This window comes from Cuculus canorus, chromosome 6 (assembly GCF_017976375.1).
Source record: "Cuculus canorus isolate bCucCan1 chromosome 6, bCucCan1.pri, whole genome shotgun sequence".
In the NCBI taxonomy this organism is placed as follows: Eukaryota; Metazoa; Chordata; class Aves; order Cuculiformes; family Cuculidae; genus Cuculus; species Cuculus canorus.
Window position 1 is genome coordinate 2,144,246 of NC_071406.1, and position 70,611 is coordinate 2,214,856.

Below are 70,611 nucleotides of genomic sequence, written 5' to 3' on the forward strand. Positions count from 1 at the left end.
TCACCTTCTCATGCTAAACCCACCACCCCGGGCTGCTGAGACCTGCAAAGCTTGTGGCGATGGGCTCTGGACAAAGGGGCTTTTCCCTGACATCCCTCAGGAAATGTGTGATTGCTGCTTTCTCACCATTCAGCTTCAAGATTTTGCTAATTTTGCATGTTTTCATAGAATCGCAGAACCAAAGAATGGTTTGAGGTGGAAGGGACTTTAAAGATCATCCAGGGACACATCTACACGGCTGAATCTCCATGAGGACAGATCTCATCTCAATCTCTCCTCTTTCAGCTGAAAACTGTTCCCCCTGGTCCTGTCCTTGCACTCCCTGATCCAGAGCCCCTCCCCAGCTTTCCTGGAGCCCCTTTCAGCACTGGAAGCTGCTCTAAGGTCTCCCTGGGCCCGAGGCTGAACAACCCCACTCTCTCGGCCCTTTTAGCCAGTTGGGTCTGAAACTCCTCCAAGGCTTGAGGCAGTGCACCCTCTCTGTCCTGCTCATTCCCCCACCACTGGCTGTGTGTATGGACCCAGAGCTACCAGTGGTCATCACAACCCCACTGCTCCCAGTTTGCTTGGTGCTCAACCTGCCGGTTTGATGTGCCCATCCCTGCAGCATCGCCCCCCGTGTGCCACCAGCTGGCCCCAAAACTCCAGAGCAGCCCAGTCCATGATAATCTGAAGTCATAAAGTCTAAGTGTTGCCCCTTGTCCAGTTGTTCCATGCCACAGGACCCTTCACCATCTGCATGGGGTTATGGGAGACCAGTGGAGATGAGCACCTCTGTCCTTGTTGCCTAGTGCCTCGGTTCCTCGGGAATGCATTGCTGTGAACCTCATTAATTAGCACATACAGACTCAGTGTTTATCGCATCCATCTCACGAGTCTGTCAGCGTGAGTAGGTCACATAATGCAAAACTCCTAATATTTTGACTTGGCTCCTCATCGTATTCCCTGAAATCTGTGCGACAGCATGGACGGGAAGGGTTTTTTTCTCGCTTGTGAAGCTTCAAGTCTAACATTGTAAAACCTGTTTCTCATGAAGAGCTGAAGCAATAGGCTGCGACTGCGACAGCACCCCAGGAATGTTTCTTCTCAGGTTTCTGACAAGACCCTGGGAGGAGGATTTTCCTCCACGATCTCCAACGGTGTGGGGAGATGCTGGGAGAGGCCAGAGATTGCCTGGCACTGCTTTTCTCCAGCCCTGTGGAAAAGCAGCAGGCTGGAGATAAAGGCTCTTGACCTGCTTAAATGTGCTCTCAAACATCTGCACAGGCTGGGTTGGTTCTGCCAAAATATTCTTCCAGGATGGAGAGCATCTGTGTTGAAAGTGGAGTCGTGTCTCCATAGAACTCTGCCCGCAGTGCAGCCGGTGGTGTCCCCGCTGAGACCATCGCTGGGGACACTCAGGGGTTTATGGCTCATTTTAGAGCTTCATTTAAGGAGCTGTGGGTGCACCAGCAATGAATTACCGAGGCTGCTCTTCCCGGTGTGGCTTCAGCAGGGACCACTGGGAGCTGCATCCTGGGAACCACAAGCACAGGCAAACAAAGTGAGAATCCATGTGCTTTCCAGGGAGCTCGCCGGGCTGGGTGATGCGATCCATGCCTGTGCTGAAGCACTGAGGGCTGTTCTCACCAGATCCCGCATGAGGAACGAAATCAATCCCTACCCAACGCTGACTGCTCCACCTCGTAATTGTTTTAATTAGTGTGGTTGCCTAGCTTCAGGCACAGCCCGGCTCCTCTCTGGCCAGCCTTCGTTTGTTTGAAGCCTTCACTGCACCTTTCAGCTCCTATGTCAATAATGCAATAATATTTCAATAATAATTTAATATAATATCCTATAATCTAATAACCTCCCCCTCAAAATCTCATTTAGTGCAGTTTGCCGTGGATTACATCAGCCAGAGAGCAGGACAGGAAACATCTAATCAAAGACTGGATACTTTCCCAAAATATACCTACGACATCCACCAGGATGGATGGGCTCGAGGCAGGCGTTACTGGCTGAGACCGTGGCCTTTGCTGTGCAGGGATCACAGCAAATTCCTTCTCATCTGAACACAATGTCTTCAGTGAAGGCGAGGCTGGTTCAGCCAGTAATTCTCCCACAGCCCTGCTGGGATCCGCACTGCCGGCCTGCAGCTGTACCTGACCCAGGTGATCTCATAGAATCATGGAATGGTTTGGGTTGGAAGGTTCCTCAAAGCCCACCCAGTTCCACCCCCACTGGCTCAGGGGCTCCAAGCCCCATCCAACCTGGCCTGGAACCCCTCCAGGGATGGGGCAGCCCCCACTGCTCTGGGCACCCTGGGCCAGGGGCTCCCCACCTGAACAGCAAAACATTTCTTTCTGATATCTCATTTAAATTTCCCCTCTTTCAGCTTCAAAACTTGGATATTTGGGATTATCTTTCGTATTAGAGAAATACCCAGTTTTCACATACTTAACTCTACGACCAATTATTTTAATGACAGAGGGGCAGGTCCGTAACTTCTTTGAGTTGTGGATTTGATTCTCGTTTCAAAAAAGGCCATTTTTCAAACCTCTTGGAGTGCAAAACCCCTTTGCAGTGAATTTAATTGGGTCCCTTGGAGCCTTGTGGCAAGAAGTGGTCTTAACGCAAGGAAAAATCAGGCATTTTGGCCTTTCAGGCACACCTCCTATGGTAGTACTGGTTCAGTAACACACATAACAGCGAAGGAAAGAAAATACTTAACCACGACTAGTGATGACCCTGAGGATTTTTAAGTTGTCCTTTCTATTTAAAAAAAGCCTAGGATGCCCTTGGTCCAGCGCTAAGGTCCAGCGCTAAGGTATCCGAGGCACTGTCAGTTAATCCACCTCCTCAGACTAAAGAGCAGTGGCAGGACAGGACAAGGGGGAATGGCCTGAAGCTCCGCCAGGGGAGGGTCAGGATGGATATCAGAAGGAAATTCTTCATGGAAAGAGTCATGGGGCATTGGAACAGCTGCCCAGGGAGGGGGTCGAGTCACCTTCCCTGGAGGTGTTGAAGGAACGGGTGGATGAAGTGCTGAGGGACATGGTTTAGGGAGTGTTAGGAATGGTTGGACTCGATGATCCAATGGGTCCTTTCCAACCTGGTGATTCTATTCTATGATTCTATTCTATGATTCTATTCTATGATTCTATTCTGTGGCTGCCCGTGGGGCGTCTGTGCCAGAGGCATTCCTGCATCCCCCCAGAGCTCTGGCCACTGTCACTGATGGAGGGGCTGGCGCTTGTCATTTCACCTTCAATTGGTTTTACTCGCCAGGAATTCAGCAGTGGGGTTTGGAGCTGTTCACCGTTCCCCTTTTCCTCTTGAATCATCGAATCAAGCTTTCCCCTTCAATCATAGAATCACTAGGTTGGAAAAGACCTTTGAGATCACAAAGTCCAATCATACCTGTTCACTACCAAACCACAGCCCTGAGGACCTCGTCTGCCCGGCTTTGAAACCCCTCCAGGGATGGGGACTCCACCACCTCCCTGGGCAGCCTCTGCCAGGGCCTGATGTGCACTAAGCTCATCCTCTGCTGTTTGCTCCGGCTTTCCTTTCAGAGTCCGGCTGCTCACGTTGTCAAGCATCTAAGAGCAGACTGTGGAGCTTCGCCCTCCTCACCACGTCAACCCACTCATCTGAGAAATCGAATGAAGCGGCTGCACCCTGCAGTGCCCTTTACATGGAGAAAGGGGTTAAGACCATGCAGCTTTGGCAGAGCGTTTTAGCCATTCTTAGCTGAGCTTTGGCCGTGCATCTCCTCACCTTGTGAGTCGCGCTGGGAGTGACACCAGGGCACAAACCATGCCAGCTCCTAGGACCTCGATCCCAGTCACATCACGCCCCATGGGCTCGGGCACCTGCCTGCAAAAGTGGTGGAAAACTTGTCCTGCTAAAACCAGGAGGAACACAAGAGGATTCTGAGCAGCTCCTGTCTCCTTTACAGCTGCTGCCACTGCCATCGGGTGCCAGGTGAGAGCCACCACCATGGGGACACCACTGGTGCATCCAACCTTGCTTCGCCGCTCAGGTCGCTGTTGTTGGGAAATGGGCCATCGCTGGAAGCAAGTGACGACCTGGAAGCAAGACATCTAAGCATTTCATCCTTAGCTGGGATCTGTCTCCCAGGTCAGAGCTGGACTGTGCTGGCCATCAAACCACACGGAGCAGCCAAAGACTGCAATGAGTTTAATTGGGTTAAAATACAAGAGAATCCGAACGGACTGGCCCATTTGTCACTTGTTTGCAGAAGTAAGGACATCCTACAATGGAGAAAAAACAGGTCTGGTTTTGAGTTACACAGTGCAAAACGAATCTCGCCTAAAATGTTGCGGGGAGGATGAAGTCATCCCATTACTGCATTAGTGGATGCAGATGGCGTGAACTGCCACAACTGCAGCACAGAGCGATGTCAGGCATCGAGTCCCATCAGATGCTCTTCCCCTCCCCCAAACCATGAATGAAATCTGGTGGAGGCCTCACCAGAGCAACTGCAGGCATTTCTAAATGCAGATAAGTAATCGTGTGTAATTTGGAGCAATAAAAGCTTACGGCAGCGTCATGAGAGCGCAGCTGCTGGCCACATTGCCCCAGCTAGAGGGGACCTTTGGATTTGCTGCTCATCACTCACTGCAGCAACTTCTCTTTGGAGACAACTAATCCACCGGGGATATTTCCCTGCTTAAGGCTCTGGTGTTAATTCTGCTTGTGCCTATGGGTAATGGATTGGCCACCAGCACTTGGGAAGCAGGAAGGCTTCTGGAGGATCCTTCCAGAGGTTCCTTCCGTTTGAATATCACTCGCCCAGGAGCTATGGCTCTGTGTTCTACCCATAACCATTGCAGAAGGGCCGTAACATTTTAGAGCAGGGAAAGAAGAGAGTTTATTGCAAGGCACCATACAAGTTTTGACTAAACCCCAGTTTTGATCATTTTAAGAGAGCAGATACAATGATGTCATCAGATGCATTTAAAATAAATCCCTAAGGTTCCCTTTGGAAAATGCAAATGTACTTTCCTGTCCTCAGAGCTTGGAAAATGTAAAAAAGTGTATTTTTAGGTCATAGCTGCTGCCACGTTCCTGGCAGGCATCAATATTTATGTGGCACGGAACAGACAGGGAAAATGCATCTGAGATAAGGTATGGTTGTGTGCCAATAGCTGCATCAGCTTCACACAACTGTGAATGTGCGTGGGATGGCCTTTCTGGAAAACAATCCTCTCTGGAGGATTTCTTTGATGGTTTCTGTTGCTCGAGAGAGAGGTTTTCATGCCAGCCTCTCCCTCTGCAGCAGTGTGGCGTGCTGCTGCTGAGATGCTCCAGCCCCTTCCCGGTGTCCATAAGCAACGTCGAGGTCGGTGCAACCCATCTTGCACCTGGACAAGCAGATTTAAAATAAGGAAAGCAAACAAGATACCACAGTGACAGCCCCAAAGCCCTGACTTTAACTGAACTGGTGTGATGGTTACTTCTCCCAAGTAACAAACAACAGGACGAGAGGAAATGGCTTTAAGTTGTGCCAGGGCATTGGATTAGGAAAAATGTCTTTACAGACAGAGTGGTGAAGCCCTGGCAGAGGCTGCCCAGGGCAGTGGGGAGTTTCCATCCCTGCAGGGGTTCAAAGAATGTGTAGATGTGGTGCTTTGGGACATGGTTTAGCAGGCACAGTGGGGTTGGTCCAAGGGTTGGACTGGATGAGCTTAGAGGGCTTTTCCAACCTTAATGATTCTGTGATTCTGTGAATAGAAACTCAGCCTTTAGAAAGAGGAGTACAAGGTCACACGTGTTCTGGTCTCCTCAGATAATGCCACACTGGGCAGGGTGGGAGAGGCGATGCAATGGGGGAGCATGTTCAGCCAGGTTCTCCTCGGGTGTAAATCAGCAGTGGGTCACTGAGCAGTGCCACATCGATACCAGCTGAAGACTGAGCCCATTTAGTTTTATTACGCCCCAAACCTCAGTAAATGCTTTGTTGGTTTTACAGAGAGAATTTTGAACCATGGGCTACGGCATATAGGGAATGAAAACTCTTTTTAATGCATTTGCTTCTTGGCAAAAGCACCTGAAAGAAGATAATGCTGATTTTTATGTTCAAGGTTGCTCCTCTGAGTTTATCTTTTCCCATCCTTCACAAACAAATACCAAGCCCAAAGCTGCTGAAAGGGTGATCAGGAGTGGAACATGTGTGTGGGCAGCTGATGGAATCCTGTCTGCTCACCCTGTGTTCGAGGACGCTCATTTGTCACTTCTCGTTAGACATTCTGCCCATCACTACATTATTCATGAATCGAGAGGGGGCAAAACATCATCTTGAGATGATCTTGAGATGCCTTGAGAGCTCCTCAGTCAGCTGGGAGAGGTTTTGCAAGGATAGAAGGAATAATACCTGAGCCCTCCTAACAGACTACACATACCTGGGGCAGGAATAGGCTGTTCTGGCTATATTCCTCTTAATTGCAAAGGATCTCCTGGGTGATGGCATGGTCGGGATTGTTGGTTGTGCCCAATGGCACACGTCAATGGGGACATAAATATTAATACCCTTTTCAAAAAATAAATATTTTCATAGCAAATGGGATTCAGCTGTGGGGTGGCTCCCCTGCATTTGGTCATGGAAGACCATAGATCATGGATCATAACATGCTGGAGCACCTCCTGTATGAGAATAGGCTGAGAGCGTTGGGCTTGCTCGACCTCAAGAAGAGAAATGAGACCCTGGAGCAGCTTCCAGCACTGAAAAGGGCTCCAGGAAAGCTGGGGAGGGGCTCTGGATCAGGAAGGGCAGAGACAGGATAAGGGGAACGATTTTGAGCTGAAAGAAGGGAAATTGAGATGAGATTTTAGGGAGAAATGTTTTGCTGTTCAGGTGGGGAGGCCCTGGCCCAGGGTGCCCAGAGCAGTGGGGGCTGCCCCATCCCTGGAGGGGTTCCACGCCAGGTTGGATGGGGCTTGGAGCCCCTGAGCCAGTGGGAGGTGTCCCTGCCCATGGCAGGGGTGGCACTGGATGGGCTTTAAGGCCGCTTCTGACCCAAACAGTTCCATGATTGTACAATGACACAAAAGATTAATAAATTAATTCTATTTTCCTTTGGGTGCAAAACTCCCCAAGTTTTATATGAAGCCTTTGGAGCAGAATTACCCTTTATCGTCCAGCCATCAGAGAGCTATTGAGTTGTCTTTTTCCCTCTAACTAAAAATATCTGCTGCAATCTGATATCCTGTGGCCAGAGACAAGGTTTGGGTTGCATTCCCAGCCTTTCAGCAGGCAGAAATCCATCTTGTGCAGAGCTGATTGGAAAGAAATAACAGATTGTGCCAGTATATCCTGCAAAGGGCTGAACCTCTTCCAGCCTGCAACTTCTTCTCCCTCACTGAGAGTTGTGCTGAACAGAGGAACCGAGAGCATACGGCCCCTCGTCTGGGCACAGCCGCTGATGTCTGTATTTTAAATCTAAATGCATCCCTGTTGCAGAAAGAGCTTCTGTAACTCAGGGAAATGCAAGTTTTTGTAGCTGCATTGGGCTGCGCTCAGTGTAGGTACCTACAGATGTGGACATTTACAAAGAGTTGTGATTAAGACGTTCATCGTATCATTAAGTATATATTATTTATAATAAGAAACAGAAGAGTTTATAACACAGGAGACCAATGGGAGTTGTACAAACTCTTCCGTTGTGGGCAAGCTGCTGGCTGATGCCACAGCCTCCTGGTTTGTCTCCCAGCCAACTCAAATCATTTTGACCATGCCTTGCTGTCCCCTAATTTGCCCAGGGAGGTGGTGGAGTCCCCATCTCTGGAGCTCTTTAAAAGCCGGGTAGATGCAGCGCTCAGGGATCTGGTTTAGCAGTGGACAGGGATGGTTAACTCGATGATTTCAAAGGTCTATTCCAACCAAACGATTCTATGACTCTTGGATAAGTGGTGTGGGTTTCCAAAAGCACAGCTACAGCTGGACGCAAAACAACCCAATTATCAGGCATGTCTTTGATTCAATAAACTGCAGAGGGCTTGTACAATCCAGTTTTCAACTGCTTTTGTGGTAGCATCTGTATTTGGATTATCTGGTAGCATCCCTGTATTTGGATTATCTTATCCAAATGAAAGGATGCTCTGTGCACTCTGCTAATCGAGGGTGACAGCGTATGTATCTTAACTTAAAATCATCAACATGGTTATTATTCCAGGTTGGACTGTACAAGGAAGGAGAATAACACTTTGGGGAATAGTCAGTGTGTTTCTGCTATGGAGAAACATTACATTCAGGTGGTTTTCTCCAGTTCTTCTAGTCTTAAACTGTATGCAGGCATCCCCTCCTTAGGGATACGCATGCCTGCCTGGGCTCAGAGGATGTTTGATCTCAGCGTGCGCTTGTACCATCCGATGGCTGCAGGACCCCCGCTACATTCCTGCTACTCAGGTGAAGTCTCTTCCCCTTGCTGGCACCCTGCTTCCCTCCTCTCCATTCCCCTCCTCTCCCCAGGAGCAGCTCTGGCTCCGGGGTGCGGCAATCGATGTGTTTGTGAAGATTTGTTTGGCTCATTTATCAAACACATCACCAAATCGATGCTGGTTGGGGGCCCGGGGGCTGTTCAGTCTGGAGAGGAGGAGGCTGAGGGGAGACCTCATCGCTCTCTGCAGCTCCCAGAAAGGAGGTTGTGGTGAGGTGGGTGGTATTCTCTTCTCCCAAGGAACAAGGGATATGATGAGAGGAAATGGCTTCAAGTTGCACCAGGGGAGGTTTAGATTAGATGTTAGGAAAAATGTCCTTACTGACAGAGTGGTGAAGCCCTGGCAGAGGCTGCCCAGGGCAGCGGTGGGGTCTCCATCTCTGGAGGGGTTAAAAAACGTATTGATGTGGCACTTTGGGACATGGTTTAATAGGCATGTTGGTGTTGTGTTGATGGTTGGACTACACGATCTTCGATGTCTTATTCCAACCTTAATGATCCCGATTCTATGAAATCACAGCTGACGCCCCACCTGCATTCCCACAATGTGAATTTTGAGGCACAGGCTGGTACAGGAACATCCTCTGGAGCAGAGATGGGTGCAGATCGCAGCCCTCGGACTTGCTGCCAGGTCTCCTGGGCCTGATGGGGTGTTTATCTTTGAGCGTTTGGCGCAGGAGTCTTGTACCCCAGCCAAGGGGCATCCCTGGCTGCCAGCAAGCAGCACTGTCTGGCCGTGCCATCCCTTCAACACCCTAACCATGACCAAACCACATGGCCTGCCCGTCTCCAAAGGATGAGCCCCTGCAAGGGAGAGGATAGGCGAGTCAGGAGAATTGGCATTGCTGTACCCGCTGATAAAGCCTCCTCTGCTTCCCTGCCCTCTGATTTCTTCCATCACTCCCACGATTTCAATTTATCGGGGGTAAAAGTCACAGCTGAGATTCCTCCTCGCCTGCTGCTTTGCCTGTTGTTGTTCTAGGCTGAATCAAAGAGTTCTCAGAGCTGGGATTATTGTGGCTTGAAAGCCAATGGCTTAAAAACTGAAAGATGCAATTCAGCTGTTGATGTATAAATATGCAGAAATTATAGATCATTCCTAAACAGAATTGAGCACCACGCGATCTGCATTCACTGCAGTCAACTTGGAAACATTAAAAGCTATTTTGATAGCTGTTTTTACAGTTACTGATTTGTTAATATGTGTTTTTGCAAATGTGGTTTTGATTGGCTCATCTTAATTTGCCAAATGGAAAGCCCTCCTAATGAAGCTAAAAGAGGCAGAGGATTTCATTTGACTTTGCATTTTAATACATCGGTGGTGTTTACTTTTGCATTCCAGCCTGCAAGGGGAGAGAAAGGGGGGTGTGGTGGAACAACCCCTGCGCCATCGAGCAATTGGACACACAGGGTGGTTGAGGGAAACATCGCTTTGCTGGGGCGGTTGTCTGTCACCCAGCAAAGCGGTTTGTGGGGGTGCTGAGCTACTGAACCACAGTGCATTTTGGAAAAGGAAGAGGCTGTGGGTACCCAGGGAGCTCGGCAGCATCTGCTCAGCAGAAGCAAAGCAGCGTCCGAACATTTCCATCACACTGCAGGTACTGGATGTCCCCAGCGGACGTTGCCAGAGGGTGACAGAGGCCACAGACATCCTCGTTGTTTGTGCTACTGGGAAAATAAAGGGAATATATAGGCCCAAGAAATACATCACTGTTTGTGTGTGTCGTCTTTATGGTCCCTTGGGGGAGATATGGGAAGAGATGTGCTCCTGTGCATAATCAGCCCGGGAGCCCAGTTTTTTAGTGCCATCGTGTTAGATATTTAAATTCAATATCAGCTTAATGCCTGTATATTGGCAACCACTCATCCCACTCAAGTTTTAAAAATCATGGAGTCATAGTTTGGTTTGGGTTAGAAGGGGGACCTCAAAGCCCATCCAGTTCCACCCCTGCCATGGGCAGGGACACCTCCCACTGGCTCAGGGGCTCCAAGCCCCATCCAACCTGGCCTGGAACCCCTCCAGGGATGAGGCAGCCCCCACTGCTCTGGGCACCCTGGGCCAGGGCCTCCCCACCCTCAGTGTGAAGAATTTCCTCCTAATATCTAATCTAAATCTTCCCCCTTCCAATTTAAAGCCATTCCCCTTCACCCTATGCTTCTATTGATTTTTACACTCTACCAAATTCAAAGTACTGACCACTGTTAATCGTTTAATTTTGCTTTTGGAGAGATAAGGAGTTTCTGCTGGACTGTGGGGTGCCCCTTAGCTCAGTGATGCTCACCACAAGAAAAGAGCCATGCAATGAAAGGAGAACCTCTTCTGCCTTTCCCTCACTATCCTAAGGTAGCTCTATGCCTCCTCAAGCACTGTTATCAACCACTCACTGGCATTTTTATTAGCAAATCAATCGGGTCTGTTTTCTCATCGAATGGGAAAAGACAAACATTGAAACAACCAAAGCAGCAGGACTCAACCTGATTAACTCACACCATTTAAGTTGATTTCAACTAACCAGGGAGTGGAGGGAGGAGATAGGTTTGGGTTACAGTTTCTTAATGTAATCAACAGCATCTCCCAAGCCTCAGGCTTTGAGCCTCACACCTTCCTGGTACCTCCTCCAGGGTTGGGCTCTTGGCATTTTGTTTACACTGAAGACTAGGCTCAAGTTGTGATGAAATCCTCGATTGCTCAAAGAAATAAATACCTCAAAATCCTGTTCCTCTGATCTGTTTTGCTGCTGTGGAAAACACACAGGAAAAATGGGAACAGGTTGCCCAGAGCAGTGGGGGCTGCCCCATCCCTGGAGGGGTTCCAGGCCAGGTTGGATGGGGCTTGGAGCCCCTGAGCCAGTGGGAGGTGTCCCTGCCCGTGGAAGGGGGTTGGAATTGGATGGACTTTAAGATCCCTTCCAATCCAAACCATTCTATGATTCTATGAAAAGCAAGTGTTCACTGGTAACTTTATCACCACTGAATTCTTCATTTTCTTCCCAGTCTCAAAGCCCATGCAGTTATTGGGACCCACGGCACAGAAAACTCAACCCTTACGATGCTGCATAGGAGAAGGAGGAGGAAACTGTGACGTGCTACAGGAGGCTCAGAAACACAACTATTCAAATGTCGCAGCTGACCGTGGGAACAAAGAAATCCTCGACAACATCAAGGCCTTCTGTGCCCTCCTCCTCTTTCTGTGTGTTAGTTATCACACGCAGTGATCAGATCAACTACGAAGGTGGGTGGCAGGATCTCAGGTTTTTCTGGTCTGACTTGAAGGATCCTCAGGTTTATCACAGAGTCCTCTGCTACAGCAGGCACCACATCAAATATTATTCTTCTTCACCTTGGATCATAGTCACCCACTGTTTTGAGCAGAGCTGGCTTCTTAGCTTTCACAACTGGCCACCAAAACAGTGTCTTGGTCTTTGAACCCTCCTTTTTGTAATGATATTATTTCAGGTCTTGAAGGGTTCCCCCATCTCCCATTGTGCTCTCCCACTTGTCCATGGCTTGAAAAACTTCTTGCCTCTGCCTATATCTGTCCCCCGACCGCTTTCACAGAGAGCAGTCAGATCTTCTCACGGGTTACTTTGCTGAGATTTTGGTAGATTAAATGCACTGAGTTCCTGCTGTCTGTCCTGCACGCAGAGAGCTCATTTTTTCTTGGGCACACCTGGGGACAGTTTTGTACAACATCTCAGGTGAGGGCTAGTGAGATCTTTGTGCATCTCCTGGGAGTTCTTCATCCCAGGTAACCAGGAGAACTCTTCTCCTTAACCATTTTGAACTGATCACTCTTACTGCACAGATCAAGTCTTTGTTATAAGATCCTGAGTGCATTTTACACTATTGAGTTCCCTCTCCTCTCAACTATTTCAGTCCTCAAGACCTCCTGGTTATTGATGTTTCCCCTTAAACTTGTGCCTCACGTCACCTCCCTTTCTTATTTCATTACAGTCATTAATGAAAATATCAAACAACGTTGCTTTCCATGTCGATGTTGAATGGCTCCACTCCTCCGGCTGTTGGCTGCCTCTGTCCAGTTTCTTGCCTCTATTTAAAGTGCCCTCCTTGTCCCACCTCCTATTCCACAGTTGGAATTGATGGTCTCAAAGGTCTTTTCCAACCTAGGGATTCTATGATTCCTCCCTGTGCCGCTGCAACCTGCTTTTACTGAAGCTCAAGCAGATGCAATCTCCTACATTCCCTTTGCCTAAGAAATCCATTATCTTAGCGAAACCAGGCTCAATTAACCTTTGTTCCACCTTTGCTCCACTTTAATATCATTTTCCATTTACCTCTGTAACAGGAACGGCTCCTTCCCTCACCCATTTTTTTAAATAAAGTCGGGTTAGTCAGCCTTTCATTACCCAATCACCGTTTTTCTTAAGTATTGGTGTTACATATGCTTCTTCCCGGTGAAATGCAGAGCAGTCCTTGGGGCAGGGATCAAGCCCTGTAATTCCTCTCTCCCAAATGCGAGTCCAAATCACTAAGATAAACCTCTAAGAAGCACACACCTTCAGGATAATATGTCTCATACTTTCTTAAAGCTTTATTGCCATTAGTAGGTCATCAATTAGAGGTAATGACTCTGGGAGCTTCGTTAATTGCCTTACCGGGTGCAAATGAAAAAGGTGACCTGGATAAAGCCATCGTGTTCCGGATATGTTCATCGGTCCTTGGAGACTGAACTTTTTCGTTCCTTTTCAAAATGCGTCATTTCTTCTCCGCAGCTTCAGTGGCAATGTGTCATAAGCCTCTTCAACAGGGTCCGAAAATACTCAGAAATGAACGTTCTCACCTCTGGAAGTCTGGGTTCAAATGTGGGAAGTAACAATGAGATCGACTTATTGCAATCTCACATCCACAGCTCAACCTCATAACGGAGTCCCAGGGTGATGCTGCTGGCTGGGACACAGGAAAGGAGCACCGAGGCTCTGCCCAGGACATATCAGGTTGATCACAAGCAGCTCCGGCTTCACGCAGCCTTGAGAGATGTCCAGGGAGGTGATGGCAGTCAGATATCTCAGGCCACGTGCCGGGCACTGAAACCTTGTGGTGAGGTCCTGGCCTCGGTTGCCCAGAGAATTCATGGCTGCCCCATCTCTGGAGGTGTTCAAGGCCAGGCTGGATGGAGATTGGAGCAACCTGATTTAGTGAGAGGTGTCCCTGCCCATGGCGGTGGGGGTGGTAGTGGAATTGGATGGGCTTTGAGGTTCCTTCCAACCTAAACAACTCCATGATTCTATGACTGTGTGATCATTAAAGTTTGTCGCATTCAGTTCTCTGTGCTGCAATCCACTGCTCGGGGCTCAGCACAACTCTGTTTTAGAGAGCCACATAGGTTTTAGGAGGCCGTTGACTGCCCACCAGCATTGTGTGGAGGGCAGAGAGCCCAGAAATTTCATGGCATGCTGTTCCCAGGAGACCCACAAGCAGAGTTTGCATACTTCTGTGGTTTGGACAAGTCCTCAAATGTCTGTGTTCATGTCCTGAACCAAATCCAAATGCTGAATTTAACGACAAGCTCCAATTATTGCTTTGATCCTTAGGAAAAAACCAATCACCTTCACCTTCTGCAGCCCTGTCGCTTCTCAGCAGGTTTGTCCAGGAACACATCGACCCCCAGAGACGTCCTGCTACACGGAACCTCCTCCTTAAGCTGCAAGGTGACATCTTCAGGAGACAACGGGATGAAAGTAGGTTAGGTGGATATTTTAGGACACTGTATGTGTGTAACTGTTCTTTTGAAAAGTAGAGTTCAGGTTCACAGGGTGGAGATGTACAGAAGTCGGAAGGAAGCTGGAGTTTTCATCCATAATCAAAAAAACCCTCAAAGCAGTGAACAATGCTGGCAGTTGCCTTCATCCGTGCCACCCCGCAGTGGCCTCTCTTCCCAAACTCCATATCCAGGTGGTGTTTGTGTCCGTATGAATTTGGGCCAATTTCAGATGAGCTGAGCAGATGGCACAGGGAGCCCAGAAAGGACTGTGCGTGGCCTCGAGCATCACACCTGCAGCAGCAGCACTGGAGGACCCCACACCCTGTCCTGGGAGCGATTCAGGGCTGCAAACCCAGTGGATTTGCTGCTTCTGCACTTAGGAGGTAGTTCCAGAGTGGAACTGGCCAGGTTTCAGAGCAATCCTCCAAAAGCACCCTTAGCCCTTCCTCCCTGTGGCCAGTGTGGTGGCTGCTCTGGGAGGATGGTGCTGTGGAAGCAGGAGGAGGAATCATGGAATGGCTTGGGTTGGAAGGGACCTTAAAAACCATCCTGTTCCACCCCCCCTGCCATGGGCAGGGACACCTCCCACTGGATCAGGTTGCTCAAAGCCCCATCCAACCCATCCTTGAACACCTCTTGAGCCACCTTGAATGGTTTTCCACAGCTCCATAATATGCATTCATGTGTACCTGATCTGCACAACACGTTGGAGGCTTTCGCAGGTTCTGCCCAGAAACAGCAAGCTGTGTCCCACACCCTGGGTCTCTGAAGACACACAGGATTGATGACAAACGGTGTGTTTGACTGCATCCCCGGGGACCTGGTGGGTGGCCAAGCAGCCCTGGGAATTACTAGATCTATAATAAATTGATAAAAAATGCCATATTAGCATCAGGGGAGCAGGGTGATGCCTCTCAATTTAATTTAGGAGCATCAGCTTTACGTTTTGGAGCAGGATTTTGCTGGGACAGCAAAGGAAGCAGGTTTGCCCAGCAGCGTTCCTGGTGCAAGAGCAGCTTCCCACCTCAGAGGCATTTACGACAGCCTGGCTGCTTTGTTCCAGCCCGTCAAGACTCAGAAGAGCATTTTGAGGTGGTTTGAAGAACATTGCTGAAATGCTTTTGCACTTTTGTCATTGATAGAAGCCTTTACCAGCAGTAGGAGGCTCCAAGCACAGGTTTTCTGCTGCCTCAGCGGGAGGCTGGCTCTGCTCCGTAGAGCTGGAGGAAAACCACCACCCCATGTCCTCACTGCATGGAGCGTTTGCAAACCTTGTAGCTCTGTTTCCCACAGGCTGTGTGAGCCCTGAGTGTGGTCTCTGCCTTCTTTATCGCCACCAAACACACACCCCCCCGCACCATCCCAAGGGAGCTGGAGCCCTCCAGGACTGTCTAACACGCTCTGCGGTGCTTTCCCCACCCTGGCAATTCTTGGAGCATTTTTCAGCCAAACAGTGTGGTGCTGGTTGATGAGAAGCTTGGCACGAGCCGGCAATGTGCACACAGCCCAGAAACCAACCGTGTCCTGGGCTGCATCAAACACAGCGTGGCCAGCAGGGCGAGGGAGGGGATTCCAACCCTCTATTCCTCTCTTATGAGACCTCACCTGGAGTCTTGTGTCCAGGTCTGGAATCCTCAACATAAGAAGGACATAGAGCTGTTGGAACGGGTCCAGAGGAGGCCATGAAGATGATCAGAGGGCTGGAGCACCTCCTATATGAGGACAGGCTGGAAAAGTTGGGGTTGTTCAGCCTGGAGAAGAGAAGGGTCCGAGGAAACCTTATAATGACCTTCCCATATCTGAAGGGGCTACAAGAAAGCTGGGGAGGAGCTGTTTACAAAGGCATGGAGTGATGGGGAATGGCTTGAAAGCAGAAAGGGGAAGATTTAGGCTAGACATCAGGAGGAAATTCTTCCCAATAAGGGTGGGGAGGCCCTGGCCCAGGTTGCCCAGGGAAGCTGTGGCTGCCCCATCCCTGGAGGGGTTCCAGGCCAGGTTGGATGGGGCTTGGAGCCCCTGATCCAGTGGGAGGTGTCCCTGCCCATGGCCGGGGGTTGGAATTAGGTAATCTTTAAGGTCCCTTCCAACGCAAACCACTCTATGATTCTATGATTCTAATATGTAAGTGTACATAGAAGTAGTTTTTGTAAAACAGATCTCATTTAACTTAGTTTCCAATGCAAAAGAAGCTCTGTCAGCATTTCCTCCATTACATTTAATGACTACGCCCTGCCTTAAGTCACCACTTCTCATTTTCTGCTCATATTTTCCTCCCAGGCAGTTTCCCTCACTCTGTGTGCTGCTGTCCCGGCCAAGGGCATCTCCCAGCTCCCCAGCTCATGCTAGAGATGCCCTCCAAACGTCCTGCAATTACACTTTAATGGCTCCTCATAAAACTTTGTGGCTATTAAAACTACTTACAAAAAAGAGGCGTTAAGTACATAAATAAAAAAGCAAACCTATCAGTTTATTGACACAGCTGCCACAGGGCAGGGGCTGCTCTGATGGCGATGCTGCACAATGGGGACCCACCAACGGGCGATGCCACTTCTGGGTGTCCATCCCCAGGATCCCATCCCAGGAAGCTCTAATATGCTGAGAAAACCACAGCTTGGACCAGATTAAGTGCTTGCTGAGTACCCTGAAACCACACAATAAAAATCCCTCTGCAGTGCAGAATATTTATGTTTTATGAGTTCATCATAAAGCTGATATGATGAAGATACCTAACGCATGAATAATTTGGCAGCGGATATGAAACACACAACGGACTGCGGTGAAAAGGAACAGCAGAGAACTGGAAACGCATTTTCCTCCCCTGTGTTTCAGTACCTTGTTATTTAGAAAAGAAACTCGGGGCAGAGCACCCAAATGTTTTGTGAATATTAAATGCAGTATAAAATGAGCCTCAGCTCAAAGACCAACAAAAGTCAACTCATGGCCCATGGGTAATGTGGATCAAACACCCGCAGTTCAGCAAGAACCTTCCCTGGAAAGGCACACAGATTGGAAATAAAAAAGCTGAAGGATTTTCCACCCCATCCCTGTCTTAGGAAGCAGCGCACCTCGACTGCCCGGGGCAGTGATGGTGATGAACGCAGGGTACCAAGGGTTGCTGGGTACCATGGGCTGTGGTGGCTTTATGAATGCAGGAGCTGGGTCACCATACCCACAGCATCCAGGTGGGCATGAACCCAAACACGCTGAGTGCAGGCTCCTTTGATCCTACACTCCTAAATGATAGAGTGGCTAAAGGAACCTGATAGCAGAGTATTTCATGAAGTGGATGAAGAAAATCATAGAATCACAGAATGGTTTTGGTTGGAAGGGACCTTAAAGCCCATCCAGTTCCTGTACTCCCTGATCAAGAGCCCCTCCCCAGCTCTCCTGGAGCCCCTTTCAGTCCTAGAAGCTGCTCTAAGATCTCCTTTCTCTTCTCCAGGCTGAGCAATCTCGACTCTCCCAGCCTGTCCTCAAAGTGGGGGATATTGCTCATGTTGAAAGAGGTTGTATGGATATACACAAAGATGTGCGAGTAGAGTGCCTTACAGCCGCTTTGCCCTTGCAGAGCCTTGTCCTGGAACCCAGCTCAGCTGCTGCTCCATGTGGGCAGAGCGTGGTGGCAGGACGAGCCCACAGGAGCCAGAAGGAACCATCACCCTCCTACTGCCCGGCTCCAGATGATGCTGACCTCCCTATTCCATTTCACCCACCCATCCTGAGCTCTGGTTTCGAGGATTTTCACACCAGACTGGAGTATTTATTTTGCTTGGCTTATTCGACTTACAAATGCATTACTCGGGTTGGTAACATTCATATGTTCTTCCTGTGCATCTCACCCAAACGAGGGCTGATTCAATCCCCAGGCGATGCACCGAGGCAGGGACAAACAGAATTCTTCTGGGATGTATCTGCAGACAAACACACACAGGGATCTAAATATATCCACAGCCCTCTCCACTCCCTGCAGCATTCCTCTTCCTCTGACACACACACACACAAACTCCTCAGGGTAACAAGAGACATATTTTTAAACAGCAGCACGGAGGAGTGGTTCCTGACCAGAAAAAAAATCAACAACTATTGTTTTAGCCATGACTGAATTTGAATATAAGGGCGAGGGCTGCAGAGGCAAGCAACAAAGAGCAGCTTCTGGGTTATCAACACACTGTGTTATTAGAGAATCATGGAAAGGTTTGGGTTAGAAGGGAACTCAACCCATCCAGTGCCACCCCTGCCATGGGCAGGGACACCTCCCACTGGCTCAGGGGCTCCAAGCCCCATCCAACCTGGTCTGGAACCCCTCCAGGGATGGGGCACCACCACTGCTCTGGGCACCCTGGGCCAGGGCCTCCCCACCCTCATCATGATGATATTTCATCCTAAGATCTCATCTCAGTTTCCCCTCTTTCCACTGAAAATTATTCCCCTCATCCTATTCCTGCACTCTCTGACCCAGCTTTCCTGGAGCCCCTTTTAGTACTGGAAGGTGCTCTAAGGTCTCTGTGGAGCCTTCTCTTCTTGAGGTTGAGCAAGCTCAACTCCCTGAGTCTGTCCTCATACGGTAGATGTTCCAGCCCTCAGATCATCTCTGTGGCCTCCTCTGGGCTCTCTCTACAGCTCCATGTTCTTCCTGTGCTGAGGACTCCAGACCTGGACACAGGGCTCCAGGTGGGTCTCACAGAGTGGAGCAGAGGGGCAGAATCCCCTCCCTCCCTGCTGGTCCCACTGCTCTGGATACAGCCCAGGATACAGTTGTTTTCTGGGCTGCAAGTGCACATTGCTTGCTCGTGTGGAGCTTCTTCTCCACCAATGCACATTGGCAATGCTTCCTGATGGATCTTCGTAACTCTTGCTGCCCTGGGCACGGGCAGCAATTCTGGCAGCTTCTGAGGGCCCCAGGTCTCCCTCCTTCCATGGTCTCCCCTGTGGATTTACATCAGAGCATGAGTGAGATCTAAATCTGACAGCTAAAAGGTTTTTTCCACTTTTTTTTTTTCCCCCCAAATATGCTAAAATGTATGCCCTTTCTTTCCTCCTTCCCTCTTCTGAGCAGACAGACGTGCTCCTGGGGAAAGCCTAGACGCGTGGGAGCCTGGAGATGGAGGGTGACACAGGGCTGGTGTGGGGAGCGCTGAACCACGTCCAGCATTTTGTTTCCAGAGACCTCCCTGGCCCTCCAGAGCAGGAATTTCCATGAGCCAGCAACCCCACGTGGTAGATAATGAGTTAAAGAAGTTATCTGGGGGCTTGCTGCATCCATGTGGTTTCTTCACGCCAGTTCTGTTGCGTGCAGAGCAAAAGAAAGGCGATGTTTATACAACCAGGGAGCACAAAGGTTATCATTTGTGTTTGACTTTTGGTTTCTAAATGCAATCCTGCTGTCCTCCTCGTTGCTTCTGGAGGCGTTATGAAGCCTGGCCCGGAGCCTGCAGATTTCCGTTTGGTGGTCATGGTCTGTTCCAAGAAAAAGTGGCTGGGAAGCGTTTCCTGACAAACTATGGGAAAATTTCACACCGAGCACATTGGGAAAGAGTCGGCGTCAGCTCCGGGCTGTGTTGCCCATCGTGTTACGTTGCGTGAAATGAGACACCACAACCAACAGCCTTGAATACCATGGAGCTGAGCTAGCTACCGCCAAGGAGAAACACAGCAAGAGGGTTTTTTTCCCAATTCTGAGAGCAGCACAGCCTTCAGAAAAAAATCAGGATCTCCCCATGGTCACTGAACCTCTGAAGCCTGAAGGATGCATGATGAATGCTCTGGTTGACTCCAGGCAGGTTCCCAGGTCTCATGTGACGGTGTAGCAATTCGGGGTGACACCTTTATGTGCTGTTTGGAGTTATATTTAAAGCACTCACCCATGGCTCCAGGCACTTTCACAATAATTTAAAGTGTATATTAACATCAGGGAGTTTCTCTGTCCGTGCGGGACAGGCTGTTCCCTGAGCTGTGGGATGCAGGGGGACATTGCCCTCCAGTACCCAAAGAGAATCATGGAATGGTTTGGGTTGGAAGGGACCTCAAATCCCATCCAGTCCCACCCCCTGCCATGGGCAGGGACACCTCCCACTGGATTAGAGTGCTCAAGGCCCATCCAACCTGGCCTTGAAGAGCCACACAATCAGACATGTTCCTAGGTGGGGCATTTATTTTTGTTATTTATTATTAATTATATTATTCAGTAGGATTATTCTGAATTGTAGACCTGCTGAATGCTCTCATATGTGATCATTCTTAGCAGAGGAAGGACATGGAGTTGTGGGAGCAAAGCCACGAGGATATCTGAGGGCTGGAGCACTTCCCATCTGAGGACAGGCTGAGAGAGTTGGGGTTGCTCAGCCTGGAGAAGAGAAGGCTCCAAGGAGACCTTTAAGCAGCTTCCAGCACTGAAAGGGGCTCCAGGAAAGCTGCGAGGGGCTCTGGGTCAGGGAGTGCAGGGAGAGGAGAAGAGAGATTGTTTTTAAGCTGAAAGAGGGGAGATAGAGATGAGATCTTAGGGAGAAACATCTTGTGAGGGTGGGGAGGCCCTGGCCCAGGGTGCCCAGAGCAGTGGGGGCTGCCCCATCCCTGGAGGGGTTCCAGGCCAGGTTGGATGGGGCTTGGAGCCCCTGAGCCAGTGGGAGGTGTCCTTGCCCATGGCAGGGGTGGGACTGGATGGGCTTTGAGGTCCTTTCCAACCCAAACCATTCCATGATTTTGTGATCGCTCAGTGACAAATGGTTTGGGGATTGTGGTAAGGAACCACATCTCTGTCCCAAGTTGCTGTGCTCTGACAACTACCACTGGCTCGAGCAATGCGCTCCAAGGGCACTGGCCCCCATTCTGTAGGAGCATCCTCGACCTCGCAGGTGCTCCCAGGAGAGTTCTCTTCCATGCATAAGCCCTCTAAACCAACAAGGTGGCCTGCAGAGGAGCCAAGATGAAGCTGCTAGCTTTGCAAACCCAGTACTGAAAAGGAAGAAGTGATGTTTACCAGCTGGTAGACAAGGAGGGGGAAAAGAAGCAGGTGAGGTGTGTGTATTGGCTGTGGTCAGGTACTCACACAGCCACAAGCGCTTCCTGCCCGTCAGCGTTCCTGCCACTGCTTTGGAAACTGTGTGCGTTGACCATCTGGGCTTAAAAGAGAAGAAATAGAACTTGAGTATCCATCGCATTTCATTTTCCCTTCCTGGCTGGTGTAACCATGGCAAAGGAGCCTACGCTAGCCCGTGAGATGGCATCATTCATGCCAGCTTTCGTTCCTTTGCTGATTAAACCATTGACACAGAGCTATGTTGTCTTCACAGCTTTCCAAGTCCCACCTTAGCACTGCAGCTGGGAGAACATCAGGATTTTCTGCCCGGGCAGAGAAGGCAACATGTTTTTCTCTGGTTTGTGCGTGCTACCTGCCGATGCTGCTCCCCCCCTCCTCCGGCGCCTGGTGTGTGGCTCATTGACGGGAGGATGGAGATAGTACGGGGAACCCACGCAGGCAGCTGTCAGAAAATGAGCTTACTATGAAAGCAACATATGCTGCACTGAATTACGAGACCTTCAAATCACTACAAGAAGTGCTTAAAATAGTCCAGAATTTAATTACCAGACTGTACATGCTTTAAATGCAGGAATGTATAATGCAGAGTTGGGCTGCAACAAGAGGAATTCTGCTTCCACATGCACTTGATGGGGCTGGAAGGGAAAATTCTTGGAGGGTGAGGTGGGCCAGTAAGTTGTGATCTGTGGAGCTGTGCAGCCAGGATGCCACCACGGATGGGCGACATCCTATGATACCTGGGACTGCTGAGCCAAATGAAGGCATGTTCATGCTGAAGGTGTATAAGCACATCTAAATTATGAAACGCTTGTTAACATATACACAGTTTTGGGTTGAACCCTTCCAAAAATGCCTTTACTGCTATAAAAGCTTGCATTTAAACTGAAAGGGTGGAGATTGAGATGAGATTTTAGGGAGAAATGTTTTGCGGTGAGGGTGGGGAGGCCCTGGCCCAGGGTGCCCAGAGCAGTGGGGGCTGCCCCATCCCTGGAGGGGTTCCAGGCCAGGTTGGATGGGGCTTGGAGCCCCTGATCCAGTGGGAGGTGTCCCTGCCCATGGCAGATGGTGGGACTGGATGGGCTTTAAGGTCCTTTCCAACCTAAACCATTCCATGATTCTACGTACCTGAACAACTCATCCCTTTTCTATGTCACCTGTCCTCCATCATCCCCAGGATCAACAGAAGGACATTTGCTGGTCTCTCCTGCCTTTCCATCAGTCAGCATTCCCACCACTGCTTCCCCGCCCAGAGCAGAAGCACAGCTCAGACGCACTATTTAGCACAGATATCAAGAAGGCACGTAGACGACAGCCGGCTCAGAAATGAGGTTTGCAGTGTAAATACAGAGATAGAGAACACACACGGCGTGCCAGGTAACCCAAACAGTGACTCATGCCTTGCAGCTACGTCACACACTCAGGTTCTCGCTTACTGGGAAAAACAACAGCAACCTCTATATTCGGCTCATTTTAAGGCTGGAGAAAAAAAAGAGGACGACAGCTGGAATGGTTTCTCAGGGCTTCCCGGGGTTTTTATCACTTCATCCAAAGCTCTCAGGCTCCTCTTTGGTGTCAGGAAGGTTTGGGAAGAGAAGAGCAGAAGTCACAGGCACGTGGCCATATCCCTCTGCATCTTGCCAGCACCATGAGCACCCAAAGCAAAACCTTCACCCCTAGTTTCCCAATCCGAACTTGATAGCACTGTGCACTTGAGAAAACACCATGGACAATCAGGTCCCCACTTTGGACTCGGGCTGGCACAAACACTGGTAAAGGATAGGGCTGAAGGAGGGATGTGGGGCTGTGGTTGTTCGCTGTCTTGGTTCTCAGGGGCTAAGCAACCCCAGCTTCAACAGCCCCGGTGTCCATCAGGGTTTAGTGGCCCTCAAGGATCATCCATGGATACCAAAATAAGGGGACAAGTTGGTAAGGCCATAAAACCATCCTGTCCCACACTTGTGGCCAGATGCTGGGCTCCAGGGCCAGAGGTCAGCAGCGCTTCCAAAGCACCAGGCTCCTGCTAGAGAGGAGGGACTCAGCTAGACTAACGACTGCTTTAATTAAATGCGGCAATATCATTAACCCACTGAAGTTCATCAAATTAGTGTTGCAAATGAAAACCGCATTGGCCTCGTTTTCGTAATGCAGTTTCAAGAGGGAAAATAGCATTTTGCTTGTGAAGGCGGTGTTTGCTTTTCTGATGAAACAGAACTAGAAGCGTAGAAGTCATCCCTATGGAGCTTTGGTTCTGTTCAGCTCTCGCCACACTATTTGCTTTGGCCCTTCCTTGTTTTTTGGGTACGTATAGTGAAGGTATTTGATGTGATAGGGAATTGCCGCAGGAAAACGGGGAGAAAAAGGGAGAATAGAGGACTTCTGGGAGGAAAAGATACTGGTGTCCCTCCTCTAGCGCATAAAACGTTTCTGTAGTTCAAAATAAACCAGCATCTGCGCTGGCTGGAGCGCTGCCATCTATTTTCTTATCTTTCTTGTTTGCTGAAGGGTGACTCAGTGCAAAGCTAACAAGTTGCCCACGGGAGAGCTGCTGGGAATGTGCTGATGTCACCAACTGCAACGCAGCCCAAGGGCTTGAGGGTTGGGAGGGGGGATTCCCACCCACCGGAGAGGAAGGAAGAGGAGCGATAGGGATCCCGCTAGCACCCTGGCTCTTAGCCCAGGCCACTTTCCTTGCTTACGTTGCACTTGGGGGAAGAGTCTCTTAACTAAATAGAAGCACTGCTTCACATGTGAGGACTGGCGTCCCGCTGGCGCAGGGGGAGCGTCCCTCTCCCTGGAGCTCATTGCGGCATCTTGGTACTGACCCAAGGCTTGGGCTAGTAGCAGAACCAAACCCTTCTGGTCCATGGCTTGTCCCTGAGCCCTTGGGCTCACATGCCCTATTGTCAACATGAGGGCATGCTGTGTGCCCCAAGATCTTGCTGTTCCTTGCTGGGATCCCAGGGAATGCTGTCTTCCCAATAAAAACCTTGAGCTGGCTTATGCCTACCAGAGTTTGAGCCGTTGGGAGCTGTTTGACTGTTTCCACATCCCTACCAATAACTCCTCTTCCCCACTCTTGATAATTCAAGACCATTTTGCAAAGCCGAGTAAGATGAAGGAGTTGGGGAGCATGAGTTTCATTAGGTTGAGTGCTCTTCAGAGCACAGTTGTCCCCTGGAGAGGTTCTACCATTTTTGGCACTGCAGGGTCATCGCTAAAACCAGCGACTGACCTTCTCCTCCAAAGGGATCCAGAGGAGCTGACAAATTAACCGAGCTCCATCAGAGGCTCCTGGAGATGGTGTGAGATGCACACTCTGCCCCAGGAAGAGACTCTGCTGCTAGGGCAGAGAAAGAACTTGGCCTTAACCCCAGCAATGAAACAAACCCACACCTTTGTAAACACTTTGAATGAGGTTTCACAATAAGCAAAGCTGATTTCTCCACCTATGGTCCTGCTGAGCATGAATGTGCTCAACTGCAGCGCCGGGGCAGCACCAAGGTGTTTTGACTGCTGTTATCACCCCGTGCAGCCCCCTCACATCTGTTCAGACATAGGCATGGGGAGGATTTAATACAAGAAAAATCCCCCCACTTTTCCAGTAGAATCATAGAATCCCCAGGCAGGAAAAGACCTTCGAGATCATCAAGTCCAACCGTACCTGTCCATTACTAAATCATATCCCTAAGCACTTCATCTACCGGTCTTTTAAACACCTCCAGGGATGGTGACTCCACCACTTCCCTGAGCAGCCTCTGCCAGGGCCTGAGAACCCTTTCCGTGAAGATGATTTTCCTATTGTCCAATCTGAACCTGCCCTGGCACAGCTTGGGGCCATTCCCTCTCATCCTATCACCTGTCAACTGGGCAAGGAGACCAACACCCTCTTGTCTACAACTCCCCTTTCAGCGATGAGGTCTCCCCTCAGCCTGCTTTTCTCCAGGCTAAACAACCCCAGGTGCCTCAGTCGCCCCTCATAAGACTTGCCCTCCAGATTCTTCCCCAGCTCCATTCCCCTTCTCTGGATGTGCTCCAGGACCTCAATGTTTTTCTCGTAGTGAGGGACCCAAAGCTGAATGCAGGATTTGAGGTGTGGCTTTGCCAGTGCAGAGCACAGGGGCCGTAAGGACTGTGTTACTTGATGCTAAGAGGCTGCTTCCTCAAGAGATGGTGCAGTGTTGCTCAAAAGCTCTGGCACAGGAGGCAGTGACCTCCTGTTGCCCTTTGACAGACCGTGCTTCCAGCCCAGCTGTGCTGGTGGCAACTGCCACCTTGGGAGGACATCCCCGGTGTTGGTCTGGGAGCTGCCTCCACATAAAATGCAGTTCCTCGCTCTCATGGTGCCCAGGAGATATGTCCCCAGAGTTAAGACGTACAGCAAACTCTCCATCTAGGAAACGGGGAATTCCCTGGGCTTGGTTCCCTGTGGTTTTTAAACTGTGAGGGACATGAACCAGCTTGCCTGGTTCAACCGCGAACTCCAGGTGTGGTTAAACCGGTGCTCGGGAAAGCATGCCAGTGCAGCAAATGCCATCTCCCTCCACGCTTAAGCTCAGGGTGACCCCTGCACTCGCTGGTACGACAGCTCAACGCTCTGGTGGGTGTGAAATTGGTCCTTGCCAAGCTGCCATCCTTTCTGTAAAAGCACTTGAGCGTGCACCTCATTTTCCTGGAGCACCATGGGTTTGCACCACAGGTTTGCACCATGACTCTCTGATCCGGACTTTGCTTCCCGGGTGCTCCCTGCTAAACAGATCTGCTCCCTGGTGCCGGGATTCAGCTCACTTGGGTTTGGCATCTCCTCGTCTTGGGGACAAACAGCAAATCACTGCCCGAATGGGCTCCTTGGTGCATCAGGGTCCCTGGGGTGGTTATGACTCCTCGGTGTGACTTTGCACTCTCCCATGCACTGTCTTGCTGATGAGCTTGTAAATATTCTTCTCTCGTTATTGACTGACAATTAAACACATCATCACCTGAAAAAGCCCCATCACAGGGGTGGAGCACCTCTGCTCCGAGGACAGGCTGAGAGAGTAGGGCTTGTTCAGCCTGGAGAGGAGAAGACTGGGGAGAACCTAGAGCAGCTTCCAGTGCTGAAAGGGGCTCCAGGAAAGCTGGGGAGGGGCTTTTTACAAGGGCCTGGAGTGATAGGATGAGGGGGAATGGCTTTAAATTGGAAGGGGGAAGATTTAGATTAGATATTAGGAAGAAATTCTTTCCGATGACAGTGGGGAGGCCCTGGCCCAGGGTGCCCAGAGCAGTGGGGGCTGCCCCATCCCTGGAGGGGTTCCAGGCCAGGTTGGATGGGGCTTGGAGCCCTGATCCAGTGGGAGGTGTCCCTGCCCATGGCAGGGGGGTTGGAACTGGATGGGCTTTGAGGTCCCTTCCAACCCAAACCATTCCATGATTCTGTGATTATATGGTTCTATGATCTTCCCTTCAACAACCCAACCCACCTCCCCGCAGCCTCCACCTAGGGGCAAAAAGCCACCTGCTTTTGTTCTTCTGTCTCCAGCTCCAGCCAGGCCCCTTGGGCTGAAGACCGTTGGGTCATTGTCTTTAAGCTCTTCAGGGTCGAAGCATGGTTTTCTGAGGGGTTTCTGACATTTTGGTGCAACACCGCAGGGTTGAACGTACAAGGCAATGGGAGGGCCATGGGGGAAGCAGCCCTGGGCAGCACTCAGGGACCTGCCAGGGAGGCAGCAGAGGTACCCAGCACGTTTGCCAGGTGAATCCCGGGCTCCCAGGAGGCAGCAGAGCTCTTTCAGAGGTGGTGGCAATGGGTTTGCCCTCCTGGTGCCCTTGCAAGCCTGGGAGTTAACACAACCTTCAGATAAGGAAAGAGGCATGGAGACATGAACTGACTTGCCTCAGGTCCTGCTGGAAAACTGGCAGGAGAACCAGGAACAGAGTAAGCTTCTTTTGTAGTTGGAACAGAAGATTCCAGAAACTTTAGAACTTACCCATTTTAGCATCTAAAATTAGCTTTTAATTACTGTCAGCACATCGCCCTCTCTGTCGCACTCATTTTGGTAGAGAAAACTGTTGCAAGAACATCCTTCTCATTTGCCATGTAACATATTTCCACAGCTCGATTCCAAATTCCCCTTTTATTCGCTAGAAGATCTACCATCCATCCCCCCCTGTTTTTCACAGGGATGAAATTGTGGAGCAGTGCTGTGACTCTGGACATGGCAGGGATGCTGACCTTGCACAGGCATCCCATTCTCATCAGAAATATCCCCTCAAACCCCATGAACAAGCTCGGCTGTTGGATAATCCTCTCTCCCATCATTATTTATTAGGCTGCAGGCCAGAAGAGATTTCCATGCCAGATGTCCCCCCCTAGACCTGTGAAAACCATGGGTCGCTCCAATTAATTTGGAAAATAGAGTGGGAGAAAAACTCTGTAAGCATCGAGGGAGCCAGACCCAGCTTCTGCATGCATCTTTATTTATGAGAGGTTATTATATACTCATAATTAATTGTTGGCTCATGGCAGAAAAGGTTTGACTTGCACGGACAAGTCAGAGGGAGGAAGACCTGGGATGGGAAGCAGATATGTGGGAGGATGCAGCATTCTTTTCCCACGTTGAGGAGCAGTAGGACATGTAAATTCAGCTCTGGAATTTCACTCCTTACCTTTTATGGTGAGAAAAATGAGGCTTTCCTTTGACTTTGCAAATACATGTTCCAGCTGAAATCCACCCTGAGTGTTCATCCCCAGCCCAGTGTGTGCAGCCGCTCACCTGGATGTGCTGAGCACGGGCTTATGCAAAAGGGAAAGCACAGCTCGAGGCTCCTAAAGGCTCCCAGGCCGCTCCACGCAGGCTGATGTAATGGTTTTATGGTTCTTATTGCTCAGTCTTGCCTTCACTGTGAAACAACTAAGCTAAGTAATTAATTTTTAATGCATCCAATATAGGCAGTGAGAGTTTGGGAGTGATTTATGCTGGATGCTGCTGCCGGTCTCTTCCTAGGACTGGAGAGCAACGAAGAATCTTGCAGCAAAGCCCTGCTCCAAGCCCTGGTCTCCCAGGGGCTGCCTCCACTCCACCACATGGAGCCCACAACAACGCAGACAAACCCAATGACAGATGAAAAGCTCTGGGCTCCTCCTCTTGCCAGCACAGAGCCCACGCGTTGCTTCACGGGGTTTGGAGGTGAAGGGATGGACCAGCGACATCCTGTAGGTTCCCTCTGACCCTTCTTTAATGACACACAACCTCACACCAAGCTGCAAATAAAGTGAAGCGAAGATGCTCCAGAAGCCCTCACTTTCTGTAACATTCCTGTGAAGCTCCTTTAGTAAACAGCAGTGGAGGAAGAAGGGATTTAAAACTTTGAATCATTTATTCGACTACAAAAGCAAATACAAAATGAGTTAGAAGACGGGTTAGTCTTTCCTGAGTCATTTAATTAGAGCGACTGACTTTCCCTGTCTATGGAAATCTCAGGGTGGAAAGTGTGTGAAACCTGCGGCCACCAACACTTGCCTAATTAGACTCGCATTTGCCTCTCTCTAAAGGGAGTTGAATCATGTGTGACCCACAGATATTCACACTTTTTCAGCCCGATCTGGTTTAGGAGCTGCTGATGGGGGGACAGACTCTTGCCATTGTGTGGGAGGGCAGTGGCAGCTGTGAGACCCTCAGCCCACTGCCCATCACCATCCATGCATCTATCCACCACCATCCATCTATGCTGGTGAGCTCCTTCTGAGCTCCAGGTTGTGGAAGCACCATAAGGAAGCTGATATGTCTGGGCCAGACACGCCACATCCCTCCATGCACCACTACAGCATCTCAAAGCAAGCAAAGAAATGGAGCAAAACTCTGCATTTCACCCTCCTGGCTGCAGGCAGCAGGAGTGAAAATCAAGGCCAGGGTCACCATGACCCAGAAACATCCTATTTGACTTGGGGGCTTGGTTTAAATCTCATTTTACATTGCAGCTTTGGTCTGCAGCCTCACTCAAGCAGCCCTGGAGAGCAGCTCCTTCCATAGCACTAATCCCCTGGTGCCGACAGCCGCTGCCATGCCGGAGCTGCCTTGAAAATGAACAGCTCTTAGTTAATTAGAAATTTGGGGGCAAGGACTTGCGCTACCAGCTTTTGCTTTTCCAGCTACAGGGAAGTTTAATAACTTTGAACATTTGCTCTTCTTATTTAAGGGCAGAGATTTATCTGCTCAATTCCCATGGATGCCCTTGCATCTCCCAGATCCCCACATGGCACCACAAAACGTGCCATTCACAACTGCTTCTTGCAGAGGGTTTTACTCTGCTATTTGTTTCGCAGAAGCACTGGGCTCTGTACATGCAAACCCCACCACTTGCTGGTTATCGCTGCTCAGGGCAAGCCGGGGAGTGGTTTGCCTGCATGGGTGCCCAGGGCTGCCCTGCTAAACCCTACTGCTTCCACTCCAGATTCATAGAATCTTAGAATGGTTTGGGTTGGAAGGGACCATGAAGGTCATCAAATCCAACGCCCCTGCAGGAGCAGATCATTTTACTCAGAGACCATCCAACTTGACCTTAGATATTTCCAAGGATGGGGCATCCACCACCTCTCTGGGCAACCTGTGCCAGTGCCTCACCACTCTCAGCTTAAAAAAAATTCTTCCAGATATCTAGTCTAAACTTCTTCTCTTTCAGTTTAAAATGATTCCCCCTTGTCCTATTGCTACAGGCCCTGCTATAAAGTTACCCCCTGTCTTTCTTATAAACCCCCATTAGGTATTGAAAGGCCACAATAAGTCTTCTCTGGGCTGAACAACCCCAATTCTCTCAGCCTCTCTTCAAAAGGGAAGTGTTCCAAGCCTTGGATCATCTCCGTGGTCTCCTCTGGACATGTTCCAACAGCTCCATGTCCTCGCTGTGCTGAGGACTCCAGAACTGGACACAGGCTCCAGGTGGGGTCTCACCAGAGCGGAGCGGAGGGGCAGAATCCCCTTCACCCTGCTGGCAATGCTTCTTTCGATACAGCCCAGGACGTGGTTGGCTATCTGGGCTGCGAGTGCACATTGCCGACTCATGTCCATTCTTGAGGTATTCCTGCCGATCGGAGCCAGATAAATCACAGCCTGGCACTGCTCACCCGCGAGGCGATAGCTGCCAGCTTCACAAGCCTAACAAATGGAGAAATTCATAGAATCATAGAATGGCTTGAGTTGGAAGGGACCTTAAAGCCCATCCAGTTCCAACTCCCTAGCAATGGGCAGGGACACGTCCCACTAGATCAGGCTGCAGAACTTCACCTCGTGACATTATGGTGGGAAAGGGACAGAAAGTAACAATAAAAAATCAACGCTGAAGCATTTTAAGAGTTTCAAATGGCACTGAAAAAATCCTTGCTATGTTTCCAAGGGTCTGTGCCGCTGCCTTGGATGCTGCTGTTACTCATTCACATGGGCAAGAATTACAAGTATGTCTGTGCAGCCAGAAAAGCTTTGGTTCACTGAATATTTGAGGCTTGGTGTGGTATGAAGGGGTGGGGAGCACAGCTCCAGCCGGCAGCAGTTCCAGGAGGGGAGAAACAGTTTTAACTTCCTCAGGACAATTAAACCCTGTTGATGGTACCGCAGCCAAAAAAATGCATTCAGGATTTGCTGAGTTCTTTCTGCTCTTCAGCAATAATTTAAAACCGCTTTGCCTTCAGGGAAGCCACATGAAGTGCAGCATCCATGGGAATGGGTAAGGACATGCAATACTGATTTAATCCACTTCACTTCACCCTGGAAGCCGGTCCCAGTTTCTGCGTTTGGCCCCCAGCACCCACTGGGATCCGCCAGAGCTGGGAGAGTATTGAGGATTACACAATTTCACTTGCTTTTTCCACCCTCAAATGGGATTAAAGAAAAATGATTTCTAAACTCCCTGCACAATGAAGTCCAGCCTTTGAGTAAAGTCAAAATGTCTGTGTTTATACATTCCCCATATATTGCAAAAAATACACCTTGGAATTGAATGTCTCATTAAAAAGACGTTAAATCCAAATGGTGCAACCAGAGCGATTCAACGCAGAAAGTTTTGAATGCAAAATTTCACTGAAATCGAAGCAGTTCTGCAAAACATTTTGCCTTCAGCATATCAATATTTCTGATGGAAAATCATTCTGTCAGAAATTTTTTCTCCAGCTCTAGGCTAGAATTTCATACCAAATAGTTTTACTGTCTCCCCAGCAACTGGGACTGCTGATCCACTCTAACGAATTTCCATAATTAACCTCCAGGAACTGCAAAATGAAATCTTTTTGTCTGCAGGGTATTCTCAACCAAGGGTTAGAAATCATTCCACTCGGAGCCTAAGCACAATCGATTCAATAGCATTCCCTCCACAAATTTCAATGGATCTTCAGATCAGCCCGGCTCAGATCAGAGCTCAGATCCAGATCGATTGAACACAACTCTGGATGTTTCTTCCAATTCAGACGAGGCTTTGAAAAACAATAAATCTCAAAACAATTCTTCCTTCTTGAAGCAATCCAATCCGATATTGTCATCCAGATTAAGGGCTGGTACTCTTTGATGTCTGTGGATACAAGCACTTCATAAGATGTTTGTGCTGATATTGCACGTGTGGGGAATGCACAACAGCTTTAGGAATTGAGACAAAACACCAAAGTTAAAGCTGTGGGCTCAGAATGTTCTTTTGCTTCTCAGGTGTGTTCCTGCTCATGGAAGCTGTTCCCTCTACCATCCTACAGCAGGAAATGTCCTTGAGCGGCACGTGATTTCACGGATGGCAGAACCCCCCCGATGCGTAATTTGTTCTTACTGTGAGCGCTAACAAATCATACATAATGGAACAGAAAAGCAGCAAGCATCGGATTTGCATGAGATACTTTTACTGTGTTTATCCAGGAGTTCTCCTAGTTTAGATGTATTTACCCAAGAGGAATAAGTTCTGCTTCAGGGAAGTTTTGACATGAGGCAATTGCCCAGCTGGTGGGATGAGAAGGTCACACGGCTGTCGGGGCAGCAGGAATGTATCCGAATCCCAGCTCCTTCCTCTTGGAAGAAGTCGCCACAAACAGGGTTTGTTTGGGTCTCAGTAGACATATTTCTCTTTTCTCAAAAATATTAAGTTTTTCCATCCACAGAATTAAGGCACATGTGTGAATAAGCCACATAATTCCTGTGGCTTCTGCAGAGCTTCGTTAGCTGGGTGGTGTGTTTGTAGAGTCATAGAGTGGTTTGGGTTGGAAGGGGCCTCAAAGCCCATCCAGTCCCACCCCTGCCATGGGCAGGGACACCTCCCACTGGCTCAGGGGCTCCAAGCCCCATCCAACCTGGCCTGGAACCCCTCCAGGGATGGGGCAGCCCCCACTGCTCTGGGCACCCTGGGCCAGGGCCTCCCCACCTGAACAGCAAAACATTTCTCCCAAAGATCTCATCTCAATCTCCCCTCTTGCAACTTCAAACCATTGCCTCTCATACTATCCCTGCACTTTGTGACAGAGAGGCCCTCAGCTTTCCTGGAGCCCCTTTCAGCACTGGAAGCTGCTCTAAGTTCTCCCCGCAGCCTTCTCTTCTCCAGGCTGAACAACCCCAACTCTCTAAGCCTGTCCTCGTATGGGAGGTGCTCCAGTCCTGGAATTGTCTCTGTGGCCTCCTCCGAACAGGAGATGCTCACCCTCACCTTATCATCATCAATTTTAAACCCTTGTAGGAACAGAAGAATATTTGGATTTGGGTTCAGCAGCAACAGATCTGCTCTCTCAACAGTGATCTGAGACATGCGTGGCAGTTGAGGTTCTTGAACCCTTCTTTTCATTAAGGGAGACATTTTATTCCCTACACACGCAATGTGGGGCGGTGGTTTCTGGTCTTAAGTCCTACCCCCTCACGGCTGCAGGTGAAAGAGGAGGTTTAGATTGGGTATTAGGAAACATTTCTTTACTGACAGAGTGCTAAAGCACTGGAAGATGTTGCCCCAGGCAGTGGTGGAGTCCCCATCCTTGGAAGGGTACAAAAACCATGTAGATGAGGTTCTTTGGGACTTGCGGCTGGGCTGATGGTTGGACCAGATGAGCTTAAAGGTCTTTTCCAACCTTAATGCGTCTATGATTCTATGAAAGCAGCAGGAACTCCGTTTCAAACATCTGCAGTGCCGTGTAATGTTAAGTATTAGAAATGAGCCGAGGCTCAACCAGAATTGGCAGGTACTTGTAACCTTGCTGCTGCTCATCTGTCGAACAGACCTCCTCAGATCCACATCATCTTGAAAAGCAGCGGCAAAAAAATAATTTCTTTTCATCTGTTCAGAACTCCAATATGACATTGAGAAGTCCCACAGAAGAGATAACAAATGTGTATGTGCTCAGAAGGAGGTTTTGAATAGCGGCCCTAACTGAGGCAGGGATTCCGCGCTGGCCTGTGAGCACTACAGATGTTTCTGAATAGCTGCTCATTAAGGTGACAGTATCGCTCTGTGGGCTGAATAGGTTCTCAGGAAAAAATAATACGTGATCGTGAAATTAATGACTTATCACTGCTTACCCACAAGGGAGCCCCCGCTTCCAACACACAGGAACTATGCATTTCCTAATACACGAGTGTTTGACCTTAAACCTTCGTAATGTTCTTTTAATGTATGTCCCATTTAGCTCTGCGCACACATGCCGAAAGGAGGAGGGAATGGGATGTGCGAGGTTCATGTTTTATGCATATTGTTTAATACTTTCTACAGATGCTTTGGTAGTTGGTGTTGCACGGAGAGAGATCCTGATGGCAATTTTAGATTCAAATCATCAAGCAGTCATTCTGATACTAAAAGCACTTGTTCTCTACTCTTTTTATTACAGTCACAGAGTGCATCCAGGCAGATTACTTGTGAGAGAAGAAAAATGTATTCCAATATTCCCATTAAATCATAGAATCATAGAATCATAGAATCATTTGGGTTGGAAGGGACCTTAAAGCCCATCGAATTCCACCCTCTGCCATGGGACACCTCCCACTGGATCAGGCTGCCCAAAGCCCCATCCAGCCTGGCCTTGAACCCCTCCAGGGATGGGGCAGCCACAGCTTCCCCGGGCAACCTGTTCAGTGCCTCTCCACTCTCATCGTGAAGAAATTCCTCCTTATGTCTAGTCTAAATCTGCCCCTCTCCAGTTTATCCCCATTCCCCTCGTCCTATTCCCACAAGCCTTTGTAGACGGCCCCTCCCCAGCTTTCTTGTAGCCCCTTCAGGTACTGGAAGGTCACTATAAGGTCTCCTCAGAGCCTTCTCTTCTCCAGGCTGAACAACCCCAACTCTTTCAGCCTGTCCTCGGATGGGAGGTTCTCCAGCCCTCATATACTAGATTAGCAGTCATTACTACGGATAACACTAGATTGTATATACGTTATTAATATACACATTATGCTTTCTTGGATGGAAACCAGAGAAACTGAAATTCTAGAAAGAAATCAGGTTGGAAAAAAATGGGGAATTTGAACCGAGCAAAGCAAGAAACTCTTGCCTTATAAATCACAATCCAGACTGCATGTGAAAAATGCCGATGGAAATGTTAAACCCGCTGTGTTATCCCCCTAGTTATCAAGATATGGGAAAAGGCATTAAACCTAAGAGTATGACATGAATAATAGTTTTATGGGGATTAACATATCTGGAACAGCTTCCCCAAGGAATCACAACAAGCAGGCTGTTTCAGAGAAGGTGGGGGTGTCTTGTAGCTTATTCATTGTCACAAGTGCCCAAAACACTGCAGGGCACCCCAAAAGCCCTGGGCTTTAGCCGGGAGACTCTGGGCTATAAGGGCAAACAAAGCATGTAACCATGATACTACAGGGAAGTGTGCTGATGGAAGCTCTGTGGTCATGATGAGTAACGTGTTGAAGTTTCCACATTCCTAACATAGCTGGATGCAGGCAGATTTTCCATGTGAGCTGTGCAAGGGAGCCGCCTCCCCCAGCCCTGATGTGTGGTGCCTGGGAGCACCAGTTCCTTCTCTTGGCACTCTCGGTCCTGGCCAAGCCAAGCCACCTTTGGACACCAGGGCCACCTTTGGTGCCACACCATAGAATCATAGAATGGTTTGGGTTGGAAGGGACCTTAAAGCCCATTCGATTCCACCCACCCCTTGCCATGGGCAGGGACACTTCCCCCTGGATCAGATTGCTCCAAGCCCCAACCAACCTGGCCTTGAACCCCTCCAGGGGTGAGGCAGCCACCACTGCTCTGGGCACCCTGGGCCAGGGCCTCCCCATTCTCATCGTGAAGAATTTCTTCTTAATGTCCAATCTAAATCTTCCCCCTTCCAATTTAAAGCCATCCCCCTTCATCATATCACTCCATGCCTTTGTAAAAAGCCCCTTCCCAGCTTTCTTGTAGGCCACCTTCAGGTACTGGAAGGTTGCTCTAAGGTCTCCCTGGAGTCTTCTCCAGGCTGAACAACCCCAAATCTCTCAGCCTGTCATCTTGCCTCCATCTGTACGGTGGTGACTGAGGAACTGATAGGGAGCAGATGTTCAACTCAGCTTTCATTCAGGATTAACAAAGAGCTCTTTCAATCCCATTTTCTTCTCTCTTTATATTCAGCAGAGATGCCTCCGTTGGTATGTTGGGCTTACAAAGAATACGGAGCCAGAGTTCTATACCACCTGCATCTGCCTGTGAGGCTGCCACGTGTTTCAGCGTGGAGTGGAGGGGAACGAAAGAGGAGGATTTTCTGCACTCTGGAGAAGACATGAGAGCATTCATGCAACTGTGTTTTCCCAGACTTATCTCCTGTTTGCAGGTATACAGTTGAATAAAAGAGAGAAAACCAGCTTGCTGTGAGCAGTAAGATTCCTCACTGCTTAAATCATGTTGTCCCATTCCATCATCCATCCAAAGAGCTGAAGCCGTGCTGATGGACAGCAGGGATGGATGGGGCCTGAAAAATAGCTGAGACTAGCTTTTAATTTAAAAATGAGAGGTGGAAAGCTTACTGCTCCAAGTTTTCAGCAAGGTCTTACAAATAATGCACCCAAGTGTTTTGTTCATGATTTCCAAGCAGAAACCAAGGCTTAAATTCTTTGGAAAGTTCATTAGAGCTGACTAATGTGACCAGCTCAAGATGTGATACATCGGAACAAAATCAAGGATATTAGCACTGAATTTTGACCTGTCATGCTTGGCATTCTGTTGCCTGCGTCACTGGAGTAGCTCCCTATGGCCAAACATGCACAAGACAGTAGTGCTTTCCGTTTCAGGATGTTCTAAAGCTTTATTCATTGCTCACGTTCCAGCTGAGAGATGACACAGCGCTAGTTCGTGACGTGGGTGATTCACTGGAGATCAGGCCAAGACCCCGCCTTCACCAGGGCCATCATTGTCTTTGGCTGCACAAGGTGAGATCTGAGCGAGGAGGGGAAGCAGGCTTCCTTCCAGTCCCCCTGCCTGCTGGCAGCCCCTTTCCCAGGGCATGTGTCCACCTGCCACACGGAGCCACACGGCAAAGGAGAGAAGGACTCGATGGAGAGGCGTGCTATGAATCACCCACAAACCAGCCCGTGTTCAGGGCTGGCGCTTCAGGAAAGATTCGCCCCGCGCTGTGACAGGGTTGCTGTTTCAGCATTCGGTGGTGGATGTTAGTGAAGGAAGGCGCTGGCCAGTCCTCTGCTGAAGGCAGACCTTAGGCAGTCCTCTGGTGAACACAGTCATTAGCTCAACCCATGGTGAACGTAGCCATTAGTCAGTCCTCTGGTGGATGCAGCTGCGAGCCATTACTGTGGTGGAGGGAGCCGTTAGCCACTCCTCTGGCCAAAGTACCCGTTAGTTTCAGAATCATGGAATCATCATGGAATGGTTTGGGTTGGAAGGGACCTCAAAGCCCATCCAGTACCACCCCTGCCATGGGCAGGGACACCTCCCACTGGCTCAGGGGCTCCAAGCCCCATCCAACCTGGCCTGGAACCCCTCCAGGGATGGGGCAGCCCCCACTGCTCTGGGCACCCTGGGCCAGGGCCTCCCCACCTGAACAGCAAAACATTTCTGCCCAAGATCTCAACTCTATCTCCCCTCTTTCAGCTCAAAACCGTTCCTCTCATCCCATCCCTGCACTCCCTGATCCAGAGCCCCTCCCCAGCTTTCCTGCAGCCCCTTTCAGCACTGGAAGCTGCTCAAAGGTCTCCCTACAGCCTTCTCCTCTCCAAGATGAACAACCCCAACTCCCTCAGCCTGTCCTCATAGCAGAGGTGCTCCAGCCCTGCGATCATCTCTGTGGCCTCCTCTGGACTCACTCCAACTGATCCGTGTCCTCCCTGTGCTGAGGACTCCAGAACTGGACACAGGGCTCCAGGTGGGTCTCACAGAGCGGAGCAGAGGGGCAGAATCCCCTCCCTCCCTGCTGGTCCCACTGCTCCGGATGCAGCCCAGGACACGGGTGGTTTCTACTCTCCAAGCACACCTTGTTGGCTCCTGTTGAGCTTCTCCTCCCGCAGCACCCCGAACCCTTCTCCTCAGGGCTGCTCTCCATCCATTCTCGGGTTGCCCTCACCCAGCTGCGGGCCTTTGCCCTCGGCCTCCTTCAACTCCACGAGGTTCTCACAGCCCCACCTCCCCAACCCCACCTGCACTCCCCGCAGCAGCTCCACGTCCCCCCTGAGCTGAGGACCCCACAGGTGCACGCAGGGCTGCAGGTGAGGGTGCAGAGAGGCAGAACCATCTGCACCCCCTCCCGTATCCCCCTCTCCCCCCCCCCTTAGAGGCTGTGTCTCCGCCAGGGGGCGCCGCGCCCCGGCACCTCGAGGGGGCGTGGCCTCGCGGCGGCTGCCTGCGCTGATTGGCGCGGCGAGGCTATAAATAAGGGTGGGCGGTGGGGGACAAAGCAGTGCGTGCGGGGCGAGCGGAGGGAGCGGCGGCGCCACCTCCTCCTGCGGCGCTTTTAGGGGTTTTTTTTTTTGTTTGTTTTTTTTTTTAAATATATATTCTTTTAACTTTTCTTGGTGGAACCGCGTGGTTTTTTTTTTTTTTTTTCCCCCTTTTTCGTTGTGGGCGGCCGAGGGATTAATCGGAGATCAATGAAGGAGAGAAGAGCGAGCCAGAAGTTGTCGAGCAAGGCGGCGATGGATCCCAACCAGAACGTGAAGTGCAAGATCGTGGTGGTCGGGGACAGCCAGTGCGGGAAAACAGCGCTGCTCCACGTCTTCGCCAAGGACTGCTTCCCCGAGGTGCGGCGGGGACCGGCACCGGGGAGGGCAGGGACCGGGGAGGGCAGGAACGGGCACCGGGACCGGGACCGGCACCGGGGAGGGCAGGGAGCGGGAGCCGGCGGAGATCGAGACCCGGGGAGGGACGGGATCAGAATCGGCACCGGGGCTGACGAGGGCAGGGACCGGGGACCGGCACCGGGACTGGCGAGGGCAGGGACGGGACCCGGGGATGGAGGTGGGGGGGAGGGACAGGGAACGGAGTGGCCACAAGCTGGGACCAGGACTGGGAGGTTAGGGACGGGCACCGGGACCGGCAGCCGGCAGATTTCGAGACCGGTGGGAGCAGGAACCGGGACCGGGGAGGGCAGGAACGGGGACTGGGAGCCGGCAGAGATCGAGACCGGGAGCAGGGATGGAGGGGGGCAGGGACCGGGGTGAGCAGAGGGTAGGGATGGGGAGCGAGAGTGGGAGCAGGGAGGGCAGAGGGGCACGGACCGGGGCGAGAAGAGAGCCGAGCCGGGAGCGGGGCTGGGGGAACCGGCACCGGGGCGAGCAGAGACCGGGGTAGCGGCAGGGACTGAGGCCGGGACAGCGGGAGAAGGGATTGAGGCTGGGGGAACCGGGGCAGGCAGGGACCGGGACTGAGGCTGCGGGGGGATGGAGGCGAGCAGAGACCGGGGCTGGAGTGGGGAGGAACCGGGACCGGGGGGGCAAGGACTGGGGACCGGGGCAGGAACCGGGACCGGAGCAAACAGGCGGGAGGGGTCAAAGACCGAGACACCGGAGGGGAGCAGGGACCGGGACCGGGGCGGAGGGACACCGCGGGGGAAAGGGACCGGGATTTGGGGGATGCTGGGGGGGGAAGAGCGGGGATCGGGATTTGGGGGATGCTGGGGGGGGGGGCGAGCGGGGACCGGGATTTGGGGGGTGCTGGTGGGGGGGAGAGCGGGGACCGGGATTTGGGGGATGCTGGTGGGGGGGCGAGCGGGGACCGGGATTTGGGGGATGCTGGGGGGGGGGGAGAGCAGGGACCGGGATTTGGGGGATGCTGGTGGCGGGGGGGGGAGAGCGGAGACCGGGATTTGGGGGATGCTGCGGGGGGAGAGCGGGGACCGGGATTTGGGGGATACTGGGGGGAGGAGCAGGGGACAGTGTACAGGGACCGGGGATGGGATGGGGGAGGCAGAGACCGGTGCCTGGGGAACCAGGGCGAGTAAGGACTAGGGCAGGGACCGAGGAACCGGGGCGGTGGGCGCGCAGTGACGATGCTCGGTCTCCTCCCGGCAGAGCTACGTCCCCACCGTCTTCGAGAACTACACGGCCAGCTTCGAGATCGACACGCAGCGCATCGAGCTCAGCCTCTGGGACACCTCGGGTGAGCGCTCCCCCGGGGCTGGGGGGTGTCTGGGTGGGTGGAAATCCATGAGAAGGACCCGAAAGCGAAGCCCGCAGACCCCTGCGTGCGCGGTTGTGTGTTTTTCCCTAAACCTGAGGTGTATTTTAGTGCCGCGGTTGGCTTTTGAGGAGGGAAAAGGGCGTGGGTAGCCCTGCATCGGGCGATTTGTCAGCATTGCAAGGACAGGGGATGTGTCCTCGCCTGCCTGACTGGAAGGCGCTTATCTGAGGAGCTCCAGGGGTGCCTTTGCTCCTCTGCTGCTCTGGAACCCTGCTTTGCCTGGCACAGGAGGAATGCTGATGGTGAGTTACATCAGCTCATATCCCAGTGCCTTGTTGGCCTCCTTAATTCCCTACGGTGTTTGATTGGATGCGCTACTTTCCTCCTTCTTTTGAGAAGTCTTTAAAGCCAGGAAAGATTCAAGGTGGGCACCTCTGGCCTTCTGAGGGCACGGAGGGAGCTATTGTTTCATACATACTTAGGGACCTCATCACTCTTCCAGTTGTGGCCATGCTTCTCCAGTTTCTCATCACCCTCCCAGCGGTGGCCACCTCTTCAGTTCCTCATCACTCTTCCAGTTGTGGCCATGCTTTTTTAGTTCCTCATCACTCTTCCAGTTGTGGCCACGTTTCTTCCATTCCTCGTTGCTCTTCCAGTTGTAGCCACGCTTATTTAGTGGCTATGTCAAAACCCCGGCTCACACTCTCAGAGGTTGAGGTTCTTGGTGCATGGCTGTCTTAGATCTTGTCTTAGGCCAGAAACTCCTCTAGATCCTTCTGCTGTTGATAGTTGGATGAAGCTTACTGCCAGGGTGGAGAGGTTGCACCCCTGAACCGATCACTTCAATCAGAAGTGTGGTCAGCCTGTGAGTCTCTGCTGCTCCATGACCGAGGGCACAAGGAGAGCCGGTCAGGGGTGGGTGACACCATGAACCATTAACACAGGTGTGGGTCAACATTGGCTCTGCAGAAGAAACCGGAAAAAAGCTGGAGGAATTTGCTGTATTCAAGCCCTTTCTTCTTTAGGCAGGTTGTGTGGATGGTTTTTTAACGTTAAACTTGGACCTGGCAGTTCCTTCTGAATAACAAGGCAGTCCTTTTACCAGAAGCGAAAGTGTTAATCCCTTTATTAAGAAAAGCAGTTTAGGCAGAGAGTTGGCTTTCTTCTTGCTGTTGAGGAAATGATTCCAAATTCTTGCAACATGATTACTGGGAAAAGGCAGTCTCTGTGCCCACAACCAGTATCAATGTAGCTCTGGACTGAATTTTTTTCTTCATCTTATGCCAAGTAAGACTTGCAGACTTCTAGAGTGTCTGCTTTGAGCTCTCATCCTGATTACTAAGCCTGCCGTAACAAACTGTAGTGTAAGGGCTTATTAAAAAATAATAGCTGGTGAAGTTATTTTGGAAAGTTTTATCTTTAACTGTTAAAATACGACACACTCACTGGGTAAGCTGTTTGACATGAGAAGGTTTGGAATCTGTGTGTCAAAGACTGGAGACACCTGTGTAATGAAGTCTTCTGTAGTACTTCAAAAGACAAAAGCAGTGGGAGAAACACCTGCCAGCCTTAGCATTTGCATGTTGCCCTCTTGGGCCTGTCCTGGAACTGGTAGAAAATCTGAGTCAGAAGCTCAGGATCAAGTGGCTGATGTCTGCAATCTGAAACCAAACAGGAAATGTTTGAAAGATCCAATACTCGATCTCAAAGTGTTGCTGAGCAGTGGGTCCTCTGGTTGTGGGACTCTGTGGATGAGGAATTCTCTCTCTGTAAACAGCCGTTTGCAAGAAGAAACACTACCCAAACCCATTAACCCAGTGCAAAATCCCACCATCAGATCAAGGACATCAGAAGATAAGATAGGGTTGGAGTGTTATCTTAAACTCTTGGTAATTTATTTTTTACAAGTCTTTGAGTTCTCTGCTGAGTTAGAATAAATGTATCAATGACATTATTAAAGCAGGATGAAGTCTAGTTAACTTAATAGGACCGATTAACTGCCAAATACTAATGGAAGATAATGTCCATTGCAGGTAATGACTTAAGTCATTTGAGGTGCTTCCGTATCTCTTTGGGAGGGGGGAAGGATGCTGTTTAGCTGAGCTTGATTGCAATATGCTGCAGATACTTTCAAGATGACTCGATCAGCATTTTGTGTCCATCTTTATTTTCTGACTGGGAGCCAGGCAACGAATTGATCTCTAATTTGGGTTAAAGTAAATGTCATGTTCTGCATTCAGTCCGTTGGAAGGAAGGTGTTGCCGCTTTGAGCTTGTGCTCTCTGAGAAAATGAGAAAAGCTGTTGGCATCGGTTAAAATTGCCTTGTTTTAGGGTGAGAACTGGCCCTGCTGTTGTGGGTTTGTTTTGCAGTCCTTTGTATAATAAGAATGTGCTGCTTTTTTTTTAAGTAGAACAAGTAAAGTCACACAATTGATAGAACATTTTAAAGCTAGCTGTAAATTGAGACATTTTTGTTCTGTCTTGGATATGCCCATAGAAATATGGGACAAAACACTTGTAAGAGTGGAATAGGAAGATTCACTATTCAAGTATTTTCTGGTACTGTCTAGTTCTGCAAGTCGTTATAAGGATTTAAATGAGCCACAGCAGTAAGGAAAACGCTTGCCAACTTGAATTTCAATTGGTTTTTGGACTACCAGCCCTTCTTTCAAAGCAGGAATGTCTGGTTGCAATCTGACTACACCATAAATTATTGCGCTCTGTGGTGAGTCTTGAGCTGTTTGGGAGCTGTGTCCTTATGTTGCTGGGTAGAGTATGAAAAGTTTCTTCAGGTTAAAGCTTCATCTTGGAGACTGTGAAGAGTATTCAATATTAGACGTCTTTGTCTACCACAGGCATGGTCTAATGTGCATTTACTGAGTTTCTGGCTTCTTCCATTTAAACCAAGTGCTTTGATATTTATGTTTCTTGCTATTACAACAGCAGCTGTGGCATAGAAATCACATACCATTAATTAGATATACATACCTGTGTCTCCCTGAAACATATTTTAGGGTTTTTTAATTGCTTGAACTGTGGAAAATGTACTGGATACTCCAATAAAGGAATTCTCAAGGAATACTTATTCACTGCTGGGGATTAGCATATAATTAAATCCAGGAGGGCCTTAGAGCTTTAAATCAAGTTAGCTTTACTGCAGTTTTAATGTGCACAATGTATTTGGTGTCTATGTAGAAACATAATATTAATTATAGAACTTTTTGCTGAAATCTTTCTGAAACAAGCAGGAATTGAAGTTGCTGTTTCCTGAGTGCTCTGGCAGTAACCGCTGTGAAGGAAACATCAAATTTCTGTCTTTGCCTTCCAGCTCGCTTGCAAGTTGGCTGCGTTGAGCCGTGTGGTAATTTTTTCTTTCATGACAGTGTAATGAGTCGTCACAGGGGTTTTTTTTTTTTTATCCTTTAGAGGGGGGAAAAAAAATTAGAGTTGATAATTGGGAATGCCAGGTCACCTACCAAAGTCCTGTTTTCTGTTTGAGGTGTGGAAATGTAAACACACAAAAAGCTATGGATATTGTGATATTCGTGAGGTCAGAGATGATGTCTCCTAGATAGTCAGTATACGAAATCACCTGTGTTTTCTCCAAAACAAACAAGGTGAATTTGGAAGGAGGAAAGTCCTCAGCAGTGAATCAGGCGCTTAGAGCGGCCACAGCAGTATTTGATGTGTTCTATGCAGCTGATTATTAGTGAGCCCAAGGCTTTGGGAGTGAGAATGCTGCTGTTCGTCTGCTGTTCTCTCACTTGACTGGAGTCCAAGAGGCTACAAAGATGAATGCCTGATGGCTGCTTGGTGGCGTGTAAATAGGAAAGTCTTGCCTGTTACTGAGCACTGCGTCCCATAGGGCCTGTGGGCAAGTGTGGAGAGCAAGAGCTGCACGGGTTCAGCTGGAACAGGGGTGGCTTAACCTCCATGGTGAGCAAGAGTTGCCCGGTTCAGCTGGGACAGAGAGTGGTTGGACCTCCTGGTTGGACCTCCTGGTTGGACCTCCTGGTTGGACCTCCTGGTTGGACCTCCTGGTTGGACCTGGTGGTCATGTTGGCTTCAGACCTTGCAGACAAATAGGGTGTTAAATCTCCATGGTCTGGCATCTTAGAGAAGTGCTAAGCCATCAAATAATTGTGTGCTGTAACTTTTAACATTGTAATTCTGTTATTTATTAAGATAGCAATATTTAAACCTAAGCTTTGGTATCTTCTGTAGACCAAAGCCAACTATATTGCTTTGGTGAGGGGGGTTATTTCAGTTTAAAAGCTGAGTTTACATCATACTTCACATGAAACACAAGATTTTAAAAGCAGATAATTCTTAATATTTAAATTATTTTGGCTTACATTATTTAAGCTACGAGGCAGGTTAAAAAAGAATTGCAGCAGGAATATAATTCCACTACAAAGACAAACTACAGCATCATCAGCAATTCTTTGATAAAACAGAAATGTGTTGTCCTTGACAAAAATGTTATATTTGGTAGGAACAGAATTGCAATCACAAATAGGCTTATTTTTGTTCCACAAATAGTGTAGCTCTACATTCCCCTTCTGTTTTCTAGGGTTGGCAAGGCTTCAGCTCTGCAGTCGAACTTGCAAAAGAGTGAGCAGCTTTACTGGGCTGTGCTCAAGTTGTCTGTTCAGACTTGAGCCTCATTCCTGAGATTCCTGCCTTCTGAGGGTTTCTCCGGGCGAAGCGATGAAATGCCAGATTGAATAGGCTCGCACAGCGAGGGCCGTAGCCCCTCTATTTGCGCACTGATAAAGGTTCAGTTCTTGCTGTTGAATGAGAGCAGGAAATTTCCTTTGTTGATCCCGCAGCCTGGGTAGTTTAAATGGTTCCCGTTTGTTCTGCCGCACACAACCCCAAAGAAAAGGAGGTGTCAGATATTCCTTCTAGCTTGCATCTGAGCAGGGCTGCCTTATAGAAGAACATTTCTTCTAGCTCAGCGTATTTAATATGAGAGGTTCAGAAGGAAAATCGAGAACGAAAACCTCTCAAACCAGTAGCGAGGCGTCTCGGGGCTGGAGGTGGTGACTGTGTGTATACATAAATACACGCTGATGGACATATATGGTGTGTTGTAGCCCTGAAGACTAGTGAGTGAGAAGATAGGTATGTGTCTAAGGAATTAGTTTCTGGGTGAGGCTTTTCTGAGACTCCTTTCTAGCCAGGAACGATTTGGCCAAGCATTGAGACTCTTCAATCCTGCCCTTACTTGCCTGAGCTGGGCAAGGAGTTGGGCTAGCCAGGCGGTGGCTCTCACCAGCATGCGGAGCAATGCACGTGGCTAGTTAATGGCTGTCGAGGGCAAGTAACTTGGCCCTTGGGCTCCAGGATAGAGGCGCTGTAATAGCAGTGCTGGAGATAGCTGGAGGGTTGATAGTGTGGAGAAAAGGAGACTGAGGAGAGACCCCTGCTTTGTACAACAGCCTGAAAGAAGGCTGTAGCAAGGTAGGAGTTGCCCTCTTCTCCCTGGTAGCCAGTGACAGGACATGGGGAAATGGCCTCAACGTGCGCTAGGGGAGATTTAGGTTGGATATTAGGAGGAATTTCTTTACTGGAAGGGTTCTTGGGCACTGGCTGAGGCTGCCCAGGGCAGTGGTTGTATCCCCAACCCTGGAGGGGTCTAAAAGTTGAGTAGATACACTTGGGGATGTGATCCAGTGGTGGACTTAACAGGGCTGGATCGCTGGTTGGGCTCGATCTTAAAGGTCTTTTCCAACCAAAGCCATTCTGTGATAATTTAGTAGTGAAAAATGCTTATTGATAGTCAACTCAGGCAGAGCTGAGTGCAGATGAATAATTACCTGCTGGTCAGCTCAGCTTGCTTTGCTTTTTCTAACATGTTATTTACTGCTGAAGACAGCTAACTGTTTTTTGAAGAGCAGTTTTTGACAGGTGCATCTTTGTTAGATCGACATCATTTATGAAGATGAGCATTCAAATCAAATAGTCTTGTTCAACAAATTACCTTCTGCTACCTAGTTTGGTAATGCTTCGTTCCCCATGTGTTGCTCTTCAATTCAAAAACAACATTCCTAGGATTCTTGACTCCTTCCTTCCAGTAGAAGCTGTCCAACTGAAGTCATCTGCGATATGTTCACACCATTCCCCGCTCTGCTTTGTGCAACAGCGTGAGCTGCCTGTCAGTTAAAAACTTGAGGAATTCCTCTAATCCAGCTAATAGTCTGCTTGGCCGCTGAGCCCTTACAGTCAATTAGTTCTGGATAGTCAGAAAACTGGTGATATAATTAGCTGATAACCCGAAAACTCTTGAAAGCTGTGTTCTTGGTGCAAATGTTCTATGCTGTACTTCAGATTCATGAGACAAAAATACAGAAATAAGGCTTTGACTAAGAAAACAAGTTGCAGGTGTGCATTTTGAAGCTCATGCCCTTATCCTTTTGGACCGTTGAACTGTTTAAATTACAGAATCATGGAATGATTTGGGTTGGAAGGGACCTCAAAGCCCATCCAGTCCCACCTCTGCCATGGGTAGGGACACCTCCCACTGGCTCAGGGGCTCCAAGCCCCATCCAACCTGGCCTGGAACCCCTCCAGGGATGGGGCACCACCACTGCTCTGGGCACCCTGGGCCAGGGCCTCCCCACCCTCATGGTGAAGAATTTCTTCTTAACATTTAATCTAAAACTTCCCTGTTTCAATTTAAAGCCATCCCCCTTTGTCCTGTCACTCCATGCCCTTGGAAATAGCCCCTCCTCAGCTTTCCTGGAGCCACTTTCAGCACTGGAAGCTGCTCTAAGGTCTCCTTAGAGCCTTCTCTTCTCCAGGCTGAACAACGCAACTCTCTCAGCCTCTCCTTGTACGGGAGGTGCTCCAGCTGCGGAACATCTCCATGGCCTTAAATATCATTCTAAATGGGAAATGCATTCTCCTCAGTAGGTGAAGCTTCAGTAGGGTTAAGGCCAAACCAAATGGTGGCTGAGTGACTGGAACTTCCTAGAAAAAAGGAAAGTCACTAGATGATAAAAAAAAAAGCAATTTCTGACTGTGGAGATAGATTTGGAGCTCTGCACAGATGACAATTGTTAAGGAAATCAGTGCATCCTTAACAGCTCTGGAAGGAAAACATGTGCAAAGTGCAATATTGGGCCTCTTTCTGTTCCATCACATTGCTAGATTAGCTTTGATCGCGTCAATACAAATTTTATGGGCTAAACATAAACATTTATTGCAAGCATATATCGGTTTACAGATTGGTGAGGCTTTTTGTGACAGATAACTTGCGTGCCTGCCTACAGGACTGGGATTCTTTCCTGCTCAAGTACTTCAACAAATGCTTCAATTGGAACCAAGAATTTCTTCTCAAAATTGCAGATGTCTGTGACAACGAAAGACGCTTTTTGTTCATAGAATCATAGAGTGGTTTGGGTTAGAAGGGACCTTAAAGATCATTTAATTCCTGCCATGGGCAGGGACACCTCCCACTGGATCAGGGGCTCCAAGCTCCATCCAACCTGGGCTGGAACCCATCCAGGGATGGGGCACCCTTATTGTGAAGAAAGGAAATTTTAAATTAAATAGTAGAAGAATTAAAACTTGCTGATTTTTTTTCCATGGAAGGACAACTGTGAGTCATTTTCTTTGAAGAAGCCTTTTGGAGGTTGAGAGTTTGTTCTCGAAGTCAAAGCCCTGCAGGTTAATGATGGACCTTAAACTTGGGTTGACTTGATTTTTCTGTTCCTTGTTATTGGGGCATCACAAATGTTGAGTGGGAGATGGATCACCCGGGTGCCGTAAGCTTAATTACTTGGGAAAGCAGGTAATGAGGAACAAAGGGAAAGTGGAGAAATGAACAACTGCAAGGAGTGTTTTGGGAAAACAGTGCTATTTATTGAAGGAAAGATGAGACCTGGATTAAAGGGCTTCACTGAGAACCTTTCTAAACTTATTCAATAAGCTTCAATGGCTGCAGAAAGTGAAAATCTAATAAAAATATTGTTTTGTTTTCCTGCAGGGTCTCCTTACTATGACAACGTCCGCCCGCTCTCCTATCCAGATTCTGATGCTGTCTTGATTTGCTTTGACATCAGTCGGCCAGAAACTCTTGATAGTGTGCTAAAAAAGGCAAGTGATGGAGAAACTTCTGAGTACAGAGCTGTTTGAGAAGCGTGGCTTTAAATCTCTGAGGGAGCGGTGCTGCTTCTTACAGTGGAAACTTCAGTTTGTTTGTTTTAATGGAGAGATGACAGCACTGAGCTCTGCACTGCTGGAATTTGAGATCATTTGTTTGCAAAAGGATGAACGTTAACTGAGAACAAAAGTTCCCTGATGGGTGCTCAGAGGTGAAGCAAATCCTCGTTCCTCAGCCCTTAGAGGGCTGTGAATTGTTCAGGGGGGTGTGAAGTGCAGGGCTGGGTGCAGCAAGAAATTGTCTCTCACATTACATTCATACAACAGACAGGATTGAGAAACTTTGCCATGTTGCAAAGATGGTTAAAACGTGCCTGCCAAGTGTTTGGACTCGTGCCATCGCTTTACATAATTCCTCAGCCTGAAGCTAGAAGGAGCCAGTGACAAATACCTCTGGAAGCCACCAGCAGTGGCATTGGAAATGCAATCTTGCACCAAGCTTCAGAGTTTTTTCACAAGCTCAGTGATCCAAGAATCAGTGCTGGGCTTTCCCCGAGTTAAAACACTGAATTCCGATAATCGAGCTCTGTGTGCGCGAGGTGGTCCTGGTCCTCTCCTTGTTCACTGGCTGTGACTCAACTTTGTGCTGTTCTTTAAGGCTTAGTGACCTGGAGTTCCTTTTTCTGAGGCAGAGGCCAGTGATTCTTCTGTCACTGGGAATAAAGTGGCATACAAAGCTCTTAGTAGTCTACAGAAAATACTTGAGGTCATTCTCTCAGCGAACTGTGCCCACAAGCATCTAGAACTGTATTTTCTAATGCTTGTTACGATGCTGTATTTTAATTCTGTAAGAGATTTTTCATAATGTGCTTTTAAACCTAAGCGAATCCTTAAGTTTTAGGGGTTGATCTGTTTAGATTCTGCTGTGAAATGTTTTCAAAATAAGCGTGTAGTCAGGGAGGAAGCCCAAGGAATGTATTCAAAGTCCTGTTTGACGGCCTTATTACTGGTTCACAGTAGCCGAACCCTTGGCTGATCGGTGTACTTCTGGGTGGGAGGATGTAGCCATGAGCCAATACACAGCAACACTTATTTTGTGGTTGTACAAGACCCACCTCTGTACCTCCATCCTGAGGAGCCACGGAACGTGGTGACACCAGGTTCCTGCCTGGAAATGACTGTGGGCTGGGTATTTACCTCTTGTGAGGAGCAACAGATCTGCAAACCTTTACTCATGTAGGTAAACAATCTGGGTGCATTCCCTCTTGATTAGTAAGTCTGGAATGAATGAGTGTATGAGATTGTAAGATTCCATCCTTGACCGGATTCTGCTGGAACTAATGCCTTTAGAAATTAGCTGGAAAGTAGATAACAACTCTTACGTAAGGGTATTTCCACATGAAATGCCACAACTTATTACACTTCATCTTCTATCTGTTGCTTCTTTGGATTTAAATGTTCAACTACTTGAATGTAACAGCAACCTAAAATTTTACAGTGGAAAGGTGAAATCCAGGAGTTCTGTCCAAACACCAAAATGCTTTTGGTTGGTTGCAAGTCAGACCTGCGCACGGATGTCAGCACGCTAGTGGAACTTTCCAATCACAGGCAGACACCCGTGTCCTACGATCAGGTATGTGCTACGTCCTTCTTTGTCCTTAGGGGCAGAAGATAAGACTCTCTTCTGTCACTGTAGCTGCCTTTTTGAATAACTTCTCCTCCTGTCAGGTGTGTGTACTTTAGTAGTTGCTGGAAGTGAATTTCAATACTATTACGAATGAAGGCAAAGCCTGTCCACAGATTGGAGGCAGCAGAAAATCATGCAGCCCCACCACACATGCTTTAGGCATTGTAGGATTGTAGCCTTATTGATTACAAAGAACCTTTTAAGTGGATTCAAGATAAATTTACTGCCTTTATGGGCCTGCAGAAGCCAAAACAACAACAGTGTGACATGTCCTCTTTATTTACTGATAAATTGGTAAATATTTTGTTCAAACATAGGATTTGAATCCCATACGTTTGTCTTTAGCATCATGACAAGCATTGCATGTAGTCTGACCCCTTAAAATCCTCTTTGCTGAAAATATTGTCTGTGAAAACACCCTGTAGCTCCCTCTGAGGGTAGCAGCAAATCCAGAAAGCGTCTTAATTCTTGGCAGCAGTTCTCTGCTGCTGAGAAGTTTGGAGCCAGGCGTCAAGGGGTAGAGAAAGGGAAAGGAATTGGATCATAAGAGGAGTGCAGGAGGTAGAGAAGGGAATAACTGGGCCTTAAGGTAAACTTTGCCTTATTACTCACATGTGTATCATGTGCTGGAGCTGAATCAGAGCAGTGGTTTGATACACACCCTGTAGGGTGTACGAGTGAGAATGGTCCCTTCAGAAGTAACTTTAGCCAATCTCGATATTCTGGGTCATCAAATTTTGATGTTTTATCCACAGACTCAGGTTTTCCAAACCAACTGCTCCTAGTGTATGATTATTAATGATGCAGTCTGTTTAAATTTGGGAAATCAAAGGTACCGTAAGCCGAGTATCTTGATTAAAGTACGACATGGAGTGTTGTGCTGCGGTGGCTCATGCTGGTTACAGCGTTTTTGGGGTTTTTTTACAACATTCAATAAACACCTCTTCATTTTGGACAATTTTATATGAAAGTAAATGCCTTTTTTTTTACCTTAGTGTAAAACAATTTGGAAGTGTCCTTGAATTCTGCTCGTTGCAGAAGACATCATCTTGGTTACCAGCTACTGCTGCTGCACGTGTTTATATTCATGTCGCTCAGCCTCAAAGCTGTAATTTTCCATGCTGTTTTTCTTCGACTATTAAACTTCAAAGGCAATACCATACCACTTATTACGTACATTACATTTTTTACAGTATTTCAGTAGTCACAGAGTGATTAAGAACCTCCTGACAGGTGGATTTGTCCTCTGGTGTTGAAGATTCACATTTCTTCTGGTGTGGAAGCTTAACCCATACCCCTTGGGCACAGGAGTCAGAAGGCAAAGAGCTAAGCCAGAAGCTATTCCTGCCGGCCAAAGGGGAAATTGCACTGTCACAGCGAGGCCCATAGTTTAACAAACTCTCACCACTCCATCTGTGCTCCAGAAAGCAAAAGCTTAGGCTGAGCAATGGTTTTATCTCTGTGGTTGCCAGAGCCCAGCGGTGGCACGAAGCCATCAGTGCTCACTTGCTTGTGTTCTTGTGTTGAGATACACAGCTTAAATTCCCTTGCCTTGCCCAGTTGCCATGGGATTAAAGAGCTTAGTGGGGTTTTCCCTCTCTCCTCTTAACTCCACAAGGAAGTGTTGGGAGAACAAAGTCAGTTGGGGGTGACACCCTGTCACCAGTTTGCCAGCTGGTTTCCAGTCAGCTACACCTGAGCAAACACTTTGGAGGCACTCGGATACAGGCTAGGCTTGGTTAGGAGGAGTTAGGATGTTTAACGGTGGGAAGGGTCTGGTCCTGCAGACTAACGCTCCTTTATCAGCAGCTCCCGCTCATGGTTGATAAGGATGCTGCATCACTACAGGGCAAATAGCACAGTAATGAAGATGTGGGTCCAGATTAGTGCCATCACCTCAAATCCTGGGTTCAGTTTTGGGCTCCTCACTACAAGAGAGACATTGAGGGGCTGGAGCGCATCCAGAGGAGGGAGAGGGCTGGAGAACAACTGTTATGAGGAGCAGTTGAGGGACCTGGGGTTGTTTAGCCTGGAGCAAAGCAGGCCGAGAGGAGACCTCATCACTGTCTACGTGCAACGGCCTGAAAGGCGGTTGTGATGAAGTGGGTGCTGCTCTTTTCTCCCATGTGACAGGAGATAGGGCAAGAGGAAATGTCCAAAAGTTGCACCAGGGCAGGTTCAGATTGGACATCAGGAAAAACGTCTTCACTGAAAGGGTTCTCAGTCCCTGGCAGAGGCTGCCCAGGAGGTGGAGGAGTCCCCATCCCTGGAGGGATTTGAAAGATGAGTGGACGAGATGCTTGGGGATCGGGTTTAGTAGTGGACAGGTGTGGTTTGACTTGATCTCAAAGATCTTTTCCAGTGATCTTTTTCTATGATCAGCCTGGCACAAGAGTGAAGGGGAGGGGTTGGATTGACTTGTGCTTGAGTCTCAGGCCCATGGATACGTGAGGAGTGGCAGATCAAGGATGTGGTTGGATTTCATAACTTAGTATTCATCCCTCAGAAGTAAAAGCCCATTGAAACAGCTCCATTTTTTTCAGACAGTGTTGTATTTATTGTCTTTCTGTAGCAAAATCCACGATAGGATAGTGGGGTATTGTCAGCTGCCAGAGTTGCTTGTTGTTTTTCTCATGCTGCCGAAACAAATGCTCCTGCTTTGACTTTTAATGCCCTTAAAAACACAGAACAGCTTGTATAACCACTTATTTTTGCCTGTTCTTTAGCTAAAAGTTGATCTAGCTCTTCCCAGCTCAGAAACCCACAGCGCATTTCCCTCTGAACTTTGCCCTCTCTGTGGAGACAGAACCCAGGCTCTAGTCCGGGTCAGGGACACACCGGCTATCGCTTAAGGCACTCGGAATACATCTTCTCTTTGGAGATAGCGGGCTTAAATCTGGAAGCTGCCAGATCCAGACCTTTCCCAGTAAGCCCATGGTTTGTGGGTGCAAGTTAAGGCGTAAGGGTGAAATTGCTAAACAGGTCCCACTGGTACTCTTCTGGCTTTTTAGAGTTGTTTGCAGGTCCCTGAGCTTATCTTCTCTCTTCCAGTTTGTATTTATCATAGAATCACTTGCTTGCAAAAGACCTTTGAGATCGAGTCCAACTGTCCCTGTGTACTACTAAATTGGATCCCCGAGCACCTCATCCACCCGGCTTTTCAACCCGTCCAGGGATGGGGACTCCACCACCTCCCTGGGCAGCCTCTGCCAGGGCCTGAGAACATTGTAGGCGTAGCAGATAATGCTTAGAGATTTGTTTAATGCATCTTGGAACCAAAACTCTGTTTATTTTGCAGAATTAGCTGCTGGCTCTAGCGCTGGAGCTTCAGCTTTCACAAAACGTTGTGTATGGGAAACAAGAGCTGAAAAGTAATTGTATGGTTTGCTTTGGCTCTCTCGAAACTTGGTATTGATTGCCTGTTCTTTTTTTTCCCCTTAGGGTGCAAATATGGCCAAACAGATTGGAGCAGCCACATATATCGAATGCTCAGCCTTACAGTCAGAAAACAGTGTCAGAGACATTTTTCACGTCGCCACCTTGGCGTGTGTGAATAAAACAAATAAAAATGTTAAACGAAACAAATCGCAGCGGGCCACAAAGCGAATTTCGCACATGCCTGGCAGGCCAGAACTTTCCACAGTGGCGACGGACTTGCGAAAGGACAAAGCAAAGAGTTGCACGGTGATGTGAAGGACCTTGATTTGCCTGGAGAAGGAGGAAGAGAGCATCCGGGAGGGGTTGGAGGCTCAATGAAGTACACAGCCGCGTGGTATTTAATGAGGGCTTCTGCCGAGGCTTTAATGGAGACTTCGCCTGTTGTGTGAGACTGTGTTTAGGAACTGAGCAGCGAGAAGAAATGGCTCTAAAGGAGATGGCATCAGGAAATGACACGTTGAAAATGCCAAAAAAAAAAGAAAGGGAAAATGCTTGAATGTGCTGAGAAAAGCGAGGGTGAATGGGAAAATAACACTGCAGAGAGAGATGTCAGTGACAGTGCTCGTTTCTTTTATTAACGCCCTATTCCTGGATGCTACCGCTTTGATTTCATTAAAATACTTTAATGTTGTTTTTTTTTTAAAAGAAGATGTTATTAATGTGCCCTCCTCATTAAGGAACTATCCCTGTGACCTTATAGTTGGTTTTCCAAAGGATATGATCGAATTTTTTCGTAGCTCGTCGTTAAAATGAAGAGTGTATTGAGGTCTGTGCGTCACCTAGAGGACAACGTATGTGAGACGTCTGGAGTTCTGCCTTCCCAAGGCGGCAGCATGATCTGCATTTGAGCACGTTGGTAATGAAGACAACCGTTTGAGATTTCCTGGTGTTATAGGTGCCCTCGCACTGTGGAAATGAAACGGGATGAGATTGGGGTACAGGGGCAAACTGCCTTGCCCGCTGCAGGACTCTGACATTCCGTTCCTCTTTGGGATTGTAATTTAGAGTGGAAGTGGTCTCCAGTTCTGGTGTACTGTATGGGTATGTGGCTGTAGGTTTGAGTGAAAGGTGCTAAGAGCTATGATGACAAATGATCCTTAGTTTTACAACCACGATCGTTCGTTAAGCCTTACTGCCCAGCTGGGGAAGCCCCGAGACTCCTCTGCTTCGGCTAGGAGTTGGAGAGCTGAGTGGATCCCGGGATCCAACCCTCTAAGCGCTATGGAGAAGCGCTATCTGTGGTGAGGTCCCCTGCATTTATTTCTGCAAAACCCTCAAGAATCTGCAAATGAGCCAGCAGAGCCAGGGTGTCTTGTGGGATGCTCTTAGATTGGGGCAACTGTCTCTAGCCGCAGACTTCTTCTGCTTGTGGTGAGGAAATGGGGTCTGAAGAACTGTGACGCCTTAAGGGGTCCCCAGTGGAAACTGGACACTGCCCGTAGTCTTTAAGACTAATATATCCATATCCAGGCACATCAGTGAACCAGTTCAGTCCAATTCCTTTTTTGCTTACAGAATACTATTGTTACATTAAATAAATGGGCCTTCCAGATCGTTCGCAACTGCTTACTGACCAGCTTAACTCCGTAGCTTCTCTCAAAAGAAGGATACTCTAAGCTCTAACCAGCGTGGCCATCGCTTGTTGAGGACAAGCGTTGTGTTCCCAAGGGTAACGCTTCGTTTTTGAAGTGTTAAAGCTGTGTTCCGGTTGACTTGTGCAAAGGTAAAGGGTAACCGTAATTAAAACTCAGTTCTGTGTGTTCCCGGCACTTTGTTTCATGTGATAAAAGAAGAAAAAAAACCCACCCGTTCTGATTATTTCCCACTAAAAGACATTTTTTTACCACCATAATAAGCTTTTGACTGATGCAACAGTGCGCTTAGGGCAGTATTACAAAATAGCTGGTAAGTGCTTTCTGTATTTAAATATTGTGGAAAAAATAAGTTATAAACTGTTATAAAACAGGACATTCGTTACTTTTTTTTTAATTGTTGAAGTCACTTTGTATGTTTGGTTAATGTTTCTTCAATATTTATTAAAATACCATTTTTCCTTTGAATTGACTTGTAGTGGAAATAGCTTTTTGTCTTAGATCATTAATGTTTGGACATAATTGAGCTACAAGCCAGGACGAGCTGGGAATTGATGTGGGATTTGGATAGAAATAAATCAATCCTACACTAGCAACAGCCTTTTGGGTTCTTTGGCGTTAGAGCAAAGTATGGGTTGTATTTTCCGAAGGTGGCAGAGAAGGCTGTAGCAAGCAAACAAGTCAAGTTTGCTTTGCCTCTAAAGAGTTGAATGCTGCTTTTAAAAGGTTTCATATATTCAGGATATTGATAGAAGCTGTTCTTTGCCCACTCTCAGTTCTGCAAAAATAGATGTTCCTGAGGGCATCTGTCTGTTTTCTGTCACCACTGGTGGTTGCAGTGGCTCCTCTTGGGAGACTTGGCCCAAGACATCAGCACTGCGAGGGGTCAGGCTCCCATTTGGAGTTGGAGGGCACTTACAGGGAAGCTGGGAAGGGGCGGGTGATCAGGGGGTGCAGGGAGAGGGTGAGGGGAATGGTTTTTAGCTGGAAGAGGGGAGATTGAGATGAGATCTTGGGCAGAAATGTTTTGCTGTTCAGGTGGGGAGGCCCTGGCCCAGGGTGCCCAGAGCAGTGGGGGCTGCCCCATCCCTGGAGGGGTTCCAGGCCAGGTTGGATGGGGCTTGGAAACCCTGAGCCAGTGGGAGGTGTCCCTGCCCATGGCAGGGGTGGCACTGGATGGGATTTCTGGATCTTGGTAAGATGAAGTAGATTAGAGGAAAAAATAACCTCTTTGACGCCTCCCTAGAAATGCTTTTCTCACTATATGCTTTCCTGACTCCTACAGAAAGGAGATAAAGATTAAACAACGTTGATCACTCGTTGATCACTACCTTCCTTTAATACCACCACCTCAGTCCTCTTAAGTGGATAGAAGATGGAGATGTCTTGATTCATCTGACATGAAGGTAGTAGTTCTGCCTAAACCCATGGGCCTTAGCAGTGTTTGTTTTTCTCTCCCTGCTGCTGGTTCTACCATTTCCTTTGGACCAGAACTACCAATTCTGTTGTGGCTGTGAAACATTTCTTACTGGCTCTGGCCAACAGCGGTTGAAACCTCTAAGCAAGAGGAAGGACCAGAGTTTTATTCTTCTAAAACTGAGCTGAGTTGACGTCCGCAGCTGCAGGAGCATGGTTTGATTTTGGTGTTGATAGGACCACCTCCATCAGCTCTCCGGCTCCTTGCTGAAGTGAACAAGGGGTGAATTGGAAGCATTTCCACTTGTGGGCTGGGGTTTGGTCGGCTGTTTCTCCTCAGATCCTTGGAAAACAAATTTTGGTGGGTTGCCATGACTGGGTTCACTTCCAAAAAGCACTTAGGCAATTTTTAGTGTTCTATTCTTGCACAACTCGGTTGTGCAATCACTTACGGTAATTGAGGTGGTTTACTAAAATCCATCCCTTGCAGAAAATCCCAGGGGCTCCCCGGGAGAGCAGCGTTTCTGAGCGTGGTGGGCTGGGTTGTGGGCAGAAATAAACCTGGCACCGCACCTCCGTGGGAAGATGAGCCCTCACCTCGCTGAGAATGTGCAATTCAGCACCTCAAGTGTTTTGCAGACTGGTTATAATGGGCGCATCCTCAGCGTGTGATCCTTCCGAGCAAAGGAGCCAGCAGGATGCCTGCCCAGCAGGGAAAAGGTGGGTCACAAAAGCAAACCCACCCCACATTCCTCGCTAAATCTCTTAAAACGCCTGAGCTGGGCTATTTGATGGACATTTATGGGTATTTCCACCTATTTGGTAGCTGCTAAAAGTGCTTGTGGGTGCAGTTATTTCGGTTTGAGGTGGTGCTCGGTCAGTCTGGTGGCCCTGGTTTACTCCGTGCAGGACCTGCCTAGTTGCGGGCAGGGAGGAGAGCTTGAGGAGCAGATTTGGTGTGTCTCTCAGGCCGTTTGTCACAGCCAAGCACAGAATCATTAAGACTGGAAAAGACCTCTAAGCTCATCCGGTCCAACTATGAGCCCAACCCCGCCGTGGCTGCTAAACCTTGTGCCAAAGGGCCACAGCCATACACTTTTTGAACCCCTCCAGGGATGGAGACTCCACCCCTGCCCTGCGCAGGGCTTCACCACTCTGTCAGTACAGAAATTTTCCCTAATATCCAATTGAACCCTCCTTTGGTGCAACTTAAGGCTGTTTCCTCTTGTCCCGACACTTGTTCCCTGGGAGCAGAGCCCAACACCCGCTCACCACAACCTCCTCTCAGGGAGCTGCAGAGAGCAGTGAGGTCTCATCCTCCTCCAGGTTAAATTAATCTGCTCTGCGATCTGAAGAGAGAAACGGGGAGATCTTCTCTAATTAATAATTTGATGTTGTCAATGTGGCATTTAGTTGCCTAATCCTCACGTAGCAGCGGGGGCTCTCCTAAGGGAGGGATTATTTGCTGAAAAGCAAGTAATTGGTAATTCTCTGGTCACTGGGCTTCTTCCTATCAAACTCCTTTCTTATAACAGAAGATTTATTAACCTTTTTTTTTTCTTTTACTTCAGCAACTTTCTGTCTTATTTGAATCTTGTTCTCACTGCAAAGCCACCGCGGTGCTGGAGCTGGAGCAGAGCTGTGGTCCCCAGGGCTGCAACAGCAGCCGGTGCTGGTTTATACACTCAGGTGATGTATTGGATGCAGAAGCATCAGTGGGATTGAGGGCACCCTCAGCAAGTTTGCTGATGGCACCAAGCTGGTGGCACGGTCAGCATGCTGGAGGGGGAGGGATGGCATCCAGAGGGACCTGGAAACGCAGGAGAGGTGGGGCTGTGAGAACCTCATGAGTTCAACAAGGGCGAGGGGTTGCACCTGTGTTGGGACAAACACAGGTTGGGCAGAGAATTGGTTGAGAGCAGCCTTGAGGAGAAGGGCTTGGGGTGCTGGGGGAGGAGAAGCTCAGCAGGAGCCAACCCAGAAACCAACTGTGTCCTGGGCTGCATCCAGAGCAGTGGGACCAACAGGGAGAGAGGGGGTTCTGCCCCTCTGCTCCTCTCTGGTGAGACCCACCTGGAGCCCTGTGTCCAGTTCTGGAGTCCTCAGCACAGGGAGGACACAGAGCTCTTGGAGTGAATCCAGAGGAGGGCACAGAGATGATCGCAGGGCCGGAGCACCTCCTGTATGAGGCCAGGCTGAGAGAGTTGGGGTTGTTCAGCCTGGAGAATAGAAGGCTGTGGGGAGACCTTAGAGCAGCTTCCAGTGCTGAAAGGGGCTCCAGGAAAGCTGGGGAGGGGCTCTGGATCAGGGAGTGCAGGGAGAGGGTGAGGGGAAAGGTTTGAAGCTGAAAGAGGGGAGATAGAGTTGAGATCTTAGGCAGAAATGTTTTGCTGTTCAGGTGGGGAGGCCCTGGCCCAGGGTGCCCAGAGCAGTGGGGGCTGCCCCATCCCTGGAGGGGTTCCAGGCCAGGTTGGATGGGGCTTGGAGCAACCGGATCCAGTGGGAGGTGTCCCTGCCCATGGCAGGGGTTTGCAGCTGGATGGGCCTTGAGGTCCCTTCCAACTCAAACTGTGCTGTAATTTGATGATCCGTGACACTGGCGCTGCACAGCATTGACCTTTGCGCAGCAGCTCAGCCACCTCATCCTCCCCTCGCTGGCACAGCATCAGGGGTTTCTTGGTGTTTGCTTTGCAGGTGGTTTGCTGCTCTTCATCCTGCCGTGATTCATAGTGGGGAGGTGCAGGTATTTCTGAGCAGAGGCAGCTGACGGAGATGCACCGGCACCGTTGTTTGGGGTATGTCAGCTATGTGAAACTCTACTCCTTCTGAACGGTTCCTTCTCTGCTACCACTTCCGTAGCTTTAACCACCGCAAATAAGCTTAGGAGTGCAAATACACAGGGACGTGCTTCTGCAACTAAATTTGGGGCAATGCAGCTGAACTGAATCCTTCTCTTTGCATACACACATCTAAAACTGCCAAGATATTATAGAATCATAGAATGGTTTGAGTTGGAAGGGATCTTAAAGATCATCCAATTCTGCCCCCCTGCCATGGGCAGGGACACCTCCCAGTGGCTCAGGGGCTCCAAGCCCCATCCAACCTGGCCTGGAACCCCTCCAGGGATGGGGCAGCCCCCACTGCTCTGGGCACCCTGGGCCTCATGACCCTCAATGTAAAAAAATTCTTCCTTATGCCCAATCTAAATGACCCCTCCTTTAGTTTAAAAACATTTTCCCTCATCCTATCCCTACAATCATTCATCCAGAGCCCCTCCCCAGCTTTCCTGGAGTCCCTTTCGGCCCTGGGAGTTGCTCTAAGGTCTCCCCACAGCCTTCTCTTCTCCAGGCTGAACAACCCCAACTCGCTGTCCTTGGATGAGAGTGGCTCCAGCCCTCAGATCAGCTTTGGGGCCCTGTATTGCACATCCCATTTCCCAAGGACCCTTTCCTCCACTGCTGGCAAAGACAACGCTATCCTGAGACAGTGCACCGCGTTGCCACGCTGCTCAAAGGACACGCTGGTGGCTTTTTATTGCCTTCCTTCCTTCATCCCTTCCTTCTGCGCCGCTCTGGCCAGTGCCGGCAGCCCCGTGCTGGGCTGCTCTGGTTCTTTCCCGCTTGCCCCAGAGAGGGTTGAGCAAACACGCATTGGAGGGAGACATCAGAGGGGTTTTGTTAAGGTTAAGGGATGCTGTGGAGGGGGAGCGCATGGGGTTTGGTGCTTTGCAAACCAAGGAGGGCTTTGTGCTCCCGGGGGATGTGGGAGACCACTGAGATATGTGTGTATATATATGTGTGTGTGTGTGTGCATCTCGCTCTGCTCGGTGATGAAAAGGCTGGGAGGGGGTGTGGGGGTGCTGGTGGGGGTGCTGGCAGCGGGGAGGCCAGAAGGCTCATCTGGTGTCAACAGCATTCATGTGCAAAGCAGGGACCCAGGGCAGCATATTAGCTCCCAGTATTAGCTCCGAGCTGGAATCGCTCTTGCAGGCGATCCCAGACTTTTGAGGGATGCTGCACACTTGAAGGTTGGTTATTAGTTCCAAATGCTGCAGGAGCATCTGCTCTCAACTAGCTAGAAATCATGTTTAATAACAAGAAAATCTACTCCAGCCAAATCCCTGTTGGGAGGGCTTTAGCCTGAACAAAAGGCCCCCCTACCACTGATTTCCATAACAGATGTAGCATGCGATGCATGACAGCTCAGCCCAGTGTAGCTCCTTTATTCCCCACATCTCCATCTGCAAGAAACGGGGCTTTCATTTTATTAATTACTCTGGTGCACTCCCGGCACAGCTTTGTGTGGCTCCAAGAGGAAGGTTTTGTGTTTCATGCTACAATGATCATGGTAATGGTTTGGGTTGGTTTCTTTTTTTTTTTTTCTTTTTTTTTTTTTTTTGTGTGTGCAATCTTAGTGTTAAAGGTCATTTTCCCCTCCCCTTTTTCCATTTCTTTGCATATGGCATATTCGGGAAAATACCAGTGACTCCCCGCGGTTCCAAACCTTCTCCTTTCAGGCAGGGGCTGGCAGTTGGCAGCGGACACCTCCGGGAGCCAAGCGGCAGCTCCGTGCCAGCCTGGCTCAGCCAACACCCTCAGGACATCATTTCTGTTCATCAAAATCCCTCCAGGTCCCAATTCACAGTTTTTAACCAGTGGCAAACTCTTTTTTTTTTCCCCCCCCTTCCTCTTGCCTGAGCCCAGTCCGCTTTGTTATGGAAATTGCTGGTGTGCCCGCTGCCCTCGCAGCTGCCCTCGCCCCCTGCTTCCCAGGGACATGACATCCATCGTCATGGGTCTGTAACTTGTCCATACTTCCCTACAGCATCAATTCTCATAGAATCGTGGACTGGTTTAGGTTGGAAGGGACCTCAAAGCCCATCCAGTGCCACCCCTGCCATGGGCAGGGACACCTCCCACTGGCTCAGGGGCTCCAAGCCCCATCCAACCTGGCCTGGAACCCCTCCAGGGATGGGGCAGCCCCCACTGCTCTGGGCACCCTGGGCCAGGGCCTCCCCACCCTCAGCGTGAAGAATTTCCTCCTAATGTCTAATCTAAATCTTCCCCCTTCCAATTTAAAGCCATTTTCCCTCACCCTGTCTCTCCAGGCTCTTGGAAAAAGCCCCTCCCCAGCTTTCCTGGAGCCCCTTTCAGCACTGGAAGCTGCTCTAAGGTCTCCCCACAGCCTTCTCCTCTCCAGGCTGAACAACCCCAACTCTGAGCCTGTCCTCAGATCATGGATCTCTTACTCATCCCCACACACAGCACTTCCCTGCACCATTAATTTTATCCTATTTCTGCTCCTCATCCTCTCACACGCAGTATTTCAATCCTCCCACTCAGTGCCACCGCCAGATTTCCACGGCAGACTCCCACTATTCCCATCGAGGCTGCTCTTAATCCCCTTTTCCCACCATTTTCAGCTTTTTTTTTCCCCCCAATATATTTTGCTTTCTCAAGCCGTTCACCATGGCTACAGCTCTGAGCCGTCACATTTTGAGCTCCACGTTGTAGGTTTGAGCGTGAGATTTTCTGCTCCGCGGCTGGATTCTTTCCAGTCTTTTCAAGGCGTTTTTCAAGATGTTCACGTTCCCAGCACTCGGGGATATTAAAAGTCACTTTTTCCCCTCCCCAAGTATATTTAATGGCAGAAATGGGAGAGAAAAACCTCAGAATAACTCTTCAGGGTTCATTTTTATCTTTATTCTGTATACACTTCCAGGATATACTGAATTTTAATCAGCACTCTGTTTTCATCCATCATAACGTGGGTTCAGCCGCCCATGGAGGGGGATCAATTCTGGTCCTTTTCCCTGCAACGCAGCAGCATCCTGAGCTGATTTGGGCTGCTCTGCCCTGAGGCATGGAGTCCTTGCAGCATCCCGGGAAGGCACTGCAGCATCCTGGGAAGAAGGCGCTTCAGCATCCTGGAACGGCACAGCATCATCCCGTGAAGATGCCGGGTCCTGCACTTGGGGCACAACAACCCCATGCAGCGCTACAGACTGGGGGAAGAATGGCTGGAGAGCTGCACGGAAGAGAAGGACCTGGGGGTGCTGGTTGACAGCCGACTGAACATGAGCCAGCAGTGTGCCCAGGTGGCCAAGAAGGCCAACGGCATCTTGGCTTGGATCAGAAATGGGGTCACCAGCAGGTCCAGGGAGGGGATTCTCCCTCTGTACTCAGCACTGGTGAGACCGCACCTCGAATACTGTGTTCAGTTCTGGGCCCCTCACCACAAGAAGGATGTTGAGGCTCTGGAGTGTGTCCAGAGAAGAGCAATGAAGCTGCTGAGGGGCTGGAGAACGTCTGACGAGGAGCGGCTGAGAGAGCTGGGGTTGTTTAGCCTGGAGAAGAGGAGGCTGAGGGGAGACCTTATTACTCTCTACAACTGCCTGAAAGGAGGTTGTGGAGAGGAGGGAGCTGGGCTCTTCTCCCAAGGGACAGGGGACAGGACAAGAGGGAATGGCCTGAAGCTCCACCAGGGGAGGTTCAGGTTGGATATCAGAAAAAAATTCTTCACAGAAAGAGTCATCGGGCACTGGAACAGCTGCCCAGGGAGGGGGTCGAGTCGCCTTCCCTGGAGGTGTTTAAGGAACGGGTGGATGAAGTGCTGAGGGACATGGTTTAGGGAGTGTTAGGAATGGTTGGACTCGATGATCCAATGGGTCCTTTCCAACCTGGTGATTCTGTGAAGGTGTTGCAGCATCTTGGAAAGGCATTGCAGCACCCCAGGAAGGCTCTGCAACATCTCAGTTAAACACTGCAGCATCCCAGGAAGGCGCTGCAGCATCCCAGCAAAGGTGTCTTACAGCTCTGAAACCCATCAGACGAGGACAACGGACAAAAATTTCCCCCTCATTCCAGCGCACAAGACAAGGATCAGAGAAGGAACGTGTGTAGGTCCCGTTTTTAGAGCGGAGCAAAGGCCACAAAGGCTTAACCGGGACATAACTCGGGTCTGTCAAAATGCCGCAGCGATTCCCTAGGGCCACTTGATTTTTTTCCAGTGAGTGGGATAGGAAAACCCTGGAGTGCCGGAGAGTTTCCAAGAGGACCACCCGGGAGCGCAGAGGAGTGCCCGTCCATCTGATTATCCTAACAGGCTCACATTAGCTCCGGTGAGACCTTGAGCGGAGACTTTCAAAGGCAAGGAGTGAACTAATGCTCCTAAAAATTTCCAGAGCGGTGAGATAAAAGGCTGTCCCTCGCTGCTCTGGCGCAGATGGGAAGAGCTACGTAGTGCTTTAGAGGCTTTTTTTATGGTTTTAAGCATCCTCTCCATCTCATTCTTCATAGAGAAGCGAAGGCTCCAAGGAGACCTTATAGCGACCTTCCTGTACCTGAAGGAGGCTACAAGAAAGCTGGGGAGGGATGTTTTACAACGTCATGGAGTGATAGGACAAGGGGGAATGGCTTTAAATTGGAGAAGGGAGGATTTAGACTAGACTTTAGGAGGAAATTCTTCACAGTGAGGGTGGGGAGGCCCTGGTCCAGGGAAGCTGTGGCTGCCCCATCCCTGGAGGGGTTCCAGGCCAGGTTGGATGGGGCTTGGAGCCCCTGAGCCAGTGGGAGGTGTCCCTGCCCATGGCAGGGGGTGGAATTAGATGATCTTTAAGGTCCCTTCCAACCCAAACCGTCCTATGATGCTATGATTGTGCCCCCATGGGCTGATGGGGAGAGCGGTTCCAGCAGCTGAGTTACTGCAGGGCGAAGGCAGAAGCTGATGGTGACTTGGACCATGAGTTTCCAGAGGGAATGGGGGCCCAGAAATTCCTGGTTTTCTAAAAAGAAAAAAAAAAAACCAAGAAAAAAAATAAGGAAAAAAAGAAAAGAAGTGAAGCCCCTCAAAAGATCTCTCTTAGAAACTGAACTCAAGATGTTTTCTAGTCCTTTTTCCTATGAGAAGAGGCACTGAATTTCCATCAGCAGCTCAAAGCAAAGATGCTGCTGAAGGGTGGATGCACCCATCGCTGTCCTGGGGCCTCCCGGGCTCCTGACCAGGAACCTCCTCTACAGGGACAGTCAAGCAGGGGACAAAGCCTTTCCTCTGCCTTCATCACCTCTGGCTTTTCTGCTTCCAGAGGGTCTTTCTTTTGCCCCCGCCCAAGAGACCCTCCTCTCACCCATCCAGAGGCGTCTCTGTGACGTTCTCTCCCAAATCATTTTGCCCAGAGAATGCTGATGTATCCCTTCTCCCAAAGCTGGGGTTTGTTACTGCGTCCCTTAACAAAGGTGGTCCTCATCTCCCCCTCTATGAAGTATCTGAAAGCAGATTTTTCTTCAAATTTGGTATTTGAAAGATTCAGTTAATGCCACTTCTTATCTCAAAAAAAAAAAGGAAAAGCAATGCCTGTCTTGAGCCCTAAAAGCTGAGCATCAGGGGTCCATGGCTTCACCTCTCCTCCTGCCAAAGGGGGACACCCTCACGCTGTCCCTGCAGCAAGCAGATCTCCAACAGTATGGATACACCCAGGCTCTGGATGGGAAGAGAGACACAAAGACCCCATTAGCTACCAAATACTCCAAGCATCCTCATGGAGGGACACGGCAAGAGCAACCTGTGCCGATGAGTCCCATGGCAGAGAGCTCTTGGCTCATCTCTATGGACTCACAACGGTTTAATCCCCATTAAATTCCCCAGGATTTTTTTATTAAGGGGGTATTGTCATGGCATCAGCGCTCAGCGAGACGGAGCTGAAGTGGCTTTGGTGGCAAAACTCAGTGAAGCACATTTGGTGGGTAAGACCTAGCGCCTGGCACGGCTTCGCCTCCCTCCCTCTGTCCCTTCTCGGGCAGAAAGAGAAGAAAACAGCACGTTTCCCTGCAGACAGATGGTTGCTTTCTTCAATTCCTTTCTTAAAAAAAAAAAAAAAGCCTCTGTTTATAATTCTCCGTGGCTGAGGCTGGCATTTCCCCATGAGTCATCCTCCGAAAGATTAAACACCAGCCGCCGGGACGGGGGGCTCCGACACAAGCAGATGCGGGGAGAGGCTGCGACGGGCGGGTGGTCCCCAGGCTGGGATGGATTTAAGCAAAGGCCGGGTGGGGGCTGGCGGGATGGGGGCTGGCTGGCGCTTCTCGTCGGGGGAGCACAGGGCAGGAGGGTCTTGAGGGGAAGCCTCTCTGAACGCCTGAAGTGGGGAAAAGCGTAGACACTGAGCTGCAGGAAAAGAAATGCAGACTTCCAGTATGGAAAAGGGCTCCAGGAAAGCCAGGGAGGGGCTCTGGATCAGGGGGTGCAGCGACAGGAGGAGGGGAACGGTTTTCAGCTGAAAGAGGGGAGATTGAGATGAGATCTTGGGATGAAATGTTTTGCTGTTCAGGTGGAGAGGCCGTGGCCCAGGGTGCCCAGAGCAGTGGGGGCTGCCCCATCCCTGGAGGGGTTCCAGGCCAGGTTGGATGGGGCTTGGAGCCCCTGAGCCAGTGGGAGGTGTCCCTGCCCATGGCAGGGGGTGGAACTGGATGGGCTTTGAGGAACCTTCCAACCCAAACCATTCCATGATTCTATGGAACGGGAAAATGCATTGAAATAGGAGAATGTATTGAGAAGAGAATAAATGCATTGCAGTGTGTACAAGGGGGTTGGGTCCAGCGGCAGTGCTGTGTGGTTTCAGTGCCGCAACGCTGGAGCTGGGGAGTTTTCTGTCCTTTAGACTCTGATCCCACAGCTTTTGCTCAAGCAAGCGCTCCCTGTCAGGTGAACAGAGGGGTGAAACCAGGACGGATACAGGCTGTGCCAAAGCATGAGGCAAACTGGGTTTGCATGAGCCCCGCAGGATAAGGAGAATTCCCACAAACACCCACGAGCACCAGTCAAGCATCCCAAACTTGCAGCCGCCAGCCACATCACGTCCCCTCCATCTCCAGTTCCTGCGGGACCCCCCGGCCCCCATACCCCAAACCCAACCCAGGAGACCAGGACTTATTTGCTTACTTTTTCTTATGGAAAGCCAGGTGCCAGCACTGCCTCCGTGAGCCTTGGGAAATAACACAGAGCGATTCATTTTTTTCTCCTGGAATACAGAAGATAAGGAGGATTTACAGAGGTGCCTCTGACTTCAGAGGTGTGCAATATTATATTCTCTTTCAGAGCCAAGAGCGCAGCCGGCTACTCCCAACCTGGGCTTGATGGCGCAGATCAAAGGCCAGCGTTTACCATCAAACAGGATTAGGTCATTGCTTCGTACAACTTGGAATAAACCCGAACACCGCCGGGATTTCTGTTTGATGGTAGAAACGCATCCTGCTGATTTTATAATCCCCCGTGTCCTAACATCTTCAGGCGAACGGATCTCCAGGCATTTGCGGCCAAGATCTCCCAAAGCAGGTGAGCAGTGGACAAAACCCCACAGCACTCAGACTGCTCAATGCCCAACATCTTCCCTGGGAAAAGCAGCTTTAAGCCGGGCTTTGTCTCTGGGCCGGCATCCCCTTGCTCCTTGCTGGCTTTGGGTCTTGGCTGATTCAGCCCTGTGAAGTTGCAGAGGAGTCTCTAAGGGGATTGAGTTTATTTTTGAGCTGCGTATCTTCATACATTAACCACGTCCCTTAAACTGTTTGGATGCTGCTAAGCCGGTTGTTAAATTAGAGCTGGGATGCATAATTATGTTTGCAGACCTGAAACCCTGCAGTGGTTTCAAGGGGCAGCTGTCAGGTGTGGGAAGGTACCTGGCCGGGACACATCCGGCTCTGGAAGCTGCAAAATGCATTAATCCTTGTTCACCTTAGTGCTATAGCAGGGACAAGGCGTGTTCCTCACTGCTCTAAGAGGTGATGTCCACCTCCAGAGGCAGCTTTACTAAGCTGGGCATCACAGCCTCTACTGACATGTATGGGAGGGTGAGGAGTGATGTACCGTTGGGTTCAATCAATGAGCTGATAAATGAACTAATGGACAAATAATACAGCTAAAATTAAAAACTCGTTCATGCTGCTCCACATAGCAGTGCATGAATTTCCTTTGCATGAGATCTGCAGCCCATTTTTCTTCTTCTTTTCCCTAGCAGAGGTAGGAAAGGCTGCTCCGAGGAGGACTCTCTGTAAAGAACCACATTGGGTTGTATTCAGTGCTGGGCTGTGTTTCACAGGGATGTGTGTGGCTCTCAGCGGAGTCGTAAAGGAAGGATAGATCATCTTTATCTCTGTGTTTACTTGTAGTTCATAAAAACCCAGCGTTTCTGGGGCAGCCTGGTTGCCTCTGCCACCCCCGAGCCCAGGTTCGTTGTGTGCGGCCGCACCTCCACTGGCAGTGACTGCGTTTGGGAAAACCAGAGCCTGTGTAGAAATGCATTTCTTTAAACATTTCTTTGCAAGCCACAATCTTGTTATAAATCAGCTGAGGAGGCGGCTCTCGCTTTCCACCAGACTCCCGAGGGCATTCCCAAACCTTCAGGGATGGGAGCAGATGATGCGGTAAGGAGAAGAGCCGCGGCTTTCAGCCTCCTGACTTAATTTACTTCCAACTCCTTCATTAGAGATGCTGGAGGATGCTCTTCCCTGCCTGCTCCTGCCCAGCACAGCTTTAGGAGCATCCCTTCCACCTTGCTGCTGCGAGACGCTGGGATAAATCAACCTCCTTTTGCTGATGGGGTAATAAAACTGAAGTGCCACCCAGCACAGCACAACAGCCTTTCAGCCAGACATGGCTGAATTCTCGAGCAGCAAACTCAGGTTTTCTTCTCTTCCATTATTCCAAGATAATCCTCTGTGCCAGGATTAGAGCAGATAGGCGTTTGTCTGTTAGAGACCGGCTTTGCAGTGGGATTTGGCAAAGCAGGGCTGTGAGCCCGGAGCCAAATGAGAGCTTGGCCTGACTTCACAGCCTAAAAGCAAACCAAGAGCATGGATCTGGGGGCAAACACCTGAAAAGGTGGCCTTGGGGAAGTGGGTCAGCAGAGGTTTTGCCGTGGCTTTGCATCTTTCTGCTAGGATCTCAGCACTCACCCCACTTCCATAGCCTCGTGGAGGACGTCTCCTTCCTGTCCAGTACTCTTTCCTCTGCTCCTTGGCTCCCTGTTTGCTCTGTTGGGCCAAATCAGTGCAGGGAAGAGGGCTTTACAACAAATTAATGTGTGCTGAAACCCATCATACAACTCGAGATGACACCAGCGGGGACCACAGCCAGGCTGCATCCATTGCCTTCGTTCATTATGTGGGAGTCACAGCTACTGATGAATGGGCAGCAGCTGTGCTGGGAGGGGTGAAAAAGGGACAAAAATGATGGTTTTCTAAAAAAAATAACTTGTGATTTCGTGGTGCTGCTGTTGGAGTGAGACAAGAGCTCGTGGCGATGCCTGCAGGGGTTTGTAGCCGTGCACGGGCAGGAGGAGCTGCCAGGCTTGCTCTCGGGAAGCGCTGCTGGCGGTTTATCCATCACAGCTCTCCTGGGGGTTTGCCGTCTCTGGGGAGCTGCTTTAAAATATGCACCCAAACAGGCATGGAAGGGCTGCTTGAGGGCATCATCCGGGTTGTCTGCAGCTCCCCGTGGCTCAGCAACACCAGCCCAGGGGTCACGAAAACAGGGGGGTGCTCAGAGCTAAAGCACATCACAAAATATAAGACAAGGTTTGTGTGCCCTGAAATGGGGTCACAAGAGGCATCGCAGCTGGTGCGAGAGGGTCGCAGGGCTGGCTTGGCTCCCCAAGTGCCTGCTGCATCCCCGCTGCTGCGTCCTCTAGCACGAAGGTTTATGTGCATGAGTGTTTCAGGCGATAGTATTGGTTTTTTAAAAGCATTTATTTCGAAACAAACCTTTTCTTGGAGATTCCGACCCTGCCTGTGCTCCCAGAGAGCACTGACATGGGTAAGGACCACCCGTACCTCCTGGGATCCCACCCCTTCCAGTTCCCATCCCAGTCAGATATGTGCAAGTGGGTATTTTTCTCCATCAATTGGAGCAAAATTGGTTTCTTACAGCATCCTTTAGGAGAGGATTCCCTCCTGGGAGGCAGCCCCTGCCTGGTGGGTGACGGTGGTCTGGTGGTGAGGATGCTCTGGGTTGTGGGTAGAGCCCTCCCTGGCCTTATCCATCCCCACATTTCCAGAACTCACCGCAGCAGCGAGTGCATCTGTGGTTGATACAGGAAAGCCTGAGATAAGTTGTATTTTAACTGCTTTTTTAAGCCTAGCCCGGAGAAACAGGAGGAGCTGGTGGTTAGTGCCCATCCCACCCCCTCCGTGCAGCAAACTCACGTCCCGCTCTAAACCAGCAACAGGCATGAAATGGAATTGTATTTGGATGTTGGAAGCATGACTAGCTCCGACCCAGTGATGCGGTGGTGTGGGGTTCCGCACAGCCCCCTCGTCTGCGCTCCCCTCCACACGGGGAGGAGGCGTTGGGCTTTATGAAGTGCTACAAACAAACCCCGCGTTTCTTTAGCGGAGGAACAGGTTTTGGGGTTCCTCTGGCTTCTCCCAGCCCCAGCAGAGTGGGATCGCTGGGTTGCTGCTCGCTGCGAGGATTCCTACAGGGGGTTATCACGGACGGGGAACGTAAATCAGCCCCAACATGGGAGGAATTGCACTCTTACAGCAAAATATCTGGAAGGAAGTAATAAAACATCAGCTCTGGAAAGCTGAGGGGCAGTGCTGCCGGAAGGGCTTTTGGGAATTCCTGAAATTCATCTCCAACCGGCCGACAGCCCCAGCATGGCCCAGGTGGACCCTGGCACGGTGGTGGGGAGCAGAGCCATCCCCACGGAGAGGAGCTCAGAGCGAAGGGCGTTACCCTTCGTGAGTCCATGCTCAGGCGCCAGTCCCACCCTGTAACCCCACTGGCATCAGCCACATCTTCTCATTTTCTTCTGGGGTTGTTGCAAGTCTGAATTCTTCTGCTCAAGACCTCACCAATTATGAACCCATAAAATCGTTCTCCCTCTTTTCACTTGTACATCTTTACAATCCACCTCAGTGCTGTATCCACACTTCAATTTTTTTTTTTTCCACCCAAAGTACTTTTTTCTCACAGTTGCAAAGAGGAAAGAGACCTTAGAGCAGCTCCTGGCACTGAAAGGGGCTCCAGGAAAGCTGGGGAGAGGCTCTGGATCAGGGAGGGCAGGGAGAAGATGAGGGGGAATGTTTTTCAGCTGCAAGAGGGGAGATTGAGATGAGATCTTAGGGAGAAATGTTTTGCTGTTCAGGTGGGGAGGCCCTGGCCCAGGGTGCCCAGAGCAGTGGGGGCTGCCCCATCCCTGGAGGGGTTCCAGGCCAGGTTGGATGGGGCTTGGAGCCCCTGATCCAGTGGGAGGTGTCCCTGCCCATGGCAGGGGTGGCACTGGATGGGCTCTGAGGTCCCTTCCAACCCAAACCATTCCATGATTCTATGATTGTATGATATATATTTAGTACTGAAATAGACAGATTTCCTTATAAATATTGATACACTTGAATACTCGTTTTTTTTTTTGTTCCTATTAAATGCAACAGTGTTAACATCCCTCTCTGTCTGCATCCAAAATACAGGCTTGGCACCAGTAAATTATGTCCCTGCCATAGCATAATATTGCATAAATTTAAAATGACTGTCGGGGTTCCTAAATTGAAAAGGTGATGATCCTCTAAAGATTTACATTCCGTACAGCAGAGTCTATGCAGCATCACCCTTAGAGGCTCCCTGGGCTGAAGGTCAT

General features: G+C 49.6%; 1 protein-coding gene and 1 long non-coding RNA gene across 3 annotated transcripts in view; both read left to right on the forward strand.

Moving 5' to 3' along the window:
- The first annotated feature begins 38,112 nt into the window (after positions 1-38,112).
- RND3 (Rho family GTPase 3) lies at positions 38,113-53,611 on the forward strand. Its single transcript, XM_009557431.2, has 5 exons — positions 38,113-38,361; positions 39,631-39,718; positions 47,734-47,843; positions 49,348-49,482; positions 52,978-53,611. Exons 1-5 carry the CDS (start codon positions 38,212-38,214, stop codon positions 53,227-53,229), a joined length of 735 nt encoding a protein of 244 aa, XP_009555726.1. The 5' UTR covers positions 38,113-38,211; the 3' UTR covers positions 53,230-53,611.
- A 2,256-nt stretch (positions 53,612-55,867) lies between these two features.
- LOC128852467 (uncharacterized) overlaps positions 55,868-70,611 on the forward strand; it is an 18,679-nt gene continuing 3,935 nt past the window's right edge. The window contains exons 1-4 of one of the 2 annotated variants that reach the window (XR_008450306.1): positions 55,868-55,972; positions 57,554-57,671; positions 58,677-58,777; positions 66,075-66,311. This is a non-coding gene — a long non-coding RNA (uncharacterized LOC128852467). Of the gene's footprint in view, positions 55,973-56,523; positions 56,703-57,553; positions 57,672-58,676; positions 58,778-66,074; positions 66,312-70,611 lie in introns of those variants that run through there. The other variant, XR_008450305.1, reaches the window with a different exon arrangement.

Coding starts and splice junctions, on each gene's coding strand:
- RND3 (XM_009557431.2), top strand. CDS start 38,212: ATGAAGGAGAGAAGAGCGAGCCAGAAGTTGTCGAGCAAGGCGGCGATG. Junction 38,362..39,630: donor CCAAGGACTGCTTCCCCGAG/GTGCGGCGGGGA, acceptor TCCTCCCGGCAG/AGCTACGTCCCCACCGTCTT. Junction 39,719..47,733: donor CAGCCTCTGGGACACCTCGG/GTGAGCGCTCCC, acceptor GTTTTCCTGCAG/GGTCTCCTTACTATGACAAC.